Genomic DNA, 54,972 nt, shown 5'->3' on the forward strand with positions numbered 1-54,972 from the left:
CGAATGCTCTCGTAAGATACTGTATATCAATTTATTTATTTTTAACGCAAACATTTACTTACCATTTTTCTGTGGTCTCTGATGTTGCGACTCCTACTCGCACAACCTTTTCTACGGGTAGAGAGAAAAAGATAACGAAAGGCAAGAAATGCACACAACTGTACGTATACGGAAATACGAGGTGGTTTATTATAATAATATTTATAATCATTATGCATCGTGGCGGCGTGTCTCTTTTTCTCGTAAGACGTTGGTAATGCAAGTTACAATTACACAGTTCAGTGACGGAAATCAGTCGACTAATTGTATCGCGCGCTTCCCGCAAAAAAAGACAGATTTATATTTATTTACATCGATCGCCGCCTTAACAGTTACAGGTTACACATTCCTATTTATATTTATACTTTATTGATAAATAGTACAGCGGTTTTTAAGTGTAGAATTACGCATGTGTACTGTGTGTGTCGTCTGTACGCGGTGTACCTGTCGTATTCTGTAATGCTGTGTCTCTTTACGTATATCCAGATGTACGTCGTGTTATTTTTCCGATGATCTTTACGTGTCTCTTTCGTACGTGTTTCTCAGGTGTAGAACAGCAGATATCTACAGGATGTCTCTTAAAGTAACGTCGAAAATTAATCAACAGGGAGGGTATAATATTACACGATAGGACATTTCGAAATTTTATACACAATAATATTAATAATAATATTTAATGATTCGTAATCGTAATAAAAATAATAATAAAATAGTAACGCGCTGGTGTTTGACCAACGGCAATAATAATATAATAATAATAATAATAATAATAATAATAATAATATTAATAATAATAATAATATTAATAATAATAATAATACAGATAATAATGTTAATAATGACAATGATAACCGTGAAAGAAACGAAGCTAAACGATCGGTCGTCTTATCATATGCGTATCTTACAGAAACGTAACGTACAAGATGCAAAATCGACGTGGCTCGACGTGAACGACTCTCGCCACATTTTGTTCGCGGGCAAAAGTCTCTGGAGCCGGAACAAAGTCGTACGGTCTCTCCATCAGGTGCGCGCGACCGGTCGATTTTTCGCCGAAACTCGATCGATTTTCGCTCGGCTGATGGAAAGCAACAAAACACGAAAAGAAATGAACGTTAATTAAAACTCGTACTACCAGGCCAGCCCTTCGCTCTGCATCTGGTGCGGCTCCAGGAACCCACCCCCGCCGCCGCCGCCACCTGGACCGCCACCATTCCCACCGGCACTGGGATTACCCTGTGCTCCACCTGAGAAATATCAAACCCATCGAATCGGTTCCTTTCGGTGCTTCGATTTATCCCGAGAAACGTGGGATCCGAAAGAAAAAAGAAAAAGATACGAAACCAACCTCGTCTTTCATCCAACATTATGGAGTGTTAGAAAGATCCTGATCTTACAGGATAATTCGTCTACGAGATATTATGTAATACTTCGTGTCGTTTGTATATCTTACTTTACGAGATTTACGTCTTATTTTATCTCGTTTATAGAATCGAAGAGAAAAATATGTGATGGGGAAATAGGTATCAATGAAATTTAATCGATCTCAGTACTAGCGTTATACTTGAGTTTTATTTATTACATAGCCTTATAGTACATAGATTATTTAGTAAATAATAGAAATTAATATTTACATATTTGTGTAAACCGGCCGGATTTAACGAAACTTCATCGATACCTGTTTCAATTACATGTCCACTTATTTTTATCCCCGACCGTGTCTCTCGTGTATTTTACTTCGAATGTCTCTGTTATATTAGGTCGTCCCATAAATAACGTCGTTTTTTGTCTCCGAATATGTGGACAAAATTAATACCTACGTTTATTTTTGGTCATCCATGTCATTAACCATCGCTCTCTTTGACCTTTTCCCATTTTTCCACTAACTTTTCGATTTTATCTTCGACAAACTTTTGTGATTTTGAATAAAAAAAAAACTCATTCAGCTCGTTCGTTGCCACTTGGAAACCATTTTCGACTTTTTCTCACATTCGGGATACAGTCACCGTGTACCTCGCGATTCCTTTTAACAGTATCCTTGGTTATATCGCTTTTTTAAAATTTATATAGCTCGTCGAGAATAGTTTCCGCCGACGCGTATTTTATAACTTCTTTCAACGTGAAAAATATCGATCCGATTGTTTCGTACGCGCGTTACGAACCATCCGCACATGATACTCTTTAAGAAACAAAGGACGAAGTTGCTATAAACGCATGTACGAAGCATAATACGCGCGTTTATTTGGAATTCGAAGCGAGTAAGAAACGATATTACTCGTGGGATTGACCTAATAATAATGCTAAGTTTATGTTTCTAACACCCCATACTATTGCTTCGAAATCTCGTTACGTCGTATCGCAATTTTACTATAATACTAGTGACTACCTTTGTACTTATAATATAATCAACGAAACAGAAAATGACTGTGACGGAGGTACAGCAAGGATAAAGAATGAATTTTCTAGTGGTCAGAAAGGCGTAACCTTTCAAAAGAATCTAATCGTACCTGAAGGTGCTAGGAACTCTCCAGGACTACCGCTAGGAGGTGCAGGGGGGCCCTGTCCAGGAGGGCCCGTGAGAAATTCCGGAGGGCCGCCTCCCGCACCCGGAGGTGGATATTCCCCTGTCACCGCCACTGCGGCCGCCATACCCGCTAAACTCGCCGGGTCCAAACCTGTCAGAAACAGATTACGTGTACTATTCAGAGAGGATCGTATCCGGCCTGCTATCTCCGAACCCGGCTGTCATAATTATCGCGACCTACCTACCCGCTACGATGTTTATTATAGTCGCGATAGAACTCGAGACAAGGTTCTGCTTTCGATTCCGTGAACGCGAATATGAATAGATCGTACGAAGTAAAACGTGGAATATCTACGCGTTACGTGAATCGACTATTTCAGCGGCGATTGTTTCGAAACTCTTGCAAACGACCTTCCAACGACCGCGTCATTGATCGGCCGTGTTACGCTGGCCACGAAAATAAAATCACCGATCGCGAACGACATTTTCTTTTCTTTTCTTTTCTTTTACGATCTTTGCCGGTGAAAGGAAATCGAGCGGAATAGAAAAAGGTTTCGTAGAGAAATCAAACGTCGAGACTCACCAGGATTGCCTGGTCCACTGAAGGGCGGTCCATGTGGATGAGGGGGCGGATGAGCACCAAAGAATTCATGGTGAAATGCCACGGGCCCGCCGTAACCAAATTCAAACTTCTCCGCGCCGAAATATGGAAAACCGGGCGGCGGTCCGTCCTCGCCGCCCAAAGCACCGGGATTCAGGTTCAGGGGGAAGCCCCTCATTTTTCTGGAGCCGCCGAAGAACGGGCTCCTGCCCATCGACGTCAGTTGTTTTAACCTACGCTCTTTGCTCCTCTTATTTTGAAACCAGACCTGCGAACATCCATACGAACCGCTGTTTTTCATTCGATTTACCGGCCTTATGGGAAGGAATCGTTCTTTTAATTCGTTCGCTCGTCGTAAGAAGATAGAATCTCGCGTTGCTATGCATAAAGTCTCGGAATACGTAGTACGACAGAAACGTAGTAAACGTAGCAGACGAACTATCGCGTTAAAATCGATTGCAAGCGATCGCAAGTACGAAAGAATGAGATTCTATGAACCTGTATCACTCTCATAGGTAAGCCAGTCTCTTTCGCTAATTGTTCCCTGATGTGCCTGGTTGGTTTCGGAGTGGACGAAAAGGCAGACTTGAGAATCTCCAACTGTTTCGCCTTTATGGTCGTCCTCGGACCTCGCCTCTTCGAACCGGCACCGCCGTCGCCGCTACCACCACCGGCACCACCGTCTGGACTTTTGTTCTCCGTCTGGCTATCCCTCGTTTCGGGATCTCCGTCCAGGGAACCTTCGGCCAATGCAAACAAAGCAGTTTAATAATCGATCCCACACACCAAGGGTAAACGCTTGTTTCTCGCGAAACAAGTGGCCCTTGATTATTCAGCCTAATTTCACCGGTTTCGCGGTATATCGGCAGCCGATTAGAATTTCATTCTAAATATTTCCCTTTGCGCGGAGGTCTCCGGGGGATCCCGCTTACAGGCCGAATGAATGGCAACGTTCTTTTCTTTTTTTTTTCTGTTTTCCGCGGACGCTTTCTTAACAATCTATAGACACGGACACGCGTGCATAATATACGTATCTCGGAATTTGGATCGGCTGGATCGAGGTAACAACAATCGCAGCCAATCCCCCGGAAGCGATACGAAACCCCCATCGGATTATCGTGTGGCTGTTCTACGCTCGAAAGCTACACTCCATGAGGTGTACGTGTGGGTGTGTACACGAACGATGTGCAATGTGTACGCATGTAACGTACACACACACACACACACACACCTATACACATATACGCGTAGTTTTCGAGCCCAACTCTTCACGATAATCTATATATACCCGGGGAGGTCTTAACCACGGGACAAAGAAAATGTTTGGACAGTGTCACACCGCGCTACAGGGGCCACCCTTCTCGAAGACACCCCTCTTTTCCTCTTGCCGAAGCATAGAAGTTGCTTGTACCCGGTGCTTCGAGAGAGGTGAAAGGGAAGGGGTCATTGTTGCGCTCGCGATAAAAGAGCAGAAGCGAATAATAGACCGGGAAGACCTGACGCGCTTAGTAATTCGTACTGACGCTCCAGGTCAAGCCACTGAATTTCCACCCTCGCTCGAGGGTTCCACGAAAGGGGAAGATTGGCCGCGATTAAGTCGTTAGTCGGTGCCGATCGATCGTCCTTTCAAAATCGAGTTTGTCGCGCTAACAATAATAGTAATTTCTGATAACCGTGTTTCGACGTACTTCGATCGGTTTTTAATCGCTCGCTCGCGTAAAACGAACGATCTAAACGTTTACTATCGAAAGTGTTACGATGGAAATGACACTTACCTTGATCCTCGGAGTCTTCCTGCTTGCAAGGATCGCTTCCAAGAGGTAGATCGCCAGTATGACCAACCGTTTGGTCACCAGGACCACCTGGACCCAGATTATGAGGTCCCAAATGTGAGCCACCGACACCACTGTGATGATGGTGAGCGCTACCATCCTCGTCTTCGTCTTCCGATCCTGAACCCATCAACGAGTCTCCTCCTGTCGACAGGTTGGACGATTCTGCTCGTGAACGATCCGAATCGTGCGTTTTAATCACATCACTCGTCGAATCATTGACTTGGAAAAGAGCACCAGTCACTTTTCTGTTCAATGATTTGTGTTCGTTACATACTACGCGCGAGCCTCGAATATATTTACGCTTCGAACGTTTAAGAAACCACTAGATTTCAGAAGAAAAGATTTACAATTGCTTTGGAAATCGGTGATTCGATCGAACTACTTTGATTTTATTCTTGTTAGAGAGCAACGTTTCGAAACACGGAGAATTTCTTTTCAAAGTAACAAAACGGCGTGCCTCGAAACAACAGGCGATAGCTAATAACGACGCAAGAAATAAATCGTGATCGCTGTCGCACACTATCATCGCGTCTATAAAATTTCGTTTGTGTAAAATAATTGCGTCGATCAACGTCAAGTTTAGACGTTCAAAGCAGCGAATATCCGCTATAGTAAATAGAACATAATTTATCAGCAGGACGAGTAAATTTGTCGATGTTCCATACGAAATTAGCAATTAAACGTGATTACGGTTATTCACTTCTGGACGTATACGACGCGCGTACCAGCGCCGGCACAGTTCATTATGATTTTTCGAAATTTCGCAATTTTCCCCGGCCTCCGCCGCGTTTCCCACCGCAGTGTCGCGCATTCAACGACGAAAGATGCTAAAAGTTATCAATAAACGTTGCTGATTAATCGACGCTCGTCGCGTAATTGCTGCGCTTTTCACATTCGCCGCAGACGATCACCGTGAATTCGACAACTGACAAATAGCTGCACCGTGATAGAGATTAATATCGGAAACGCGCGGAACATCCAGGACGTCACGATGTTTGATCATCGAAACGAGTAATCGTTGTCCACCTTCTGTGCGTATATATTTTTCGCAAGTAGCCGGTTGCTTCTTCGAACGCGCTACGGAAATTAACGCTGGAAAACGTTCTCGTACGAGCGATATAAATCCTGCGTACGTTTCATCGAGTTTTTGCGTTTCTATAACGAGACGAGACTGATCGCGAGCAACGACACGTCAACGGAACGATTAGAACGGTCTGACGCCTCGCGGAATTCGCATCTCGAAGAAGGAAAAAAGCACCGTGGCTCCTGTCATCCGAAAGAAAACGAAAAAGAAACGAGTTTGCCGGACATTTTGCGGTTTCGACGTCGGCATCGAAGCGACAAAAGGTTTGCCCCTGCCTAACGACCTTTCGGTTTTCGTTTCACGGCTTATACACCGGCGAGATCCTCGTGAAACCGAGCTGTTACTTTCTCTCTCTCTCTCTCTCTTTCTCTCTCTTTCTCTCTCTTTCTCTCTCTCTCTCTCTGTCTGTCTCCCTTTCTCTCGGTCGCGCGTTCGCCCTTTTTTCTCCAGACTCCTTTTCTCTGTTTCTCTTTCGACCGGTAGCTGACGGTCGGTTACATACACGCTGTTTTCACAGCTTGCCGTTCCGACACGGGGGTAAAACCCCCGTGAAAAACCTACCCCCTAGCCTCCCTTTTTTAGAACGAGCTCGACTTCGTGAAATCTCGGGCGTTGGACGCGTTGAACTGTGCTCCCACCCTGACTAGTCGTCATCCCTCTGGCCCCCTTTTTCTCTTCGAAAAAAGAAAAAAAAAAGAAAGAAGAAAATCAAGAATCTCGATCGTGCTGTAATCGAGCTTTACTTTCGTACGCGCGAAAACGACGGGACAAGGTACGAGTTTATCCCCGTGGAGTGTGTAAATCTTCGAAACGATAAGATCAACTCGAAGAATAATATGGAAGAATCGAGCTACGGCCAGGAAACAAGGCGAAAAATCGAGGTGTAACTTGTTGGAAGTTCGGTCAGCCTCTTAGAAGCGGTTGTTGGCGAAGATAAGCATCCCCCTGACGATCAAAAGCGATAGAAATTACAAAACGGTCGCGATAGGCTGTAACAGAGCACGTGGCGGCACATCGACTTCCTACTCTCCATAGGAGAATCGCGATCGTTTTAAATCCTACAAAGTCCCTAGCTCGCAGAATAGAATAAACGACGGTACAATCGATAACGTGCCGCGAGCCAACCGTACGTACGTATCGTACAATGCCGCAAATCGGATTCAGAGCAAACGAACGAAACAAAGCAGCGCGGCATCGTGAATATCTCGCGATGCTGCGTTCTCTTCGCGGTGGATAACGAGGGACAATGACACTTGTAACTCACCATGATGACCGTGCACGTGATGCGTGTCCGGCAGCGGCTTGCCCGACAGGTAGTCCTGCTTGCAGACGAACTTGTTGTCGTCCAGGACGTAGAGCTCCTCTCCGGTGCTCATCTGCTTCCGACATACCAGGCAGGTGAAGCAATTCAGGTGGAAAACCTTGTCCCTCGCCTTCCTCACGAGATCCTGAGGGCTTATCCCTTGGAGGCAACCGCTGCATTTCGTGCCGTATCGCCTGGAAACAGAACGCCGCGACAGACCACGTGAATAACGACGAACAACGAAGAACAGGGGAAACTTTTAGATTCGTCGGCCGCGTTGAAAAACCGGATAACGAGCGCACGCGTCACCTCGCTCGTTCGAGAACACGCCTCGTGATTAATCTTGCGCAGAGGTTTTTCCGTAGCCGCGTGTCTCTCGACGCGCCTTCAAGAATCTCGACCGTCGAGTTTCTTCTTTTCATCTTCGCTCGGTTCTTCTTGACGATCCGCACCGATATTACGTAACGCGTTAGTCCGCAACGACATAAAACCGTGATACGTAAAATTCACTTTCCTTCGATTTATACGCGTTCGATCGTCGTAAGGATCGTCGCGAATACGACGGATCTTTGTTTTTTTCGTAGCCTTTGTTCCTTCGTTTTCTGCCGCTTCGCATCGGTAACGACGAACACGTGGACACTCGTCGATGCCATTCGGACGAACGAACGAAAAGGAAAGTCAATGTTGTACGACGGCGACGTTTATTGGACTCGAAACTTACAAGTCCTGTCATTAAGCCGCTCCACTCGCAAACGTCGATAAAAGAAATATGGCGCTTTTAAAGAGATGGGACTTTAACGTCCCGATAGGGCATAAAAAGTTAAAACCCTTCGGTGCTGTAAAAGCGCGTCGCGGTTACCAGCCAGCGCCTGTTCGATTTTCGCTTTCCTTTCTTTTTTCGTTCTTTTTTTTTCCTTTCTTTCTACTCCTTTACTGCCGCCGTGTCCTACTTGTTAATTTCGTATTAATCGTTCTTTCTTCTCGTTTTTCTCTTTCTTTCGTCGTTCGCCAACGAGATGTTTTTTCGTGGTAAACTGCGTTGTTTTTCCGAATGGAACAGGATCGATCGAACGAAAAGAGGCAAAAAGAAAGAGAAAAAATGACGGGGCAGATTGACCGACGATTTGCTCGAAAAAGAAACGAAAGCTCGTTGTGCAAACACGCGTCGAACCGGCCGTGGTCTTCCAGCATGGCCGCAACACGGTTCACGAGCCAGTTAATAAATCTAGCCGGAACGATTCGTCCGACCGATCCTCCCGCGACTGTATCATTACGGAAGCATCGGAGCCACGTTACTTGCCAGTTAGTAATTCCGATCTTTTTAATTACAGGAATCACGCGATTAATTATAGCAATTACCGCGATCCCTTAGGGCAGCCGCGTTTCGAAAGTAAATACATCTCAATCGATGCCTGCGTTGCACTTCCGACCGAAACGCGGCTTCGAAACGCGGCCTCGGAACGCGGCTACGAAACAAACGCATTCAAATTCCCGTGGCTGGCTCCTCCCAGTAGGCCAGAATTTTCCTGTCGCCCGTGCGTATAATATCGGCTGACCCGGTTCGCCACCCTCGCCACTGCTATTATTTTATTGCTATCGCGTTTCCCGACCGGAAGTAGAAGCGTTCAACGTGACCCGCGACCTACATCGCGCTAACGTGGTCGATTCTTATTTTATTATTCAGCCGGGGACAGACAAAACCTATCACCGCAACGCGATAGAAAAGTTCACGGAATCTCCGTTCCTCGTTTACAGCAACCTTTTTCCATCGTCGTTTTCGTTCGACGTTAAGACGCGAACGTTGATCAACGGCGAGTAAACGGCGCTCGTCGGTGCATCGTTTTACCGAGCTGCGACATCGACGTGGTTTTGCTTTGCTTAAAATGGAAAGCGGAGAAAAGAAGAAGCGCAGAGGGGAAAGTATAAATTACAAGGATTCCCTTTTGTCGATCGACACGATCGTCCGTAGCTGTTACGCCAAGTACTTACGCGGAATATCCTATAATCAACCGGCACACTTTTTCAAACTATTCATCAACCTGTCCAAATTAGCAGTCCTACGCGCAGTTCCTAACAATCTTCTCACGGAAGCAGAAGCCAGAGATATTTCTTGACCAACGGTCATTACGCTGCCAGAGCTTCCCTCTCTCGCGCGTCGTGCGTCTCCTTCTAACTCGTCCTGCCGTTTGCCACGTCTATCCTTGTCCGACGCTGCGCGTTTCGCCTCGCGGTGCAATCCCTCTAGTCTAATTACAGGAATTATTTAATTAATTATAGCGATTAGCCGATCCCGTGTCAACTTCCCCGAATGCATACGTCACCGAATCACCGGCTCCTTCTCTCCTTATCCCTCTCTTCCTCTTTCTACTCCTCGCCCCTGCCTCTACCTCCTCTTCCTCCTCCTCCTCCTCCTCCTCCCCCCGCCCCCCTCTCCCCCTCCTCGCTAGCCTCGCTTTCTCGCTCGTTGGACGCGCGTCTGCCCTTAACGATTTTCTTGTTTTTGAGCGCGCGCGAAGGGCAGCAGCCCGGTCCAGGTCCTTTCTTCCTCGTGGAAGAAAAAGAAACGGAGGCCGGCCGTAAAAATCATTAATAGAAAGGCTTACGTGGTGCTTTCGTGTGTGAGAAAGCGGTTCGATGAGGGCGACCAGGTCAGCAGGATGGAAGGGGAGGACAGAGGCAGAAGAAGGGGGTGTGGGCTTCGGGCTCCCTTAAAGAGGAGAGCGTAAAGAGCGAGGAATTCTGGCGTGTAGCAAGAAATATAGGACAGCGGGGCTGGGATAAAAAAAAAAGGGGGTGGGTCCGGGCCACGATTTGCCACGGAGCCCGGAGTTTATGTATGTGGTTCGCGTTCGTTCCACACGGTCCTCTACGACCCTGATGCGTACACGGCTCCCTTCGGTATACTAGATCCGTTCGTCGCGACGACGACGCTCGTCGTAACGTTCTCGTCGTTTCCCGATCGAATCGAACGAAACGGGGGAGCCATATCAGCCGCGGCTACGCCTCGTGAACCCGGCGATAAACCGATCAAACCGAACAGGTAGAACGGCCGGAGAAGCGAGGAACCAGGAAGAGACGTATCGATCCTGGGATGAAAGTTTCCTCGGCGCACGATCGAACGTCGATCGGACGATGATGACCGAGGCGCGGGTCGAATCGCTCCTCTCGATCGATTAAAAAGAATTTTAATTACCGCAGTATTCGCCATTTTTCTAGAAACCGATCCGACCGACGTAGTGAACGTCGCCGTACCTTCGTTTGCTCGTTTCTCACCGCTGTTGGTTCTCATCGTCGGTGCACGCGCGCCGACGTCTCGGTTACGACGTTAAAGGAAATAAACAGTCGCGCGATATCGTTCGCCAAGCGGGAGTCTAATTAACCGAATGCAATTAGTGGCGCGAGCGAACAAACGCTCGTTTCCGCTATTCGACCGATCGGTCTCTCTCCTATTCGGCTATCGTTCGAACGATTTTCACGAAGGAACGAAGAAGCAAGAAGAGAAGGTGTCTTTCCACTGGCAATTCCATCGTACGGTGGAATGTCAAGCGAGTCGACGCGATTTTCGCTTTATCGCGCTGTATCACACGCAGATGGATCGTAACGCGTACGGCGCGGTCCGGTTGTCGGGACGAGTTTCAAGCTGGCGCCGATTAATTCGTGAAATATCGTCGATTACCGTCCGAAGGGGGTGAAGGCATGCTTGAGAAACGATTCATAACAGTTATGCTAATGCCCCGGCGTTGGCTATGCGACACCGTAAAACGCCGTTTGCATAAAGTTCCAGCAGCCGTTCCTTTTCGTCTTCATCCTCGTTCTTCATCGAACTTTCGCGGTACATCGGTCCGGCTTCGTGCCACTTTCTCCGTGCAACAATTCCCGGGTAAATACCGCGCGTAACAACATGATAAACGAGTCGTTAAAGCAACTCGCGCTACTACGCCACGCTGCTTACGTAATTGTAGTTGGACTTTCCGTCACGACGATCGGCTAATTGGTAAAAAGGCAGTGGGTGAAAAAAAAAGAAGAGAAAAAAAGAAAGAAAAGAACGAGCGGGGAAAAAACTGCGACTACTTATGACCTACGTACGACGTATGACAGAACGAGGGCCTGTCTCGAGAGTGTGACGCAAGAATCCGGTGGTTGGCAAAAACGTTCCCCGTATGAATACGCATCGCGATATATGTATACTATTGCCGAACCTTCCTGGAAGGGAAACAACTCCATACCTCCCTCTCGCGCGCACACACACACACACTCTCTCTCTCTCTCTCTCTCTCTTTCGCTCTTTCGCTCTTTCTCTCTTTTTCTCGCTCTTTACCTCCCTCTCTGTTCTCCCTGTTTCTCTTTCTATTCTCGACCGCGCCGGCCCCGTCACGCCCAACAAACTTCTCCTACGGTTCGTAGCGGGCGTCACGCCGCATTTATAATGTTTCCACGTTCGAGTTTCGACGGGTCTACTCCCGAGGAGGCCAGCACCGCGGGTGGAAAGCAAGGACAATGGAGACCACTCGTCGGCGCCCTTTCGAACCGGCCCGAGAAAAGCCGCGCCGATCTATGATTGGCTTCGATCGTTTTGCTTTGATTTCCAAGCGAGTCCATCGTCTAGTTTCAGTCTGTTTTCCCCCGCGGCCCGGAACTTGCCTCGTACCAACTGGAAAGAGGCCACCAGGCAACGGTAGATTCAGTTTAGAGAGTCGCTCCCAAGATACGACTGTTAATTAATGCCAACTTTCGATCTATCGTTAGATATTTAGGGCTTCGGATTGAATTTCTTTCCTCGCGAAAATAACGATATCGATCCGTATGGTTGGTCGATCGCGTTTATTAACAATATCCATTTATTATCGCTTCTTTTCCCTCTCGATGCTTGACATTCGACGCGAATGCTCGGTTACGACACGCCTTATGATTTATTTCGTTGTAAAAAAAAAAAACAGAAAAAAATTCTCGTAGCTATACCAGTCGCCGTCATCAATACCGCGATAGATTATCACATACGCGACGATAATTCCGCGCAGTCAACGTTACAGCGGATGCGTTCTTTCAACGAACTGGCATCCTAACAAATACGCCGGAACAATGAAATACGTGCCGCTCGGAAGACTCGCCGATTAACTCCATAAACCGAAAAGTAGATAAAAACGATATTATAAACGCTTCTTCTTTAAGTTCTCCTTCGAATTTCCTACCGTTTACGTCGTCCTCTCGCAACGAATAATCTCGGAGAAACGGGACAATAACGTAGCTATCGTCTTCCGACGATCGAGCATTAATCGCGCAATCGCGTAACGAAATTAACAAATTTGCAAAATATTGCGATCAGCTTCTCGCTGAATTTTCGATATCGCGTTCTTCGATCCAGAGATTGGATCATGTCCGTTTCGCAACTTGGTCGCAACGATCAAGTTCGGTCGAAACACGCGTCCACGGTAAACGTAGACTAATTCGTGGAATATTGCCGCAAACGAGAGTAACCGCTTAAAGAAACAGACTTTTCGAGCAAGCGAAATCCGGTCCCTCGGCAACTCTTTGGCCGACTATTAGCAGGGTGCTAGTCTCGGCTCTCTGGTGACACCGCCGCCATCCCCCTAGCCCCGAGTTAATGTTTTCATCGGGCGTATTTCGACGACGGCATGGACCATATTTTAAGGTAATAATTTCTTGGTGGGTACACACCGGGCCATCGACCGCAAGCTACGGCAGTCGAGGCGGCGCTGAAACGGGGACATCGGTGCTTTTGATCCTGGACCCTTTCGGGCCCCCATGGGCCATTATCGACCTTTAAGGACCTTGCTGCGACTCGTAGAGCCGGTTACCATAACCGCGCGTACCGTTCCTTCGACCGATACCTCGGACCTCCCGGAGGTGTTACAGTATTCCCAACAGCGATTCGTTGAAAGTAGGTGGGAGATACAGACAGTTCGATTGGAGGAACGACATCGATAGATTCGTCGCGTCGTCGTGGGAATCGATCGGCATTCTCTGCTCTACGTTCTTCCTACGTTTACCGGTTTCGTCGTTCAGACTCTGCTACTTTCGTTTTGTTTCCCTTCCTTTCTTTCGTAGCTGTGCAGAATTCCAGATATCGATACGTCCGCTTCCACTATCAACCTTGTATTCTCATCTATGTTGGCGAACAGTTCGTGGTCGGTAGATGTTTGGACGTACATAGGAAATTCAAAGTACGTATCCCATCGTGCGAAGATACACAGGGTGGTTGGTAACTGGTGGTACAAGCGGAAAGGGGGTGATTCTACGCGAAAAAGCAAGTAGAAAATATAGAATAAACATTTGTCGTTTGAGGCTTTGTTTTCGAGAAAATCGACTTTGAATTTTCGCTCGGTACGCGTGCACTTTATCGCGTCTCCTTATAACGGATCGTTGTCTCGATGGAAAAATTCTTTAAAAAAAAAATTTAAAAAAAATTTTTTATTCTATATTTTCAAATTCTTTCTTCGCGTAGAATCACCTCCTTTCCGCTTGTACCACCAGTTACCAACCACCCTGTATAAAACGCGAAAAACAAAATAATCGGTATAAAATTTAACGGATGAGACGCGTCTCTGCCGAGGTTTTGTTTCTCTCGTCGCATTCAGAATCTCGAACTCTGTTCGTTAGTATCGCGTATCGTAGCCTGTTGAGGTTGACTGGTAGAAGAACGAGTGGATGAATTTGTAATAGAAAAATATATTGAAATAAATATAGGTACAAGTACAGTGTATGCCGATGCAGATGCTCATTTTTACAGTGTTACGATACAATAGAGGAAGAAGCTATGATAGGGAACACGTGCATTTATTTACAGCAAAGGACATTACCAAAAAGTCAACCTTGTAGTTTTAGCTAAAGGCTACAAGAAACAGCGATAGAAATTGTCTTATAGCTTTTTTGTTTCTAGACCTTGTAATCCAAAAGAAAATTTATATTCAAGGCCACGATAATATGGACCTCTCCTTATTTCGAATTTGTTTGTCTCGCTAAATCTATCGTATCAGCGATCTCCAGATATACAAAGGAAAAGGTGTAGAGTTTTTCTTGAAGTTAGTTACTTCGACATAGCCGAACGTGTTCGCGAACATAGTTCAAGTTTCCACGCTTCTTACCAACACCTTATCGAAACACATCGATATATCGATATATAAAATATTTTTGTACGTTTCGAAAGTCGTCGACGAACTTGTTCCAACCGCCGCTGTTCTCGCTCGAACAGAAGATCGTAGAGTTACACGTCGTACGAACATCGTTTGCGAACACGTTCGCCGGTGAATATCGCGTTTGCACGTTTCGAAATTTCGTTCTGATTTCCTCTACTTTCGCCTCGGTGAGCAAATTGGATCTTAAAGGCTGATTTAAAAGAAAGAAAGGAAAAAAATGCGTAATCACCGATCGAACGTCTTTGCACGACGTGTAACGGTAGCAAAGAGGATAACGCTAATTAACGGGACGCCGGAGCGAGAGTTATTTTTGACCCGAAAAGCTTTTCTACGCCGCTCGAGCGTAGCCAACCGTTCGTCTTACGTCTAATGAATTTTTCATCGGGATGAAATGCAAAGTGCCTCGTAAAGTATACAACACGTTCGTTATACACCCGTTCGTATAAGTATCAAAGGGCCCCCCTTTAAACGCCCTCCCCACTTTCTGCGTGTACTCGGTACTCCGATCTTTGGCTACAAAGGGGATCGTTCATCGCTTCCAGAAGTCACGAAAGAGAAACGCATCTCCAAATACCCGGCAAGGTAATTCTTACGATCTTATTTCTTCGTAAACAGGAACAATAACAGCGACGCTCGCTATCGCACCGGTGATCGTCATTGTCATTCGCTGCCAGTGGAAATTCATTCGTTCTAGTTTAACGTATCTGTTAACTAAAATAGAAACGATCTCGAAATTATCCATTAAAATTATAATTATCGCTATTTTATTTCGTAATAAGCAAGGACAGTCGCGTTCACTGTCGCATCCAGCGATCGCGACTATTCTTCATTGTCACTGGAAATTCGTCATCTTTTGATATACACACGAATATATAGAATACTATAATCGAAACGACGTTGAAACCGCATATTTCGAAGCTTTATCCACAATCTTGATCTATAAAGTTTGTCGGTGACTGCTGAAAATTCTTGGTTATTCAATCCTCATCTTCGTTATCCAAACATAATCGAGTTTCCACTTACGCGTGACCAGCGTTGAACTAAAGATTTCTCCTCCTAACCATCACTGTTTTTCACACGACCATCATCCTCGATCGAGTCCCTCACGTATCGCCACGCTGCAACCCTTTCGCGCGCCACGATTCGTTACTTTCGTCACAGGCTTTTTACGATTTTTAGCTTCTTACGCGACCCTTTGTATCCTCCGGTTCGTTACGTGTTGGCTGACGGACACAATGTTGCAGGCTCCGTGATCGCGGCGCGAGGAACGAAAACCGAGAGAAAAAATGACCGTCGCCTGGGTGCTGCTTCGCCGTAAAACTTTCCACATTTTTCGTCCGCGCCGCTAATTAATCGAAGCGACTCGCTGCCGCTTCTTCGCGCTAGTTGCTCTCGAGATCGTGATCCGATGGAAAAATCAAGAAGAATCGTTTCGCACAGAGCGCAAACCGATGTTCGCGCCTTCGGATCGGTTCCTCGCGAGAACGTCAAGGTCCTCCGGCGCAGGGAACTTCTCGCTCTCGCGAGAACGAAAAGTTTCCGCGACTGCAGCTCGCTCCCTCCGCGCTGATAATCGCGCGAATTGGAACACCGGTCGCGCTTTTTTCTCCTTTTTCTCGCGCGATTTATCCAAGACGACTAGATACGTGGAACCAGCGATCGTTAATTCTACTACCACGCTATAAATATTCGATGCAAGTTGGTGAATCAACGCTCGCAACAAGATTTTACGACGTGACCGACGATCTTCCTAAGATCCTGTTCCGTGTCTCGTCTCGTCTCGTCTCGGCTCTCTGACTCACCAGGAACAAATACGAGCGGATCGCCTCTGCGTTAGTTCCGTTTATGGTTTCGCACGGTTTTTCAATAAACCCGGCGAGTGTCTCTGAAAGAAGCATAGATTCGCGATTCTTTGGTTCGATCGAGAACAGCAGCTTCTTAACGTTGCCTCGTTGATCGTCGTTCGCGTAAAGTCGCGAACGCTTGACAGAGCAAAAGGCGGATTTTGACAAGCCGATAAAACGGTACACGTTGATTTTATCTGCGAATCGTCGGGGACAAACGCGAACAGATCGTTTCTAGATTAGCAGCGTTTACCATATCGCATGGTTTTTTTCTTTTAGATTTTCCGGCACGAACCTAACTTTTCGTTTCACTTTTTCAAATTTGAAAGTACAGATTCGCCGTCGTTCGATCGTTAAGTCTGAACCAAAAAGGCAACTCGAGGCACAGATTTCCTCCTAACGTCGATCGTCGGTTTTATTTCTGCACGATTTACGAAAGATGGAAAATCTGACACAAAAGAGTGTCTTTCGGTTTCACTTTTTCAAATTTGTAAATACAGATTCAGCGTCGTTCGATCGTTAAGTCTGAACCAAAAAGGCAACTCGAGGCACAGATTTCCTCCTAACGTCGATCGTCGGTTTTATTTCTGCACGATTTGCGAAAGATGGAAAATCTGACACAAAAGAGTGTCTTTCGGTTTCACTTTTTCAACTTTGAAAGTACAGATTCACCATCGTTCGATCGTTAAGTCTGAACCAAAAAGGCAACTCGAGGCACAGATTTCCTCCTAACGCCGATCGTCGGTTTTATTTCTTGCACGATTTACGAAAGGTGGAAAATTTGACACGAAAGGGTGGTGGTTTTCGAGAGCCGATCGAAAGGTATTGATATTATTTGCGCGTTCGTTCCTCGGAACGTGGCAAGAAACAGGAGTCACGAAGTCTGTGGAATCGCGAACCAAGAAATCGACTACCAACCAGAGGATATAGTAGGACGAATATAGAACGTCGATGGACCGCGTAACGAATCGCGATAGCGCTGGCGTGTTTCGCTCGCGGAACGGCTCTCGATCGACCGAGTGATTTTTGCTCGGAAGCTCGATAGAGCGAAATAACGCAGCAGTTGTCTGGGAAAATGTCAAGGCCTCCTTTCCATTCGTCGCGAAATGCTTTTTCTCTCGGGTTATACGCAGCTCCACCATCGACGCGTTTCAGCGCAAAAAAGAAACAAAAAAAAAAAAAAAAAAAAGAAATAGACAATGTGTAAAAAAGATGAAAAGATAAACGTCTCGACGATTGTCTGCCAATGCATCGATCGTAAATCTTTCGATTTTGCCTAACAGCGTCGACGGACTAGTACCAGTTGTGATACGACAGTTTACTTAATTATGCAAACAGAAAACAGTTCGTCGCGATGCCGGTACGCTCTTCTGTCCGAAGGAAACAAGAGAAAAAGCCACTGCCCCGTGACTTTTCTAACGATCGATCGCGTTGCGTTCCATCGATGGCAACAACCATAATAGAAACCTAATTACAGGTACGTACGGACGAGCAGAGGGACGATTTGGCCTGACGAATCGCTAACTAATGGTATACCTGTTTGTATCGTTTCCGCGGAAGCTTTTTTCCCTATTCCGAATACCTGTACAGGTTCTTACGCGGTCGAAGCAATTAATCAACTTATACGGTTGCTGCACGCTTTGATAAAATCCTCGAAATACGTTTCGAATTTCAAATATCGCGTTAGAAATGTTAAGATAGAGATTAACAATCGCTGGTAATTTATAGCTGGTAAGATAAAAATAACAATTAACGCGGTGCATTCACAGCGATCAAATGTGGCAAATCGATAAACGCGTACCTTCGATTATCTATCATAAAATCTACTCCGATAGGAAAATATCCCCTTGGAGACGATTCGAGTCGTCTCGTTCGTTACGCGATAAAGCATCGTCCAATCGATATTCGACAGCCATTCGTCCGTAAACTAGCTCGTCGTAGCGGCTTCTGTTCTATCGAATAAGACGATTTCAATGGCACGATCGTTTATTAATGATCAGAAGGGCGCGTAAACGCGGAAGCGCGACGGCAAGGATAGACAATAGACGCGTAGGCAAGTTACCTACCTGAAGAAATCCTCTCTGCAGAACAGCTTCGCTTCCCTGGAGAAACACTTGTCCTGTAACGTGGTTCTGCAATCGAAGCAGCGGACACACTCGACGTGCCATGCCCGGTCCAAAACATTCAGCAGGTACTGATCCATAATTGGTTTCTCGCATCCTGCACATGACAGGATCATCGCCAGACCACGTCTCCCTGCTTCGAAAAGAAAGAGAGCATCTGTGAATACAGAGGATTATAACGAGATCGGTTAACGTGGTTAACGTTCGAATAAATACTAGGTGTATGAGCAGGATTTTTCATAATTCGTACGTATTGGACGTGGCCGTGGCGAGCGTTCATTTTCTCGAATTTAACGAATTTACGTCGTTGGCAAAACGCGGCAGGATTGGACAGAAAAATACCGGTACAGGTGAAAACGTCGAGCACCGGGAAAAGTTGATGGAACGGGCGCTGCCGCGACCTGACGAGGCGTTTTAATTTCGCGCACGTTCGAACGCCCGCGTCATCGTCCGAAAAACGAAACGTGGAAAACGAGGAAATTTCTGCGACACCGTGTTTCAACTAGCGTTCAGTCTGTTGCGCGCGTGTGTGCGTTATCAGAGTACATATCCTACTTTGATGTTGCGCGCCATCGCGTAATAAAAAAAAAAAAAGAGAGAGAGAGAGAAAAGAAACGCATTTGGAACAGTGAACGTTTCTTTCGACGCGGAATTCGAGAAAATTTTGAAGCGTTTCTCACGGTAGAAAAATTCGACCACCGGCGTGGATATTTTAATCGGAGGAACGTTGGAAGAAAACGAGACACGCGCAGTATCGGTTTAAAACGTTCTCGATTATAGATTCCGAGGCGAAAGAAAATCGGCCGTACTTGCCGTGGCTGCGCACGTGCATAACAAACTGCGCGTTATACACCGACGCTTTTTGTCATTCGAACGTTTTGATTACTGCGCACGGCTTACCGAACTGTACGAAAGACAACGGAGAAGCAAATCGCAACACGGTGCTACCTCCTCGTCGTTGATATCGATATAGCCTTATCTACATCTCGCGTAAACGACTCGCGTTTCCCGACGACTAAAATAATAAGTAAGACTGGAGGATGATCGGTAGCAATATGCCACGACGATAGAGTAAAAAAATAAAAAGAACGACAAGGAAAAACAAGCTTGTCGTATCGTATCGTAACTCGGTAACACCATTGTCCGAAGACAAATTTCTTTTAAAGAGAAAAGAGGAGAAAACGATGGGAAAGTCAAATAACACGATGTACGACGACGATATCCAAAGTAACAACGTAATCTGTTATGCCATCAAATTTAACGATCGCGCTTGTATCTTTATAGTATCGTAATTGTTTGTCAATAGCCACGAAGCGAGCGTATCGTTGGCCGAACGAGGCGCTCGATGATTACAATTCGTTGTTAATTAACATTCGCCGACGAGATTGCCCTCTATTACATTTTCTTCGCCTACTTCGTTTGCCCGTTTCTATCTTCGTCTATTTCGACGGCTGCCACGTCGCCTCCTCTTCTCTCGTACCGGCGACCTCTGACTTCTTTTTTCGCCATTGCTGAACCCTCTAGGGGGTTCGCTCCTCTCTTTTTTTCGCGGTTTCCGCCAATGGGCGGAGTTCCTCCCTGCCGGCGGGGTTGTCAACCTAGCAACCCTTCTCCCACCCCATAAGGTCTGACCTTGCGCATCTCATCTCCCTCCGTTTTGCGGGAGGGCGAGAAGAAAAAGGAGAAAGCCGAGCCGAACCGAGTCGAACCACCCCGCGGTTACCTCGAGATTTAAATCGTTTGCACGCGAAATCGACTTACACGAGTATAATTCCTACGGCAAAATCCAGTTCCCACGGGATATTTTCTGGTTGTACGCGATGCTCGAACCGAATACGATCGCAAACGTTCGACTCGCGATAAACACGCGATGCACGTCCCTGATAAACTGAAAACTTTGATCCGGAAAATCTACTTGCCACGATAAACCGTAAAGGGAAGAGAAAAAGTTGACAAAGTTTTCGTTCCGCTGAAAGATATGGAAAATGTACATGTACAACGAAGGAGATTGAAAGAGATAGCTCGCGCGTCTTTGAAATACATCTCCTTAACGCGGTTCACCTTCCATTTGTTAAATCAGATACCGCGAGAAACGATTTCACGGCCGTGGCGCGTGAAAAAGAAACGGAGGACACGAGAGGCACGATTTCCTCGAATCGTCGAAACCAGATTAGGATTCAGCGTACGTGAGACGAAAGCCCGAACGGAAACGGGCTTTCGTTAATCCGATTCTTTTCTATCAACCGTACGACGCGTGCCACCTTTCGCCAGGATCGCTTTATCCAATCAAAAAGTTCTGCTCTTCCTCTCTCTCTCTCTCTCTCTCTCTCTTTCTCTCTCTTTCGCTCCGTTCTTAACGTTCGAATTTTTCCGTATTCACGTTGCAAAGCGTCGAGACGTTTTGCAGAAACTTAACGTCGATACGAGTACGAAGAACGATGTTCGCGACTATCGAAAAATTTGAATCGCAACTTCAAAGTCGACTGAGGATTCGTACGCGCAACAGTTGCAAAAACGAGAACGACGATTAACGTAAAACGCGTAAAGCTCGCGGTGAAATTCGCAATCGATACGATCGCCACGCTACGCGAATCCGTCGAGTCGAACGCGATCCGATACCTTCGATGTCGATATTTTTCTTCGCCCCTTCGGAATATGTTAATGCGTCGCTCTTAAACCCTTCCGCGGTTTAACTTCTCGCGCTATCTACGGATGCAGCCCACGGAGGATAAGAGGAAAGAATACGACGCCGCATAATGAAACATCAGAAGGACGCAAAGGAGTAGAGGGAAAGTTCGAAGCGCGGATTGTGCTAATTAACAAGAGAGAAAAAAAAAAAAAAGAAAAAAGAAGAAAAACGTTTGTACGGTATCGGACAGCTATCGACAATTTTTCATTATCATTCGATAACTGTGCGTTGGTACTAGACTTAATAAAATAGCTTGTTTTATCGGTTTGTCGTCAGAACGTTAACATACGATGGATATTACTTTCCCGTCGCTACAATTCGATAGCCGTATCGGTCACTTCAAATCGATCGTTTCTCGACGATCTTTTAAATCGCGTATTTCTCATAGAAGTCGTTACACTCTTTTTACCGTAATATAGCTTTGGCTCGTGAACTCGTTCGCTATCGGTCGGTAATTTTTACCCGTAACGATCCGTTTTCTCTCGCGGTTCGTTTCATTTTTTCCTAGCGAGGTCAGAGAGAAATCTGTCGGCCGAGCGCGTAGTCCCGCTTGCATTTGCATCGACGAGGATTACGATTTCCTCGAATCGGTCGTTCGTTACGCACAATGACGCGTATTTCGACGAGTGTTCAACCCTGTCCGAGGCAAATTTATCCTCGTTAGATCCGAACCGCGGGACAATCCATCACCCGCGGATAAAAAACGCGCATTCCTATGACATCCAAATTACGGTACGATCAATCACGATAAGCGAACGAACGGCGTTTCTACTGTCTACGAAAGGAAAAAAGGAGAAAAAAGAAGCCTGGAGAAAAATATCATAGGGACCGTTTCTCTCGGCTCGAAACTCGAGGCGTCCGTGAGGAAAACCCTCTGACCTTCCGCGGTGCGTACGCGAGCTCGACCTGGCGCCGGCGCTTACGAGGTGTTAAACCAACGTTATCCTCCGATCCTCTCGCTGTTTATAATCGAAATATTTCTCGACGAAAGAAGATCGTAAAGCACCGATTACTCGCGAAAAGCAACGGCGATCTCTTAGAGATCTCTTGGAGAACGAATGAACCGACCGCTTTGACGTTGGCTTGCACGAAATTCCGTGAAAACTCTCGCACGATCCTGCGAGCCTAAACATTCTTCGTACGTGAAATTCTACGATAAACGAAACGAAATCCTCTCTGTATCCGCGAATCCTTATTGTTAAGGTACGCGCGTTCTCCCTTCCGATCTAACTTCGAAATTAAAACAATCGACGAGTCGGAAACGTCTCTGCGAACGTTCGATGAAACGTTTGGAAAATAATTCGACGATTCGGCAGAAATTTCCTCTGATTTCGCGATAAAAACGACCGATACGAATAAAATGTATATATTAGATAGACGTTGTAATACTGAAACGATCTACTTACCTATGTTACAGGCTTGGGTGACGGGCAGGGGTGCGCAGCAGGGCCCGCTGAGGGTCGCGACCCTTATCCGGGGGGTACCAACCCCCCCGGGGCCCCCTCCCCCGCCCCCGGCACCCCCGTAGCCCTCCACCTCCCCAGCCGCGACTGCGGCCACCCCTGTCCCCACTCCCTTGCCGGGCCCGGGACCACCACCAGGCCCACCTTCCACGGGCCCGTATCGGCCGAACGGTCCCGAGGGCCCCAGTGCACCCACTTTTACTGCGGTGTTATCCCAACGGCCGTTAAATCGCACTTCTCACACTTCCCCCCTTGGCTGCCAGTTTTTTTCCCAGCACACACTCGATATTTTGACAAATTTCGCTCCTCTTTTCCTCCCGAGTTCTGTTCCTGTGTTTCCCAGTTTTCAGTCGCGTCCGCGTTATCTTACGTTTATCCGCGTCTAACGTAAAACCACGTTTCTCGTTAATCACTTTATCGGATTATAGATGATTGGTCGTCGTTGTCGTCTTGTCCCTTCCGTACGGTTGTGACTCGTACGTTGGCTTGATTTTTATCTCGAGGCTGAAACGTCCAAACGTTTCAGTCTCTCTCTTTTTTTCTTTTTTTTCTTTTTTGTCTTAATAGGGATTCGACGAGCAATCACTCGGTCAGGAGAGTTTTCAATCCTCGATTTTCCAACGGTTTCAACGTTCGTGTGTCTCAGCTGATCAGCCGGTACCGCCGGCACATCGTGATGAAGCCTGTGTCGCGTTAAGATCGTCTTCTCCCTTCGGATCTAGACACTCCGCGATGGATCATGGCGCCGATCAGACCGGTATCGCGACAGATCTCTCAGACGCGACGTGCGCGTCCGCGCGACGGGCCGCATCAAGAGCCGCTGTGCGCGTTTTACCTTCGCGCGATGATCCCGTTGCCTACTTTTCGCCGTGCAAGCAACCACACGACGCGCGCTGATTTTTGCCAACGAATTCTCCTTCGAGATCCGCACTCTTTCCAGTTATTTGTCTTTTTTTTTCTTTCTTTCTTTCTTTCTTTCTTTCTTTCTTTCTTTCTTTTATTTAAATTGCGTTTCACGGATCGACGTAAACGATGACGTTAGAACGTAACTTGGATGGAGATGGTAGACCGAGGAAGATGCGTACGAGTGGATGGAACGATTACCGGACAAACGGTTGCGCTTTGATCGACGACGCGAAACGTGAAACGCGACGATCCTCGAGCACGCTCGCCTCGAGTTCGCCAGCCAACTGGCTGCACCTGTGACAACCGCGAGGGCCCCCCTCTACTTGGACAAGACGTCGCGCGCCTAGCTGGAACGGGCTACGCCCATTGGACACGACCACGGCGCGGGACCTTTCGCGCTCCGTTCCGATTGGCTGGCTAGACCCCGCTCGGGCGTAGCCAACCCCGTGCGCCGTCAGACATGGCCGTGGAATGGCTGCGGATCTCTGGCGGCGGACGGGACGCTTCTGTCGTTGCTACTGCTTCTGCTGCTTCTGCCGCCGTGTTGTTGCTCGAAATAGCCTGCCGCCTGATTCTCCTCGTCTCTGACGCGCTATCGATCCCCCTTCGGCGTATACCGAAGAGAAGAGTACCTCGCGAAATGCCACAGGTTTCAGAGAATCTTTACCACTCGAGCCCGCGAAATACGTATCCCTCTGTCCCCCTCCCCCGCTCCTACTCCCCCTCGCCAGTCTACTTTTCTCTCTCTTTACCCTTCTTCCTTTCTCCTTTACTTCCTTCTCTCGCTTCTTCGCCTTTACCTGATCCTCCTCTCAGGCCACGGCGTCTTTCCTTCTTTTTTTATTTTTCCTGTTAAACCGTCGCTTTCCTTCCCGCGGACGTTCCTCGGATCTTCTTTCCTCCTCGCTCCGTTATTCGCGCCGATAGCACACATACCTGTCCGTATGCATGTGTGTACGCGCCCTCTGTTCGACTCACGAGACATAACCTTATCGCGAGGCTCGTTTTGTGACGGAGGCGTGTACCGAGGCAATGCGTTGCTTTCTATCGATTAAGGACCTCTTCGAGCTATTGTTCGATGGTTTTAAAGGATCGATACCGGTGCACTTTTGCTTTTCTCTCGGTTACGAGTTATCTTCCGTCGATCTTGCACCAGAGAAATACGTTAGGCTCGCTGGCCCATTAGCATTGTTTATAGCGTTCGGCTGCCACTCGAACAGAGTCTACGCGTGATTTTCGTCGTGTTTGATAGACGCTCCCGTTTGTTACAACGAAGAACAGTGCGAAGAATTTAGGTTTCACGGTTTATGCTTCTCTATATGTTCGCTGATCGTGATAACGGATCTCAGTTGTACGTTTACATCGATGCGTTCTTAAATTTCATCGAACTCGAGACACTGTCGGCTGTCGGAAACGCGTGACATACGACATACGACATACGAGAAAAAAGAACGTACTCGTCGCCCGCGTGCCGCCATAATTAGCCGTAAACAAGTGGCCTCTATAAATTATATCACGGTGGACTGGTTAACCTTATTACGAGGGTCGACCATAGACTACTGAAAAGCTGTCAAGATTATTATAGGGTCCCGTGAAAAATCGACCGACCCATGAATGTGTCAATTCGTAACCCAGCGCCTGTGTAAGTATAGTCCTCCGTCCTATTTTATCCTCCTTCTGCGGACAATTATATCCTTTCGAAAAAGTCTCATAAAATCGAATTTCCTCTATCTTATTTAGTCTCGCATACCCATCTACTAAACAATTTTCGATCGAAACGATACATCGAAACTTCGAAATTGATTCGGTTAGAACGAAACAATTATTTGAATCTACGTATATACCAATTACATAGGAGACAATTTGACGTATTTTATCGAGGTTAATTGTTTGGCATCTAAAAAAATTGATTTAATAAAGCTAGCCATGTATTCTGACACCGAAATTAAGAAATCTTCAAAAAATAAAGTTGATCAACTTGTGACTTTTCACTAATTCGCATGTTTTTGTTTGTTTCTGTACTCGGTTTTACAATTGTTCGTTTAAAAGGAAATGTTTCATCGCAAATAATTACACGACCAAAGTTGTCAACAATTCGATGATTTTAACGATTTAAAAAATGTTATTAACGCGTCTTTTTTATTTTATCGTCGACTTTTATTAATTTGCACAATGCACTATCTCCTAATCGTGTAATTTGTCCGATTACCAACCGTCGATAGTACTTGAACATCAGAATTAAAATGCTTCCGTTTTTGTGCATCCTGTTATTATTGTGCTGTAAATCTTACGACGAAGACATATATACGGAATTTCATAATCGCGAGAATCCCCGGGTGTTGGATTTTTTTGCACGTTTTATCCGCAACTCGACCAGCAGTAAATCGTATTGCGCCAACTTTTAAGAGGCAATAAAATGCTATAATACGTAATAACTGTATGAGAATTAATTAGCGAGAAATTGATGCCTCTTCCCAAATCAGATTCTACTTAACCTCCAAGTATCTCGTCTACAAGGCGTTTTAGTAGATCGAATGGAAGGATAGTTAATTTTACGAAAATGAGAAATTCACTACCGTATGCGCTCGTGTTCCGTACACAGAAAAAGGAAAACAAATGGAAAACATATAAAAGATATGATAATTAGGCTGCAGATATTTATGCAAATTCGTATAATTAAAAAGTGGAATTTAGGTGGGCAATTGTTTAGTTTCCTTGATATTATAACGAGTACCATATATTTTTATATTTTATATATTTTTGTATGTTATACGCAATCTGTGTATTTTGCAACTTCAAATTCCCCATAAATACTTAAAAAAAAACCACAATCTAACGATAATGGAATAAAAATGAATCCCTTGCCGATTCGTACACATGACGATGTGTATCGTACTTGAAATCGTAGATTCGTAGTAAGAACAAAATGTTCTATCCGTATTTGGCGCGTAGTTCGTCTTGCAAAATCGCGAAGTCAGTTCCGCGAACAAAGAAATACGATTAGTTTTTCTTGTCGGTTGACGTAGTGATTGTACCTGTGACGAAAAAATATATGTCACAGGTATGACAGGCTATTCGTTCCTATGCAATGTCGACCCATTGTTCTGCGGCTAGCTCGTTTGACCCGACAAGACGATAAATGGGAAAATGAACGTGGCCTATGAGTTACGATTTTCCGTCTACGGTAATTATTATTGATTTTTCAACGAATCTCCATCGTTTATTTAAGTCTCGCGATCAAACGAGAGAAAATTATGAACTGATATTTCAAATAAAAATATAAAAGATACGAGGGTAATAGAAGAAGGAAAAGAAACATTTATGTAATATCTTTTAGATAGTCGTTCTTTTTTTCGACGAGTTATTTTTTTATTGTGAAACATATTCTCTATTATGTAAGGTACAGTTGTTTCAAAATAAACAATATAATGTAATAATATGTGTTATTTGTTGCGTTCGATTTAGAATTTTGAGCTTGATAAGCATGTTCAGTGCGTCTGACTATATATTGGACAATTCTACTTCGCGCGCTCTAGTTTGAAGCGATAGATACCGACATAAGTAACGTAAGTAATATATGATTAATAAAAAAGTTCGATGTATCAGCGCAATATTAGAAAATTATAATATTTATATGCTCGTTTGTTGTTCTTGTTGTAGATATTAGTAGAAAAAAACCATCTTTGATCAAATTGGCATACACAAAAATGAAATGAGAGAAAAACAAAAATAACAATAACGAATTTTATTTGTTTGTTTTTAACAAAGCATTCGGATTTGTTTTCGAATACATGTTCCAAGATATTGAGCAATGCAATACAAAATTCAACGTGTATAGTATAATAAAATAGATAACTTTCAGTAATATTATATTAGCATTTTTATGCTAGAGTAATGTACAAGCGAAAATGTTTTCGTTTCATTCGAAAACCGAATAAATCTAAGATCTATTCTCGAACAGCTCTGAATAATCATATATTATTAATTAATGGTCATTTTGGATAGTATCCTATCCACCTTCTGTATGTTACATTCATTGTTTCTTCTACTATATTGTCTATAGGACGTATTATGAAAGGTATGGATGCTAAACCAACAATGGTTGGAATCCATTTGCTTTTTAAGAACACATTATTACTTCTTTTTTGTACAAATTGAACAGCAGCGCAAACTCTGTTAATCGTCAAACCAGGCACAACTACAGATGCAAATGACTGCCACAATAAAGTGTCTGTCATGGAAAGTACAGTATTTTTTGTTGCTTTTGGAGTTACATTATCCTGAAACATACAATTCATATTTATAGTAGTCTTATTAATATGTATAGTATGTTTAAATAATATTTTTCTTATGAATTGCTTACTTGATAAGCTTTAAAGCCATTGTTAATTGTGTCTGCAAGAACGTAGCCACTGGCTACAGCGTAACTGAGCCATACAATTGAATTTGGAACTATAGATCTAAAAGCTTCTCCAATTTCGTTTGCATATCCTGAAAAGGGAATCAAAAATGTCATTCATAATGTTAATGAATGAAAATAATAAGAAACTGTTTAAAAAAGCGACTACAATAGTCTTTCATTACCCAAATATCTGATAGGTGTATCACGGTATAGATCCACTTCTTTTTTTATGTCCATGGTAGAAATTTTGTTTATTAAATTTTCAGAATACTAAATATAACCTAGTTTCATGCATCTGTAAAGTTACTCGATATAATAAATGACGCTCATTGGCGTAGTATCGATTTTTTCCAAAATATAAATTGCATAACTTACAAATAATTAGGTGCGCTTCTGTGAAATTACTTGAAGTAAATAATTATTTTCATACAATTACAGAATACATGATAAAAGATTATTGTCTTTTAAAAAGATTCGAGAGATCTATAGTCAAAATTTTAAATCTAGAGACTTTTACTTCTTGGTAACTCTGTTGTAATATCAACAATTTACCCGTGATAAAGGATTCAAAATAATGTGAAGACAAAGTTTAATGAACAAATATAATCTGACTTGTACGTACAATTGTAAAAAAGAAATAAATTCATAAATTACAAGACGATTTAAAAATGAAACTTCTAGTAATGTTCTACTTCAAATACTACATGATTCCTTATAGAACGTAATCAATATTGCCATAGACTTCATTGTTGAGTGAATTTTTAATTTTATGAAAGACAACAATTAACGATATATAAAATAACTAAAACTTGAAATAATTATATCAAAATTCCTACACATTAATCACATAATTGAATGTTAGTAAAAGTAATTTGAATAAGTACTAAGGAATATCTAGATTTTTTATTTATAAAAGAAAATAATTTAACAAATAATAATAGTCTCAGGAGCAGAGTATACAAGCATTACAATAGTGAATTTGTATTAACGTACTCAAGTATGGCGCTCAATCCTATTATCTCGTATAACATAACCTTGCAAAGTCCTTTAAACAAAAGAAATGTTGTCTCTAATTCTAACGAAATAGTTTACTCTTCCAGAAGTATGACCGGACCGTAATATTCGTAAGTGAAAATAGTTCATATATCACCATTCAACATGATAGATCTCAATTTAATTAGAGAATATCTTAGTATACAAATTAATGAAATAATTTGTTGGTGGTGGTTTTACATCAATGAAATTTCATGGCAGTTGCTAATAGCTGTTACTGCGTATTTTTGCGTTTGTATTTCTCTTTATTCAATCTTGAAGAGAGTTAACCACACAGTGTGGCAGCTTCCGGGTCCACCTGCCAGAATACTGTTAGTTACAGCTCATCCTGATGATGAGGTCATGTTTTTTGGTCCACTGATGTACTGGGTTACAAGATCAAAGGCTAGTAAGATTTATCTCCTCTGTCTTAGCAATGGTACGTTTATTAATCCCATATGAATTTTCATATTCTGGATGTTAAAAAATCTCTACATATCATTTTAGGTGGGGATAAGAAGAGGAAAGAAGAATTATGGCAATGTGCAAAACTATTAGGAATTCCAGAAGATAATGTAACTATAGTGATGTAAGAAATTGTTTCATCTATCTAATTTACAAAATAACTTCTTGGTAATTATTTGAATACAGTTCAATATTACCTTTTTAATCTTCTATCTTAGTTCAATAAATACATGTATAGGAGTACAGAGTTACCTGATGATCAAAATGTACAATGGCCAACAGAGGTAGTGGCAGAATGTGTTTTGCAACATGTAGAGATTTATAAAATCAATGCAGTTGTAACATTTGATAAACATGGAATAAGCAAACATAAGAATCACATTTCTTTATACTATGCCATAGCTGCATTATGCATAGAAAAAAAAGTACCATATTGTCAGTATTATTTATTGGTGTATTAAATTGATATATAAAACACTTTAAATAATTGAATCTCTTTCCAGATTGTAAACTATATGTTTTAGAATCTGTGAATATAATTAGAAAGTATGTACAACTTTTAGATTTGCCAATCAGTTTGTTATCTGCTTCATATTGGTATTTAATAACATATGATCAAAAAAATAGTATAAAAGTAAGTGTGCAGTTAACATATATAATTTCATATCATATCGATCATAGTTGCTAACATATAGGAATTACCTTTACAGAAGGCTATGGCTGCACACAAGTCACAATATGTTTGGTTTCGAAAGTTGTACATGATATTTTCGCGATATACATTCATTAATACCTTACAAGAAGTGTGTGCTCTTGATTTGGAATTGGATCTTCAGTTTGATGATGAATAATCTATAGACATTAATTTATACTATTGTACAAATTGTAATTAATTGTACATATCGAAGAATTAAATTTATCTATTAATGTACATATAATAAAGACATTATATCATTCTCAAAGAAACTTCAGAAATATTTGTAAACACTGAACATACAATTTGAGTAGAAAGTATTTTTTTATTCGATCTTACAGAAATATACAATTGTTTAGAAATAAGAATGTATCTCAAGAAATAAGAATGTATCTCGAGGAAAACAATAAACACATTTTTTATTGTATGTAATTTGTGCATTAATTTTACTTATTTGATTATTCTATTGCAAATTTGTGTAGATAAAGTATAATCCTCAGTTTGATATGTTCTTATTACGTATATGTAATATACAGAATTTTTTTCAACGTATGCACATCCAATTTGATTTGGTATTTTGAATTGCTATTAAAGAATTTGAGCAAGTACGAAATTATTGCAAGTTATACTTGCTATTCTAGATTTTAGATATATCCATTTTTAAAATCTGTCTCTTAGCGATAACATACAATATACGTGATAATTTCTCATAATTTAAATCGTATTAGATTTGGCACAGTTAAGATTTGTGCATAAAGTATAATTAGAATTATCTTCATATTGTCTTTTTAACATTTAACATTTTTTACGGTATAATTTGATCTTATATAAAATAGCAATAGATCTGTGACATAAAACTGAACTATGCATGTTGGAAAAAATCATAATTATTAAATTATAGATCTTTTAAGTATTTTTATCATTTACTAAATATAAGTAGAAAATTTAAAATATAATTATTTGGCTCTTTCCTCAAACATAATTAAAATACTTCACTAGTAATACATCATATCAGTAATTTTCTTATTTTATCCTAAAGAGGTACAAAAAAGCTGCACCTTTTATGTAAAAAAAATCTCTGTTAGAATGACATCAAATAGATGCAGTCTGCATTTATAGTCTTACATAATATAAAGATAATATTAAATAAACTTGTAATATGAAACAATATATTAATGCATAGTAGAAATTTGTGAGTACGAATTATAAGTATATATAAGCATATCTTTGTATAGCAAATAGTTTAGAAAGAATACTCTCTGTGCGCTTATATTACTCGTATCTCGCACGTATATACAGTTTCGTTCAAAATAAACTATACTTTATCAACAAATATGTACGAAATATGGAATGTTCTCGTATGTCTTACACTGCATACATAGAAGTTCAACAAATAATCGAAGGAATTAATATTATGAAAGATGAAATCTTATTTGTCTTAAAACATTACTTAACGAATTCATACCTTTAAAACAAAATAAATGCTAACAAGACAGTCGCAGAAAATGGACGGCATAAAATGTTCCCGCAAGATCCTCGATCAGTAAACTACTACAACATTAATCAATTAGTAGAATACTGAATTTAGGTACATAGAGAAGAATAACATCAAATTCATTATTAATTCTTGTAGAGTAGATGTCTTCAATGTTTCGTAAACAAGAATGTTAAAGTTATAGGGGGTTCATCGCGAAGATCTCGCGGGCCGTATCCTAGAATCTATCCTTGACACGATGGTGCGAGCTCAAAGTTCCCATACCGGGTTGAGGAGAATCTGGATCTCCTGGATCTTGCAGGTATTGAAGTTCTTGTAATTCTTGAAACTTCTCATGATCTCTAATATGTGCATAGTTAGCAGATAAACACATTAAATAATGTATGAGACTTAATACAACCAACATGGCAGCTACTGTTGCTAAAATAAACATGATCTCTGCTTTTTCGACAAAATCTTTACAAAATAATTTCACTTCTTGTGGTCCACATACTTTCATATCCTCTACTCTTGTATTATTTGGAAATATAAAACCTTCAAGAAATATAATATATGAAATTTTATCTACCCATAGTAATTAATTAATTAATAAATGCATTTAAAACACAAATAAATTGTACTTACTAAATTGAGTGAAATCAATGCATTGATCAAGAGACTGGACACGAGGATTACTGCATAAACCCCAGAATATAGTAAAAATCCAAGCAATTATAACCAAAAATGCAAATATTAGGAGCCATCCTAATTGTAATATATAAGTAATTGTCATGAACTAGAAAATGTAAAGAATATTCTATTTATGCTACTTCATACTGTGATATTATAACTAATAACATTAAAGTTACATACAACAGCACATGAGATACGTCCACCAACTCTGGACCTCCAGGCTCTATATACTTTATGTCTTGTAGCTCCAGTTGCAAGACAACCAACACATAATATCATAAAACCTAAAGCTGCCATACTAGCACCAAGTGTTGCAAAAGTCAATTGAACAGGCTCTAACCATCCAAGTCTTAAATGAAATACCTTAAATACATAATTATAAACAAACACATTAAATGTATAATGTATATAAAAAGAACATTATAATAGGATTATAGTGACAACTTACCTGATCCATCATTAAAGAGCCCAATGTAACACCTCTATACATTGTACCACAGAATATACCAACTCCTAAGCAACACATTATTGTTGCAATAAGAGTTGCATATGGTACTCTGGCCATACAATCATTGCACATACTCCCTACAGACGTTAAAAAAATAATTTATTAATGATTTAGTATATATAAATTAATGATATTGTCTCAAAAGTTATAAAACAGGTTATTACTGACTTCTAAAGTTTGTATACTAACATATACGTAAGTTTATATTATAAAGAACTTACTACAAGATCGATCTTTATAATCAAGCATATGAAGACTTTTTTCGGAAAATCTATCTATACTAATATTACTATTAAACCGTCTACGTAACGGTAAACTATCACTTGCATCTTGATCGTTCCTCATCTTTAATCATAAATGACTCTAACATTCGTTTGAACGAAGTATGAAGCGATGATTAAACGATGAATGAGTAATGTTTCCACATATATGTATGACAGATAAGATTATCATGCATATCGTACGATTACCCGCGATATTAGATCGTTACTAGGAAAGATTTCTATTCGAGGGAGAAGACCTTTTATCACTATCGTACATAAATAAACAATTGTTGTAAATTTGTTGCTTACCCATCTTTCGATTTTAATGTTGTTCAAGGTTAAGTTCGTTTTAGGTGGGCACTGCCCGTTGTAGATTCTGAGACTACAATGCTAAAATTCTCTCAATTAATGTCGTAATTGGATGTCATTCTACTGTATTAGTGAACAACATCCTACACGTTTCTCGTAATTACACATCAGCACATTACACCATTTGTTAATAGAGATTCTACGGGTTCTGACAGACTATTATTATTAATTGGCCCTTAGAATATTTCGAAAATATTTTCTTCTACTTTATTTGTCTGGTTTAGCAGAATAAATCTGGATATGTTAATATTGTGTAGTAATTATTGCGTTTTAAGTAAAATATATGTATTTTTGGAGAATATCATTTGTTTTTGAATAAGCTTTTAAAACAAACCAATATGGCGACAAAAGGAAAAGTGAATGGGATCGTTGTCCTCTCGATTATAGATTGTAGGGCACGTAATAAATCAAACATACTGTTCCTTTTTACTACAATCAACTATTATTCTAGTAATGAATTATAGCTGTAGTTTTTATTGACTTGGATACCTTTATTTTAAATTTGACAATTACATTTGATTTTATATTTTGTATATGATAGCATAAAAGATATTAAATCTTTTATTATAGAATCTTATATAATAAAATTCTGATATAAGTTTAGAAATATAGAAAAAAAATTAAGATGTATCTACCTCCTTATATTTAAAAAATCAACTACTTAAAAGATATTGTATATATGCTATGTAAATATAAAAAATATAATTTTGCTCTTATTATAAGAAAATTACTTTTCAAAGAGCGAGTTAAATAAGGTATTCCAAGTTATTTTCTTTGAAATAAATGCAAACAGGGCTCCACTTTTTTTTTTTAATTAAATGGGATGGGAAAGCCAGGGAGTAATTTGCTGAGGGAACAAAGAGGAGCTGCTCCTATTTTTTATAATAGAAAGTTATATTAATATTATCATATATTAATAAAGTTTTCTATAAATTTTAAATCAGAAAAGTATTCTTCGTCACTATTTTTTAGACTATGTATATCTTATTTGCCTGTTAAAAATGGCAAATATTATTTCGTTTGTTCCTCCAGTAGTAGCCCAAGAAAAATTTGTTGCATAGATATGTAATAGTTCAAAAAAAAGTCCGTGTCTGCACTAATTTGGGTAGAAATAGCTTAGAATATTTTATTTGGCCCACTCTCTATATTTTATACAAAACATTTTATATCTAAATGTATAGCTAAAAACTACCGGATGTTCTTACTCTTCGGTTGAGCAAAGTATTTAATAACTCCAGGTAGGTGGCATAATTTTTCTTTAACAATATGTGGTACTTCCACGTTTTGTTGATAATTCTGATTATATTTTATAACCATACCATTATTACCTTTATAGATTATATCATTGCCATTGCTCTGAGGACTTAGCTTAAAATAATAAATTTGATCAAATTATGTTATCTCATTTTACTGATTCTAATATTATTAATGTAATTTATAAATATACTTACAGTTAAAGTAGAACCATCTCTGTAATCAACATGAATGTCTCCAGAAGATAATTTTGTCGCAGTACCTATACCTGGAATTGATACTTTACAAAAACTATTACCAATATTTCGTATAGAATTCATTTTTCGAGACCGCGATGCTACCGTCGAAATAACAGAACTAGCATCAAAAGATGGCATCTACAATATCAATCAATTATGTATATTATTAATATATTTTTTTTTTAATTTATAAAATTATGTATATTTTATTAAAGAAATCATACGTATTTTGTTACTTACGACGGGTGCATTGTTTGTTGCTTGCGAAATATTCTCTTTTCCTTGTAAACAAGGAGAATCACTCAAAGCCGTATTGGGCTTACGTCCAATAAGAATAGGAAAGCAGGAATATCCAGTAGCTGTTTCTAAAGATGTTAAAGTAGACTCTATCAACAAACAACGCTGATAACATTCTGAATAGTGTTCATAATATGTATCTAAATGGGATGGAAATTCACCCTCGACATAAGTGGAACCATCACTCCTTTCCATTATTTTTACTATACCATCAACACGTTCAATCTATAAGGATAAAAATCTTAATGTCTTCAATATTTACCTATAATTTATGATATTTATTTTTATACCTTTACTCCATCATAAAAGTGAATTTCACAATTTGGATGTGGTCCATTTTCCATAAACTGACATTTTGATCGTTCAGTATACATCGTTAATTTCGGAGTTTTTGCTTTTACAAGTTTTATGAAACGAGAAGCATATATGTACTTTTTGTGATGATGGGCAGGTAAATTTTCGTATGAATAAATGCTATCTGCCCCACGAGTCGGTAACGGGAGTGGTTGATTACCAATATTCGTTAATGATGTTGGTTTGTAGAGAATAATTCTTAAACCATCGTTCGATATTCGACACACTTCACTTATTTTTTCCTACAACAGAAAGGCAATTATATATATATTCACGTGAAAAATTTATTTAAACATTAATTTTTTAATACATACCACGCCATTTCTACGTTTAATAAACTCGACGCAAACTTCACCATTATCTAAAATAGTAAGAATTGCAGTTTTTGTCTTATGTCTCACAGGTTGCAATCTTTTAGAAGACAAAGGTGAGACTGATAATTTTCCACCGTTTTCTGTATTTTCAGAACAATTTTCAGCTTTTTCTTTTTTCCTATGTTTATCATACTTGTGTTTGTCACTTTCCTGATATGCATTGGAACTGGTATAAAGCTCACATTGTGAGAAAACTTTACTTTGTGGTACTAATGGTATTCCAGTTAATACGGGATATTCTTTAGCGCGATAATCTATAGCATTTGTTCTTTGTGAATGCATTCTTAGAACAGGCTCGGATGAAGGATCACTTTTCGCGCTAAACATAGGTCCAAGAGCACTAGACATAATGGGTGTTGATGATATTCTCTCTTCCGACCTACAACGCATTCTTGGCCTTCCATATGAAGACAATGTTCTTCCAACCCCTGAATCAATGATACCATCTCCCAATAATCCTTTGTTCATATTATTCTTTTCCTATTAATACAAATATCTATAATAAGCTGGTTGATTTTTTTACACGATTTTTTTATTTATTACTTACATTGTATAATTTATTTTTTTTTATATTAGTGATAAACGGATGTTTCGGAATATCACGCAAGCGGATTCTATCTTTTGGATTCTTTTTTAATAACTTATCTATTAGGTCTTTAGCATTATCTGATAAATGAGCTGGCATAATATAATCAGCCATCACCACACGTGTCAAAGTGCTTTTAACAGCATCTGTATCAAATGGAGGTTTGCCAACTAATAGAGTATATAGCATGCATCCTAAACTCCATACATCTGCTTCCAAACCATGTGATGACCTTGTTGCTATCTACAATAATATAAGCAATTAGTATTATATTCTAATTATTCTATATTCCTTACATATAATTACAAATTATTTGACAGACCTCTGGTGATATATAATTAGGAGTACCACACATAGTTAAGTGTTTTTCATCAGGCCTTGTTAATTGGGTAGCTAGACCAAAATCTGCTATTTTCTATAAATTAAGATTAAACTACTTTTAATGCATCCAGTTTAATTACCACATTCGAAGATCATATAATTTTACTAAATAGGTTTTTTTACCACTTGCATGTCCTTAGTCAGAAGCAAATTCGACAAAGACATATCTCTGTGAAGTATCTGGTATGAGTGTAAATATAATAATCCTTGCACTACTTGACTAATTATATGACCAGCTTGTGCTTCAGACAATGCACGAGAGCCTTGCATTTTAAAATAACGTTGAAGTTCTCCATTATGACATAATTCTAATACCAAATAAACATAATTAGCATCTTGGAAAACTGTGTACAGTTCAAGAATAGCTGGGTTCTTTAATTTCGAATGAATTGCTATTTCTTGACCCACTCTATCCACCATCCCAGCAGCTTGCATCAATTTTTTGTCGATCTAAAATTATTTACAATAACTATTTAAATGTTTGTTTACAATAATTGTTTTAAATACATGTCAATTGATATGTGTACGTATATTTAATTTAAAGGATTATTTAAATTACCATTTTTATTGCGACTTCTATACCACTGCGCAAACATTTTGCTCTATATACACTAGCAAAACCCCCTTTCCCAAGTAAGTTTAATACTTCGTAGTCCTACGATTAGAAATTACTAATTAGACGTTACAATAAAACATGTAAGCGGATAAATTCAAAAAGCTAACCTCTATTTGTTCACCAAAAACTCCCGATAGCGATGGCATCACCGGCCTTCGAGTCATAAAACCATATAATTGCTTTAATCACCACGATCACTATATGGTAGTTTTCTTTTGCATACAATTTCTTCGAAATTAAATGTATTTAGTAAATATATCAATAAATTAGTAAATAGAAATAACATGGCGAGTTCGCCATATGTAAATTTTATATGTTTTTGAGCTCGGTAGATGGCGCTTTAAGAACATCTTAATTATTATTCGAAATGTTCATAAAATGATTAATTTATAATGAATTAAAGATAGGTCAGTAATAAAAATATTCAAATCTGTTGTGAATTTAAACGTGTTTTCAATTTTCGTAACTGTAATTCATTCTAAATAACTATAATTACAAATTAATTACAAATAATATACAGCACAATTTTTACATTATGCGGATTGATTAGTGTTTTAGCGAAATTGGACGAAATATTGAAATGCTGCACGATCTTTCGATATTATCATATGATTATTCTACAATATAAATATTTTGATGTTTAGTTCTTATAATAAATACCTTAGATTTACATTTTTAATTATTAGTTTCACTTTCACTGTGTAAGGAAATAATTCATACTATAATTGTACACTTATTACATCTTTCATTTATGAATTATTTGTGGCACAGGATTCGTTTACATCGCGTTTTAATTGATTGACCTATGATTTAAACTACCATACATGACAAGTATGGACTATTCTTTTTCATGAGGTCAGTCTTTAAAAATAACATAACTACAATTAATTCAGCGATGTTTAGTACTTTTACGAAAAAAAGACTGACAATACATTAAAGTAAAGAATTATTTTGAGTATTCATAGGCATAGAATTCTGACATCGTTGCGCCGGTGGTTGATAAATGGGCTGCGTGCTTCTTTGCTGATTACGTTTTTTGTTGTAAGCAGCTTTACTTGCAGGAACAACACCACTTCCACCTCTTCGAAATTCCATACCTGCTATAGAAACTTTTATATACCTTTATGTGCCTTAAATATAAATAATCATCGTAAACAAATTATAAATTTACCAGTTATGTGATTTTGAGCTTGCTCGTATCGCAGCTGCCTATTACCGAATCTTTGATCCGATTGTTTTTGATCCATAACATAATCTTGAACAGCTTGATTCTACAAGTAAATACAAGACATTTGTTATTTATATACGGTATTGAAGACACATGTTTAAGTATTACATATATTTTGCATACATCATCTGTTATAGGTAAGCAATCCACTTGAAGTACTTCTTCATAATTTTCAAACCCTTTGAATTGAACAACACATGTCCTATCTGATACCCCAGTTACTTTTGCGTTATAATACTATATTTTGAAAACATTAAATGAAATTAAATGTAAGTACTACTAGTAGTATAAGCTTTTAATGTATAAATAATTATATTATCTTACCCTATTATCTTCCCAGTATTTAGCAAGACATTTATCACCTACGCGCCAAACCCAGGTACTTCCAACAGAAGGAACATTGGTATTTTGATTGTATTGGCTTTGTCTCCTTTGGCTATTGGATTCTACAATCCCCTTGCCACCAGAAGACTCATTTGGTTGAAATCTATTCAGTTGATTTTTGTAATTTTTATCAGTTGTATTTGCAGGATAAGCTCTATGTGTTCCATCTTCTTGTGCTCGATTATGCCTGGCATAAGAATCATAAGATTGTTTATTTCTGGTATCGGTCTCATAGTGATTATAACTCCTGCCAGCACCAAAATGTTTGCCTTGTTGGTCTTGCGGAGCTTTATAATAATTATTACTATTCATAACGTTTGCCCCATCTGTACGTATTTGTACATTAGAATTTCGAGAATCATTTAACTGAGGTTTCTGATACGTTTTATGTAAATTATCTTGTTGAGAATAACTATGATTATCCTGATTTCGTTGAAATCTTGGTGGTTTATTTTGTTGCGAATGATTTCCGCCGTTATATTGCAAATATTGCGTAGTAGGACTATTAAAGTTTGATTTTTTGCTACCCTTATTTTCCTCTAGATGCCTTGGAGGAACTTGATACTCACGATTTCCTTTTTGAGATCTACATAAAGAAGACCTTTATCAACGAATATGCTTATAATTTATACTATTGTAAAAATTTTACCCATGATAAAGCATACCTTCCACCTTTTCCACTTTGTGATTCATTATTTTTAAGTTCAATTTTGTCATAATTGTTTTCCGTATGTTGAGTATAACTATTCTGAGGTGGATTGGTTGGTTCCGTAGATTCAGATTGTAAAGGTAATTTATCTTCCAGAAAATCAAAAAGAGATATTTTTCCACTACTTGGTTTACCTTCTTCTACCTTTTTATCGAATCGTTTATTTCGTGGTTCACGCGATTCTCGTGGCTCTTTAAACGTACTAAAATAATTGAAACAGGATTGATAGTCAGAAAGTCGTAAAAACTAATATTTCAAAATAAAAGAAAATAGATATACTTGTGTTTATCTGTTTTTTGCAAACTTTTCAAAGCTTTATCAACGTTATTTCGATTAACTTTTAAGGCATATTCTGCTTGTTCTATAGAAAAGCCTTGATCTATGATTCTTTGTACACTGTGATCTAGAAGCTATAAAACAATTACACGAGAGTAAAAATTGTTTTAAATATTTATATTATGGATACTTCATAGAAATTACCTGCTTATTTCCTCCACCAAAAATTTTCTTGCTGCCTTGTTTAGCAGCTTCTGCTATAGCATCTTTACGTTGAGCTTCAAACTCTGTATTCTCTTTACTAGACTTTTCTTTTTCTGCTAAAGCTTTAAAGTTTTTGTCATGTTCAGAAACTTTTATAATTTTTTTCCCAAATGGTATCCATGGTGGTGGACCACCTTCTTCCGTAGATCTCATTCTCGTATGTAGTGCTAATTTCTGTTACAAAATATATTTCTTAGTTTCATGTATATTAGAATTGAATGATACGACATACTTTGTTCAGTTCCCATTTTTCTACAAGATTTGTTACTTTTCCCCCAAGTACTTGTGCTATGTTCGATGGCCTTAGCAAAATAATTCCATGGGACATTGTTACATTCCCACAACCAATTAGTATCTTTGTACCGGGAGGTGTATTTAAACTGCAATAATTAATTTCATCACATCAATTTTCTCACATAAATTATAAAAAGACAATTATTATTTATAGATATAATTAATCAAGCAATGGTTTTATACCTTAAAAATGAAATATGTTCAACTTCTATGGCTTGAAAATTATTTTTACCATCGGTCAAAAAGAATTTTAACAAGCGTGGAGCTGCTCGAGATTCTTCATTGCTTTTAGGGGCAGCTACATTACGTACTTTTTGTATTTGTAATACGATATTACCCTGAACTATATCTCCTTGACCACTACCAATCTCTCTTAAATCAAGCTATACAATACATAAAAAAGATTTAAAACATGCATAATTATACAACATAATTATTTGTTTTTAGGAGAAAGTTATATAAGGAGTTGTTCTTACATCTAATAATCGCTTGATAATTTTTTGTATATCAGTAGCACTATCAGAATCTCTTGCGGTATTGTACCCGTGATCTGTAATGTACCTAATCCAAACATTTATATATATCTGTACATTCAAATTTATAAAAATTTATTCGTGTTTTTAAACACCGACGTTCACAAACGACGAAATACGTCACTTTTTATACGTACCACCCCTTATCTTTCAACTTTTCCATAGTTTGCACCGTCATTTCGCTCTCTAGCCAGGTTTTTCAATGGAACGACCGTTTTGATTCGGCGACTTTCTCAGGTGAAATTTTATATACGTTACATGCGTACATTCGACTTGTACATAAACATGTGTCAGCTGACGTTTAAACCAATAGAGAACAAATCGTCGAAGTACAAACAATTCCGATATTGAAATCAGCTACTTTTATAAATATACGGAATCGTTTATTATATGTAATAATACCACTTTGCTTGTCCAAATAACGAACAAAAGGAACCGCGCCTATTAAACCTCGAATTCTTCGCCACCATCTTGAACATTTAGTGTACTGTGATTTTAAGATCGATATATCGGTACTGTGTTGCAATAGTTCAGTATCGATACATCGTTCGTTATTTGAACATGATGCTACTACAGGTATTATTGTCTAGCAATAAATGATATTTTTGGCATTTCATGTGACATTTTATTGGATTTTTAAACCTTTAATACATATATGAAGTCTTAAATGACCATTTATTTACATGTCACTTACAGATTATAAACGAATGTAACATTAATTTTTATATTTATCTAAAAATTTTTTAAGTAATGTTATTTTTATAATGTAAGTACATATAGATTTAAAATTTTTTCCAAATGTAATATGTAGTAGGTTATGTAACGATATACAGTTACAAAGTAATTATATTTGAAACAGAATTAGAGTGAAACGTAATCTCACGCAGATTTTAGAAGAAATCGCGCAAAAGAGCTCAAGTAGATAAGTAGACTAATTGAATGTAACGCATCGTTATTTGAAAATCATGCTTGAACACACGCGCGCGGAAAATGTGTCATGAATACACGTCGCACACGCTAAGTTCTAAAATCGAGTGTTGGGGAAAAGTAAGTGTAACATTTTTTGAATACATATTTGAAATTCCACGGATAATCGGCGATATCGAAATATTAAAATTCCATCATTAGCTTTTATAAAAATATTAAATAAGACAGTACAATATCATTAACCATTAAATAACTTGATAAACTGTTTATTAATCTATTGAATTATAATTTTTTTCTTATAACCATTGTGTAAGCTTAAATAAAATTCAAAATAAGATCCGAAATATATGTGACCTCAAGTAAGACCACGCAGAATGTTTCACACAATTCGTAAATCAATTACGATCAATTACGATCGATAAATTTTACAGAGACCACTACTACCAACAGACCTCACGGTGGCGAAGAATAAGAAAGACATCAATTTGAGCTGATGATTATTACTCGGGTGGAGTCTTGTTTGAACAAACGATGAAATTAGATCAGACAGGAACTAACTTCGGAGATGACGGAACGGTATAAGCACGATTAAGAATATGACCCACTCATATTACCAATGCACCAACACGAACTGAGTGTACACAACTCCATGATTATCATAGACTACCCATAAGAATTGTATAAATGCTTATCGGATAGAAATAAACGTTCCATTTTCGTTGTTCTTTATCCAGATTCATCGAGATATATCGAAAATACAATTATTGCTTTAAAAAATACATGAATTTAAAACTATTCGTTTAATTCTACATTTATATATTATAGGAGTGAGAGAAATTAACTATATACTACTCTCCTAAATGAAAAATAATTAAGATGTTAAAGGCGTGTTAGATCGAATATAAATAACATCATTACATCTTTTCGCGAAACTACCATTTATAACTTGGGTAACGCATCGACTAAATTATTGGCATTACTTAGGAGTACAAACATAGAACGTTATCTGTCGTTTCGTATATTTCATGGAATTCTTAAGAGCAAATATAGTTTGTATGCATGTATACATATATATATACACATTATATTTACGTATGTGCTCTTCACATCATGTATCCTACTATATCATGATAACAGACACAAACAATCATTTACAATTCCACATATCAAAGAATCATAATACTATCCAGGAGTTCCATACGCAGCAGTTTATTAATGAGAATATTTCTTAATCACGTGTACTTACATCGAATGATCGTAAGGATTCGATCGAGTACAATACATTACGTCGTTCGATCGCGTGACGTACACCCGTCGTGTCGTTTTCATTCGTCAGTCATATCAAACCCAGGGAGGACGACAATACACGGATGATTATCGAGCAAGTGGAAATAAATTAGATCTACATTATATCTATAGACACAGCCTATAACAAACGATACAATTTCATTGAATCTCGTTTCTCCATAGCTGATATAAGAGTTCTGTACGTACACCATGGCGATTATGTATGTACTTTACCTAACTACATATATAATTAGCATGCGACGCTATGCAAGAATACGAGATGTATCTCGTTGCCTTGTTGCATATATCTGACACGCTATGGTCGAAGACGCGGCCGTACGCGCACATCGTACTCCACTTTCGGTAGCTCTGCCTCTGCCCCTCTCTCTCTTTCAAAGCGTGAATTTTCCGCACGTTGGATCGCAAACAATGGATACACGCAGCATATACGTAAGTAGAGGCGAGGACTTATGCTGCACGGGTACGCACAGGTACGACGATGGGGACACGGTAAACGATCATTCGTAGTGGAAAAGGGAGATTCGACTAACGAAGAACAGAAACAGGACGAAACGTGCGAGAGAGTAAGAAGAAGACGAAACGGAGAGGGAAATAATATGAAAGAGAGAGGGAAATAATCGGGGAGACTGAGCAACACGGTAAACGAGAGGAAGAGAGAGGGCAAAACAGAGAGGGAGAGAGAGAGAGAGAGAGAAAGAAGTCGTGTCGGTTTTACCATTTCAGTTTCACTCAGACCCGGTCTGAAATCGCGCGTGTCCACACAGATACTCGAGCCGCAGCTTCGTGCCTGAATTAAAAGCGACAATTTTCCACCCTGCAGCGCTTCGTCGTTGCTATATCACTAAACGAAACCGTGGGATTAACAATAAGTGATTTTTGCATTCCGCTGCTATTGAAATAACATCCGACCGTGCTAGTGAAACGGTGTCACGTTTCATCGACTTCAGAAATTGTTTATCTTTCGGTCGCTACCAATACCGGTGACGACGAAAGAGAGAGGCTGACATACGGTAAACATAAAATCATGTGAGTACACATAATAATATTCCTCGATGACCTTTACCAATGATAGTTATCAATTAATATTGATTATATGTATTTAATTTGAATTCCTACTGAGAAGAGATTATACTCGATGGTGTCAATCAGTTTTCAATCGTCAATTATCGTTCTCAGTTTGTTGGTTATAAAATTTTTTTGCCGTTTCAATCGCATTATCCGTACGATCGTTCGTCGTAAATTCAGAAATTATAGAACTCAGCTTTTTCCTCCGATAGAAGCACAGCGTGGCGACGATCCATTTCGACGATCGTGAATTAGTCAGGAAGTTCAAATACATTCGATTCAGCATATTCGACCGATAATGCACGGATTAACTTGCGCCTCCATGGATACAAATTCCATGAAGTTACGATGGTCAGCGATGTTGCAAGTGGCGATGGTTCGAGCTACGATTGCGTTTCGTCATATCGCGCGAGTAATTTCGATTTCGAACGGTCGATCGTAGTGAACGACGCGTTCTCGCGGCGGCGCACGCGTGATACGTTTCTTTATAAATTCGTACGATAACAACCGTTGAAAACTGTAACGCATTCGCATCGAGTGCTAAAAGACATCATCATAAATGGCGTATCGTAGCGGTCAAGAACGTCTCAGCATCCATATTGTAACGAAGCGTGTTGTTGCGAAGGTTTGTTATATGCGTCGTTACGAGTCAAAAGAAGGAAAAAGCGGGCAGCATAATCGTAGACGCACTCACGATGTTCGCGCGAGTTTCGGCGATCGTACAACACTCCGCGGACCGTGTAAAACCTGGCGACCTCGGTTTCGACGTAACTTTCGACCGGTCGAAAGGAGAACCCTCCATTCGGCTTTTTCTTCGATCGTTCCTCTTTTCGTTTCCTAACCATCGACCCTCGCTTTCTTTCCAGGTCAGACGTCATATGACATATTGTGACATATTTTTCCATGTTTCTCATTCTCGTGTGTATTTGATTAAAATTCGGTTCGATTCCGTATTTAAGCTCTTTAATATCACTCGACTTGATGTTAATCGAAATGAAAGATGCGTGAAATTTCTGAACACTGACATCAGAATTTCATAACAAATAGCTGAGATTTATTCGAATACTGGGAATTCCTAGCCCATGACATTGCGAAGAACGAGCTCGATCGCGAGAAACGCATTTTTAACAATTTTGTCGTCGTTAACTTAACCTTCGAACTAATTCATTGAAACGCTTCAACGTTTCACCGTTCTGCATATGTTTTATCGTTGCCTTGCGTTTTCCACATAAATCATTTCTAATGTCTTCTGGAGAAAACGATTCACGACGAGAAACTCGACAGCCCTATGCGTCAATGGCGCAAGTATATGCATGATGTCAATTCGAACAAGTTTGTTTTCGTCTTACGTTTATGAATCATACGATGATCATTTAACATAGGAACGTTGAAATTGGAATGTTACACAGTTGTGCTTTTTAAACAGTCGACTCACGATTTTCTAATCGTTACTACGAGTAATTAACCTATCGTTATTACTACACTGTGAAGCCAGTTCGTAAATTTAAATCGGTTCTTAAGCCGAAAAGAATTTATCAATCTTTTCGGCACGTAATAATTTCATCTATTAAAACTAAATCACAGAATTTACCAAAACTAAAATTGTTTTAACTGAAATTAATTTGTCTGTCTTAGTTCTTTGTAGGCAATTTTTTTAATATTCTACGCTGTCAGGAAATTAAAAAATATTCTACAATATTTATCAACATCTCTACTATATTACACGATCGTTCACCGACTCAAATGTTTAATGCTTTTTCCGATAAAAATAATAATTCTCTTCGAAGAAGATTAAGGGTAGATTCCGCTTGTTTGCTCACGGAGGGTTAATTTTTAATACCGAAACTATAAATACTCCTTAGGTTAAGGGATGACCTGGTTCGTAGGTTAAATTCAAACGATCGTAATCGTTTGGGGAACTCGTGTCGTTCGTAAAAAGGGAAAAAACGCGTTATTACTGGATGCCGAGGGAGACAAGAGTTCGACGGAAATGTGATCGATACGAGTCTAAGTCATTCGAACGGTCGCAATTACGACGCGTAGAGGAAACTACAGCGCTCTAATTAAGTTAGTACCGCCTTGATGACCGGTTGCCCATTACCCCTCCAGGACGAGGAAGGAAGAAGTGTCCCGATGACGTCATTCGTCTCTTCAGTTGCTCTATTATTTTTACGTTTTACAGTAGCCGTGGATTACTTAATGCGAGGGGAGACGCCACTTTCTCTCTCGTATAACGTGTCTTTGAGGCAGTATGTCGGTGCGTGACCAAGCCTACTCTCAAGAGTACTACCACTACAGCACGTTGCAAAACCGGTGTTGACCGTCCAGCGTACGATATCGTTGCACTTACGTCGTTACATAACGTTTACGCGTTTAAGGGGATTTTTTAATCGTTCGGCGAATTAGACGGCGTTGCGTCAATTTCAAGTAAATTCAGTATGCTGTTTTAATTTGACGTGATTTAAACGGATCGTTGAGATAACGAGAAGATTGGAACGTTAAAATTTTAAGTAGCCTTGAACGAACGGGTCGTGTTTTGTGACATCGGTCGCGATCAAAAAGTTGAAATGTTCGACCACGATAACCGAGGATTATCGATAAAGGGGCGGGTTTACACGCGATATGACGTAAGAGAATTATTTCTCCCCTCCCTGTTTTTTGCGTGACAGGAGACGTGCATTAATTATGACGTAAGTTTAAGTAAATCAAGGGTAACGAACAGCATACACACGACAATTAAATATACGACCTTAATTTATCCGCAACACGAAAACGTGAAATAACGCGGTTTCCATGCTCCAGGTGTAAGTTCGCTTTTATTATCCTTGATGAACAATAGCCGAGACGCCATCGAGGACTATTGCCGAGGATCTCTTTATTATCGTGCCGATCTTTTGAATTGAATTCTAAAGCGAATGTTGTTTGCCGATCGACTGGTCTTCGTCGGTATAATAATCGAGTGAATCGTGGCTTATACGATGGATTAAATATCAGCATCCGAAACCAGAAATTCTAGTCGCATAAGCTCACGATGCTCATAATAAAATGCCTGGTTACGATGGAGATAGCAGATCGATGCAATGAAAAATAAAAGAAACGCTAGAAGCGTCGAATGGCGACCGTAGAACGCTTTGTAAATAACAGCGGCACGGTTTTCCCGATAAGGATTGTGTAAGGAAGCTAATGTGTATAATTGCAAGGCGGAAATCGATATGTTCGCGCGTACGGACGTGTCAGGAAACTATCGTTCCACGTATAAATAACGTAGTTCTTTTTCCTATCGCACCGTTCCTCAACTAGCTCGAGTTTCCCCTATTTAGGTCAAATTCGTTGAGGAAAATTGTTCGAGATTACGCGCGATGATAACCGAATAACCTCTGTGATCAGTTAAGACTTCAATTCCTCCAGATCGAGGATTTCTCCATATTACACGTGTTTGAAAAGACGCGATAAGAATCGTAGAGAGAAGAGAATATTACAGACTACGATATTCGTGCTTGAAATAAAATACTAATCCTATCTTAGCTATCCCTCTATAACGCTTTATAATTTAAAGGATATTTGCGTAGATTCAAGCAATCCTTTTATTGCAATTAGTACTACTTTCTTCTTACATATCGTATCAACACTTTCGCTTTCATTTATCTGACTCTACTCCGCGTTTCGTGCCTCTATATTAATTATACACACATTAAAAAAAAAACGCTAAACGTGTAATTTATTAAAATATGTACATCGCTTCGTTACGTTATTAATTGCAAACGATAATTGTAAATTTACTTAAATAAATTTCAAATTATTCGAACGATCGTGAAAGTGTTAAGTTGAAAAAAACTCCAACTAATTATAATTCTCTTACTTCATAAACGAGCAAAAATCCGGTTTATAACGGCTTAAGAGTAACGTACTGCGGCACACCATTCTCCGAACTGCATACCTCGAATACAATAGATCCCTGATACGCTTTCAAACAATACGCAATACAAGGTAGCATAGCACCAAGCTACCTTTGTAAATACCATTTGTGCGACGATAAACATAACAACGTATTAACCACCGCCACCGGTTCCAAACGACCTAGTTCCGTTGGCCTTAAGAGGAGTCGTCGGTACGCCCTCATCTACGAGAAGGTCGTCGTTTATCGTCCTCGTATTTAGCAGGTGCAAAACGACCGATGGTGTAAGATCTACGTTGATGTTTTTTTTTTTTTTTACAAAGGGGTTTATTGAGTCCGGAAAATACAGATTTTAAGTACATTATTCACAATAAACATGAATTTTTGTAATGGTATGTTAGGCAAAGGTACCGAGGCAAAGGTATTATGTGTCGGCGCTTTACATTTTTCGTCGTATGATGCAGTTTTTGGGTTTAAGCCTCTGGGGAGCGGAGCCTTTTTTTATGTATTTTTAAACCTACGTTGATGTGTTTCTGAACGGATGACCGGCAGGGCTCGATGATCATGACATGCAAAACGGATCGATCGTGATCCATCACGTTACACGAAAGAGATCCATGAGTTAGTTACGAGCAATGGTGTATAATTCACGGTGATGATTCACGTAACAATCGAGCAGGGTTTTACTCATCGCATCGATGACGATCTTGAAAACACGAAGCGTCTGGCTGTTAAGAATGCATTTACGCGGTCTACCATACACGAGGCTATTAGGCAGTCGAGATACCATGGTATACGATATATCTATAGATCGTAAACTACAGATTATTGTTCTTGACTGATTTATTCAATAATGTTCTGCCACGAATCAAGAGAAATATGATACGTAATTTAAGGAGATATTTCAAGAGCTAGTGGTTCAAGGAAGTAAATTTTGTATGACCTATAAAATGATAGACTATCATGATCACACAAGTAATTACAAATTCAATCATGTACGTAGAAGTTACAAAATGTTTAACAAGTATCTTAATGCTTATGACTGGCAGTATTACATAATTGGAGTTGTTGGTTGTGAAACTTTTGGATTGCGTCATTTTTGTTTAAGATTTGCGATTAGGATATAGAGCAAGTTTGCCATAATCCGTTGAAACAAATAACTTACGCCTGAAGGCCATTCGAGAATTTAATCAGAAGGACACGTGAATATCGTTGCGTTCTTGATATCTCTTTTTCTGAGAAATCACGATGCATTGATGTCTCGACCTATATATAAGCAAAGTTCAGAGGTCGTGTAATAAACGTTTGATGGACACGTGTTTGGAACGCAGACGTATCGACTCGAGTAATTTTGCCAAAACAGTCCCATTTGCGCGTTACTCGAAAATTCAGACGCAGCTTCAAACGCGTTTCCGGATGCTGTACGATCATTGATCTGCGAAATCCAGAGTTTTCTGCCTCGCTGATTCAGATTCAAGGAGATTTGAAAGCCGATCGAGATTCCAAATTAAAGGTGACGAGACGGTGGCGTAATCACGATTAATTGTTAGTAAGAATGTGGGTCGACGGAAAGAAAAAATTGAGTGATCACCAACTTTATGAAATCACGAAAGAGTGTTCTGCATACCGTGACATCAGCGCGGAAACAATTACTAAACCGTTGAGGCGATGTCTGACCGCGTCTTAAAGAATTACAATGACAAAGATTACGCGATTGTTTGATCCTTATACGGATGTGGAACAACCGTTGCACTTGCAAAATAGCGTCTCAAGGCTTTCCAAGTATCGACTAAGAAGTTCGCATTAATGTAATTTTAAAACGTTCGTCTAGTCATAAATCAGACGATAAATTAAATAAATTGGTGTTTACATTCCAGGCGAATCGCATTCGAGCAACATGCGTGAGTCGATCGAAAACAATTTCGATGACTCACGTTTACAATTTACAACCTCTACGACTCGTTGTATTTACTTTAGAACGTAACATTCACGGTTTGACATCATTTCCTGCATTCATATTTACTTTTCTCATTTGTAGATCGAGACATAAGGAGAAATGGGATACGGAACAGAGATGGACAGCTGCGGTCGCTGTATGAAATATTCCTTGTTCTTCGTGAACTTCGTGATCTTCGTAAGCATGAGAATATATGTAAACTATCACAATGATATTTAATGGTCTTCTATTTTAAGTAACAACGTATAAACAATGTTTTAGATCGGTGGCCTGGTGATAGCTGGATTAGCGACGTGGGCTCTCTTGGATAAAGTATCATGGATAGGTGAACTAGTAGGGAACGATTTGCTAACAGGCGCTATTTACGTTCTACTGGCCGGTGGTATCGTTGTCGCTATAGTATCGTTCTTTGGTTGTATCGGTGCATCCCGAGAAGTAAAATGCATGCTTCTCACGGTAAATCTTGTGGTCTTTCTTCTCGCTCTGACTCAGTCTTCGATCTTAGAAGAAATCTACCGATTAGATTATATAACGTATAAAAAAATTATTCCAGTACTTCATCATCGTGTTTCTTCTGTTCGTGACCATGTTAATTGGCGGAGTGCTGGCGTATGTGTTCCGTGAAAAACTTGTGAACACACTCGAGAGGGAAATGTCGAGTTCGATGAGAACTTACGATTCTCACAAAGTAGTCAGAGAGGCCTGGGACACGACGCAGTCGACGGTAAGCGCGAAAAAAGAAACACTCGATGCGCAACAAATTTCATGCGGATAATTATTTCGAGCATCGTGCAAGATGTTACGTCTGACTTGGAATAACGTTTCTTTTTCTTTTCCCCGTTCCTGTGATTTTTAGCTCCATTGCTGTGGAGTAAATGGCTGGAGGGATTGGGGAAATCTGGGACTCAACGTACCGCAGAGTTGCTGTCGCGAGATTCAACCTGGCCAGGTAAAGATTAATTTTCTTAACGAGCTCGTCTTAGCAGACGAAATAGCCGTCAGCGAATTCGTGCATACGTAATCGCAGTGATTAGCGATTCGCGGGCGGAACACGTGGCGCGCGAGTCGCTATGCAGTCTAGCGTTATTACCTTGATGAGATACAATGATATTCTAAAAACCGAGAAAGAAAAAGAGGATCTCTCTCGCGTTTTAGTGCGATTGCTTTCGATTTGTATTTGCTTGCATAATTCATGACCGAATGGTTTACAAACACCGGTCTTTACGCTTCAGATTTGCTTCTAGATATACGTACTTCAACGTACTTGTTCGTTATTTAAAGAGAAAATAGAAATGGACGCAAAGAAAGTTTGCTTTTACTTCTGGTTTTTATTTATACCATGAAAATTAGCGAGAAATACCAACAGCCGATTCGGTAGATATCTACTATAGTACCGACCAACGATAAGAACCTGACGATTCGGAATTCCAGTTCATAGCATTTGCAATTCGAGATGGCCTCGGTTAGGAAAGCCCGATTCGGATAGTTCTCAACGGAATTTCGAAACGGCTACGACCTATCGATTACAGTTCAGAAATGCATTCGTCCTGTGGTAATCCGTTAATCGCGACCCGAGTTCGCCGCATCGCCTCTCACGCTTTCACCCGGTTCGATCGACTTTCTCAAGCCGAATTGTTTCTCATGGAGACCCGATCGATCTTCTGTTGCAGCGATTCAACTGCAACGCTGGAGCAGACACGGTGAATCCTTCGAATGCCTATCTCGTCGGTTGCATCAATGGAACGCAGATTTACATGCAGAAGCACGCGACGATCATGGGTGGCGCCGGTATTGCAGTCGCGTGCCTGATGGTAGGACTTTCTCTGTTTCATTTGCATTTTAATCGGTTCCAACACCAGCCAGAATCCATTAAGAAATATGTTTCCATCGGGTATTGCCGATGCGCGAGCTTTTCCTTTTTACTCACTTTCGACTGTTGCGATAATTCTGACATTAACGCAACGTCAAGCGTCTCTAATTAAATTGCTTGAGAATTACACGTGTAGAAAACATTAGAGAAACTTTCGATGCACAGATATATGATTCTTTTCGCGATGTCCAATGTTATTATTAATGTTTCTCTTTCCTACAGTTCTTTGGCATGGTATTCTCGTGCATTCTCTTCAAGATGATAGAATGACGAGAGAGTGATGTGCTTTAAAAGACAACTTCGTTTTTCATGACAAGCTAACGAAGAGAAAGAAGTGGATGTCAGCCGTCCTCGAGCGACTCATGAATTCATAATCAACGTCATCGTCATTGAGTGTACCTAAGCTGAAGTACGAGAATCAAAATGCATCTTCACGCGCATCTTTCCAATGTACAGTTCTCACCGTTCTTCCGTTTTTTCTTTCCTTTTTCTTTCCTTTATTTCTTTTTTCTTTTGTTACATTTAGTATTATACTCGATGTACCTTTGTTTTACGGTTGTTCTTTTGTAATCTTTAAGGATACGCCAAGTATTCTAAGTTTAATATTATACATAGCGTACTTTATAAATATAATTCGTATGGTAAAATGCACTACGTTCCTTACACGCGTAATAAATATAAAATGTGTACAAACGTTCATTAAAACCAATTTGAATTTCAATTATTCTATTGTTATTCTCGCGAAGCGAATCTTGGTGACATTCCTGGTTTATAAATCGATTGGCTGACGAGATACTGTACGAGAATACTTCCGTTCGAATAACAAGAAGTTCGTCAAATTTTGCCAGAGATATCCAATCGCGTTCTTTAATTCGGTTAACGGAATGTACACGCGTCAGAACGTTTCCTCGTTGCAAATCCTATTCAGGCAACCCCCTTCGTATTCCCTATATCCTGTCTATCCAACGATAAAACAGACAGGCACGGAATGGTTCAAAGGGTAAAGGATTTGTCACGAACTTTTCACGATAGAACGAATTTCAAGAGGCAGTAAATATTCGAAGTTCAAACGTCGATTGAGAGTCGTTGAACGAAGAGCGTCATGCTGCTATAATAATGTGAAAATAACTAATTTAATAATTACCACGAAACTTTGAAATGCCCTTGAAATTACACAAGTTTAAGAAAAGAAATTTTAAGAATGTTTATCTTCATATCTTGAATAATTGCTCTACTGTAAAGAAATTAAATTAATTTCAGCAGCTGATTAGACGCTACCATGTATATGTATAAGGAGGACTAATGAGAAGAAGAAGCGCGTTGCAAAATGCCTCTTATTAAAGGTACAAAACAATCTATTTGCGAGAAATAAAGGCGCATCGATACCAGGATGCCTTATTGCTCGTCTTTTCTTCGGAACCGTTCGTGTTTTCACTGGAAAAGAGGAAAAAAAGTAGAGTAACGTTGCTACAATCTTCGGTAATGAGAGAGCGTACATAGCTATTGTTTTGGGAACAACCAGTACACGTTTGCGAATCTCCAACCGGTACAAAGACACGGTGGACCAATCCGAGTCGCATAGAGGCAACCCTTCGCGTCGATATTTCAGACGGTCATTGGTGGTACAGCAGAGGCAAGAAATTTTTGTTCGAACTGCTTCAACGTTTTTACCTTTTTCGTTCGAAGAACCTATGATATTTGTCAATCATTCAAATTACATTCCGTTACCTAAAGAATTCATCGTAGTTGATTTCAACGAACTTATCGAACGGAATAACCGGGAGAAAAAAGAGTTAGTAGACGCGCAACGTAGAATTGCAAAATAGAATGAAAATGGTAAACTAAACGGTTTATCGAACGATTGCTCGACGTTCTAATCGAAGTTTAGCATTTGAAAGTCTGCGTGTCTGCTGCCTTCCACTGTATGTTTGCCTACAGCTTATTCACCCCTTTATTGTCAGGCAGCAAGTCTCCTTGCATTAAAGCACGACGGGTTCCCGTAATCCAGGCGTCTCGCCAAAATAAACCTTCGTCGCATTTTATCAGCCCTGCTTTTTAGTTTCCTTTTAATTATCGAACGATGGTACAGTCTATGATAAAGTTCTCGCGATACCTATCAAAATTATACGATTCATATATACGTGTATTCGAGCATGTTTCGACAATTCTATTCGATTCGCGATACAATGCACGGAGAAACATTGTTCCTTAGCGTTTTAAAACATTCACGGCGGTACATGTGCAGGGAGAACAGTTTCTGCCAAATTTTCCACGGCCCCAGGGCAAGGTGTACAGTCGACGGAAAAATTCTGTGAGCCAGAGACGTCGAGTACAATCCTGTTGAAAATTTCTTCTGTCGCTTAAATCCCTGTGTCATAGTAAGGCGATATTTCCACAACTGCTCTATCGTCGAGTTTTGATGAAATTTTCCTGGGTCTAGTCCCGCACCTTCCATACCGTGATTCTAATTATTCCTTCCATGCTGGTCGATGTATACATTCGTAATTTTCCACTGCGCGTACGTATGTATGTATCATGGTGTTGTACGACTCGTCACGTCCTTCCGTCCCTTTCGGTTTATTCACCCTAGCGTGCGTCACCCTACGCGAGTCTTTGCGTCGAGGCGTGACTGGCTGCCATTCCCAAGGCGTTCGAACGACCCGTGCGTGCCGTACAATTTTCCATTTAACCATCCTCCA

General features: G+C 40.0%; 7 protein-coding genes across 14 annotated transcripts; 2 read left to right on the forward strand and 5 right to left on the reverse strand.

Moving 5' to 3' along the window:
• Window positions 1–1,109: 1,109 nt before the first annotated feature.
• On the reverse strand, window positions 1,110–23,139 carry LOC117236776 (LIM/homeobox protein Lhx5). 3 transcript variants are annotated; one of them, XM_033500022.1, is made up of 8 exons: window positions 22,600–23,139; window positions 18,448–18,640; window positions 7,345–7,577; window positions 4,937–5,137; window positions 3,660–3,901; window positions 3,144–3,429; window positions 2,544–2,711; window positions 1,110–1,283 (listed from the first exon to the last, which is right to left on the reverse strand). In XM_033500022.1, exons 2-8 carry the CDS (start codon window positions 18,618–18,620, stop codon window positions 1,168–1,170), a joined length of 1,419 nt encoding a protein of 472 aa, XP_033355913.1. In that variant the 5' UTR covers window positions 18,621–18,640; window positions 22,600–23,139; the 3' UTR covers window positions 1,110–1,167. The 3 variants fall into 3 exon arrangements, with proteins under 3 accessions (XP_033355913.1, XP_033355912.1, XP_033355914.1); XM_033500021.1 differs by having other exon boundaries at window positions 4,937–5,158; XM_033500023.1 differs by lacking the exon at window positions 1,110–1,283 and having other exon boundaries at window positions 2,668–2,734; window positions 4,937–5,158.
• Window positions 23,140–27,287: 4,148 nt separating this feature from the next.
• LOC117236780 (mitochondrial fission process protein 1) lies at window positions 27,288–28,471 on the reverse strand. 2 transcript variants are annotated; one of them, XM_033500029.1, is made up of 4 exons: window positions 28,340–28,471; window positions 28,147–28,245; window positions 27,926–28,053; window positions 27,288–27,842 (listed from the first exon to the last, which is right to left on the reverse strand). In XM_033500029.1, exons 2-4 carry the CDS (start codon window positions 28,199–28,201, stop codon window positions 27,555–27,557), a joined length of 471 nt encoding a protein of 156 aa, XP_033355920.1. In that variant the 5' UTR covers window positions 28,202–28,245; window positions 28,340–28,471; the 3' UTR covers window positions 27,288–27,554. The 2 variants fall into 2 exon arrangements, with proteins under 2 accessions (XP_033355920.1, XP_033355918.1); XM_033500027.1 differs by having other exon boundaries at window positions 28,147–28,259; window positions 28,340–28,470.
• Window positions 28,472–28,654: 183 nt separating this feature from the next.
• LOC117236779 (N-acetylglucosaminyl-phosphatidylinositol de-N-acetylase) lies at window positions 28,655–30,427 on the forward strand. The gene is made up of 5 exons (XM_033500026.1): window positions 28,655–29,435; window positions 29,504–29,585; window positions 29,700–29,896; window positions 29,965–30,095; window positions 30,172–30,427. The coding sequence occupies exons 1-5, from the start codon at window positions 29,123–29,125 to the stop codon at window positions 30,310–30,312; spliced, it is 864 nt and encodes a 287-aa protein (XP_033355917.1). The 5' UTR covers window positions 28,655–29,122; the 3' UTR covers window positions 30,313–30,427.
• Window positions 30,428–30,555: 128 nt separating this feature from the next.
• Window positions 30,556–33,820, reverse strand: LOC117236778 (neuronal membrane glycoprotein M6-a). Of its 2 annotated transcripts, none has more exons than XM_033500025.1 (5): window positions 33,403–33,820; window positions 32,771–32,907; window positions 32,503–32,685; window positions 32,275–32,425; window positions 30,556–32,184 (listed from the first exon to the last, which is right to left on the reverse strand). In XM_033500025.1, exons 1-5 carry the CDS (start codon window positions 33,404–33,406, stop codon window positions 31,868–31,870), a joined length of 792 nt encoding a protein of 263 aa, XP_033355916.1. In that variant the 5' UTR covers window positions 33,407–33,820; the 3' UTR covers window positions 30,556–31,867. The 2 variants fall into 2 exon arrangements, with proteins under 2 accessions (XP_033355916.1, XP_033355915.1); XM_033500024.1 differs by lacking the exon at window positions 33,403–33,820 and adding an exon at window positions 33,052–33,358.
• A 534-nt stretch (window positions 33,821–34,354) lies between these two features.
• On the reverse strand, window positions 34,355–37,876 carry LOC117236835 (serine/threonine-protein kinase PLK4). 3 transcript variants are annotated; one of them, XM_033500152.1, is made up of 11 exons: window positions 37,671–37,876; window positions 37,507–37,602; window positions 37,071–37,397; window positions 36,889–36,981; window positions 36,528–36,809; window positions 35,921–36,460; window positions 35,543–35,848; window positions 35,414–35,477; window positions 35,196–35,341; window positions 34,914–35,093; window positions 34,355–34,830 (listed from the first exon to the last, which is right to left on the reverse strand). In XM_033500152.1, exons 1-11 carry the CDS (start codon window positions 37,725–37,727, stop codon window positions 34,651–34,653), a joined length of 2,271 nt encoding a protein of 756 aa, XP_033356043.1. In that variant the 5' UTR covers window positions 37,728–37,876; the 3' UTR covers window positions 34,355–34,650. The 3 variants fall into 3 exon arrangements, with proteins under 3 accessions (XP_033356043.1, XP_033356042.1, XP_033356044.1); XM_033500151.1 differs by having other exon boundaries at window positions 35,196–35,477; window positions 37,671–37,875; XM_033500153.1 differs by having other exon boundaries at window positions 35,196–35,477; window positions 37,507–37,618; window positions 37,671–37,767.
• Window positions 37,877–37,994: 118 nt separating this feature from the next.
• Window positions 37,995–41,749, reverse strand: LOC117236899 (tudor domain-containing protein 3). Of its 2 annotated transcripts, none has more exons than XM_033500301.1 (11): window positions 41,389–41,749; window positions 41,195–41,279; window positions 40,902–41,101; window positions 40,657–40,804; window positions 40,365–40,598; window positions 40,164–40,294; window positions 39,841–40,086; window positions 39,116–39,761; window positions 38,915–39,028; window positions 38,735–38,834; window positions 37,995–38,660 (listed from the first exon to the last, which is right to left on the reverse strand). In XM_033500301.1, exons 1-11 carry the CDS (start codon window positions 41,427–41,429, stop codon window positions 38,497–38,499), a joined length of 2,109 nt encoding a protein of 702 aa, XP_033356192.1. In that variant the 5' UTR covers window positions 41,430–41,749; the 3' UTR covers window positions 37,995–38,496. The 2 variants fall into 2 exon arrangements, with proteins under 2 accessions (XP_033356192.1, XP_033356191.1); XM_033500300.1 differs by having other exon boundaries at window positions 37,995–38,663.
• Window positions 41,750–44,191: 2,442 nt separating this feature from the next.
• Window positions 44,192–52,994, forward strand: LOC117236900 (CD151 antigen). The gene is made up of 7 exons (XM_033500302.1): window positions 44,192–44,512; window positions 50,485–50,580; window positions 50,665–50,859; window positions 50,957–51,127; window positions 51,260–51,352; window positions 52,074–52,214; window positions 52,496–52,994. The coding sequence occupies exons 2-7, from the start codon at window positions 50,503–50,505 to the stop codon at window positions 52,541–52,543; spliced, it is 726 nt and encodes a 241-aa protein (XP_033356193.1). The 5' UTR covers window positions 44,192–44,512; window positions 50,485–50,502; the 3' UTR covers window positions 52,544–52,994.
• Window positions 52,995–54,972: the final 1,978 nt, after the last annotated feature.

The sequence above is a fragment of the Bombus vosnesenskii genome, unplaced genomic scaffold (genome assembly GCF_011952255.1).
Source record: "Bombus vosnesenskii isolate JDL3184/JDL3185 unplaced genomic scaffold, Bvos_JDL3184-5_v1.1 scf7180000013352, whole genome shotgun sequence".
Classification (NCBI taxonomy): Eukaryota; Metazoa; Arthropoda; class Insecta; order Hymenoptera; family Apidae; genus Bombus; species Bombus vosnesenskii.

Excerpts from the sequence above, each read along its gene's own strand:
- LOC117236776 (XM_033500021.1), bottom strand. The coding sequence starts at position 18,620 with ATGATCCTGTCATGTGCAGGATGCGAGAAACCAATTATGGATCAGTAC. Across the intron at positions 3,902-4,936 it reads GGAAGACTCCGAGGATCAAG|GTTCCCTGGACGGAGATCCC; the intron begins GTAAGTGTCATT and ends CATTGGCCGAAG. Across the intron at positions 3,430-3,659 it reads TACCTATGAGAGTGATACAG|GTCTGGTTTCAAAATAAGAG; the intron begins GTTCATAGAATC and ends GGATGTTCGCAG.
- LOC117236780 (XM_033500029.1), bottom strand. The coding sequence starts at position 28,201 with ATGGACATAAAAAAAGAAGTGGATCTATACCGTGATACACCTATCAGA. Across the intron at positions 28,054-28,146 it reads TACACCTATCAGATATTTGG|GATATGCAAACGAAATTGGA; the intron begins GTAATGAAAGAC and ends TTCCCTTTTCAG. Across the intron at positions 27,843-27,925 it reads ATGGCTTTAAAGCTTATCAA|GATAATGTAACTCCAAAAGC; the intron begins GTAAGCAATTCA and ends TGTATGTTTCAG.
- LOC117236779 (XM_033500026.1), top strand. The coding sequence starts at position 29,123 with ATGATAGATCTCAATTTAATTAGAGAATATCTTAGTATACAAATTAAT. Across the intron at positions 29,436-29,503 it reads TCTCCTCTGTCTTAGCAATG|GTGGGGATAAGAAGAGGAAA; the intron begins GTACGTTTATTA and ends ATATCATTTTAG. Across the intron at positions 29,897-29,964 it reads AGAAAAAAAAGTACCATATT|ATTGTAAACTATATGTTTTA; the intron begins GTCAGTATTATT and ends ATCTCTTTCCAG.
- LOC117236778 (XM_033500024.1), bottom strand. The coding sequence starts at position 33,175 with ATGAGGAACGATCAAGATGCAAGTGATAGTTTACCGTTACGTAGACGG. Across the intron at positions 32,426-32,502 it reads GACGTATCTCATGTGCTGTT|TTCATGACAATTACTTATAT; the intron begins GTATGTAACTTT and ends TACATTTTCTAG. Across the intron at positions 32,185-32,274 it reads CATTGATTTCACTCAATTTA|GTTTTATATTTCCAAATAAT; the intron begins GTAAGTACAATT and ends TATTTCTTGAAG.
- LOC117236835 (XM_033500151.1), bottom strand. The coding sequence starts at position 37,727 with ATGACTCGAAGGCCGGTGATGCCATCGCTATCGGGAGTTTTTGGTGAA. Across the intron at positions 37,398-37,506 it reads TAGAAGTCGCAATAAAAATG|ATCGACAAAAAATTGATGCA; the intron begins GTAATTTAAATA and ends AAATAATTTTAG. Across the intron at positions 34,831-34,913 it reads GAGATGGTTCTACTTTAACT|CTAAGTCCTCAGAGCAATGG; the intron begins GTAAGTATATTT and ends TATTATTTTAAG.
- LOC117236899 (XM_033500300.1), bottom strand. The coding sequence starts at position 41,429 with ATGACGGTGCAAACTATGGAAAAGTTGAAAGATAAGGGGTG. Across the intron at positions 40,087-40,163 it reads CAAAAAACAGATAAACACAA|TACGTTTAAAGAGCCACGAG; the intron begins GTATATCTATTT and ends CAATTATTTTAG. Across the intron at positions 39,762-39,840 it reads CAAAGTGGAAAAGGTGGAAG|ATCTCAAAAAGGAAATCGTG; the intron begins GTATGCTTTATC and ends TTCTTTATGTAG.
- LOC117236900 (XM_033500302.1), top strand. The coding sequence starts at position 50,503 with ATGGGATACGGAACAGAGATGGACAGCTGCGGTCGCTGTATGAAATAT. Across the intron at positions 50,581-50,664 it reads TCGTGAACTTCGTGATCTTC|ATCGGTGGCCTGGTGATAGC; the intron begins GTAAGCATGAGA and ends ACAATGTTTTAG. Across the intron at positions 51,353-52,073 it reads GCGAGATTCAACCTGGCCAG|CGATTCAACTGCAACGCTGG; the intron begins GTAAAGATTAAT and ends CTTCTGTTGCAG.